The 72089-nt window shown below is 38.0% G+C and overlaps 4 long non-coding RNA genes across 4 annotated transcripts; 2 read left to right on the forward strand and 2 right to left on the reverse strand.

Annotated features, from left to right (window-relative positions):
• Nucleotides 1-28375: 28375 nt before the first annotated feature.
• LOC139430013 (uncharacterized) lies at nt 28376-34570 on the forward strand. Its single transcript, XR_011640580.1, has 4 exons — nt 28376-28985; nt 29066-29188; nt 29242-30487; nt 33467-34570. It is a non-coding gene; the product is annotated as an uncharacterized lncRNA (long non-coding RNA).
• A 16-nt stretch (nt 34571-34586) lies between these two features.
• On the forward strand, nt 34587-36185 carry LOC139430014 (uncharacterized). Its single transcript, XR_011640581.1, has 3 exons — nt 34587-35782; nt 35863-35985; nt 36039-36185. It is a non-coding gene; the product is annotated as an uncharacterized lncRNA (long non-coding RNA).
• A 24836-nt stretch (nt 36186-61021) lies between these two features.
• Nucleotides 61022-62661, reverse strand: LOC139430231 (uncharacterized). Its single transcript, XR_011640693.1, has 2 exons — nt 62349-62661; nt 61022-61767 (listed from the first exon to the last, which is right to left on the reverse strand). It is a non-coding gene; the product is annotated as an uncharacterized lncRNA (long non-coding RNA).
• Nucleotides 62662-67651: 4990 nt separating this feature from the next.
• Nucleotides 67652-69278, reverse strand: LOC139430220 (uncharacterized). Its single transcript, XR_011640677.1, has 2 exons — nt 68979-69278; nt 67652-68397 (listed from the first exon to the last, which is right to left on the reverse strand). It is a non-coding gene; the product is annotated as an uncharacterized lncRNA (long non-coding RNA).
• Nucleotides 69279-72089: the final 2811 nt, after the last annotated feature.

Consider the following 72089-nt stretch of genomic DNA (forward strand, 5'->3'; position numbering starts at 1 on the left):
AGTTCTATCGGAAGCTTATTGATTAATGTATTCACAATACCTCGACCAGACCGTTTGCTTGATCGATGCATACTGTTTCACTGTCCTAACATTCATACCATTATATTTAATAGCTTTCGCACATTATTCGGTGAATATTGGATGGTTAATAATACGCTCACATTTGAAAAAAAATTTTATTTATTTTAAGTCATTACATATTTAAATCTTTCATGAAAAATCTTATTTCTAAATTCGCTGCTTAAGTACAGGTGTAACATATCATTTACATAACTTATTCTATTCTTAAATCTAAGACGATCTAAATACATTTCCTCCCAATTACACTTTCGTGATTGTCTATACGCATAAGTCCATGCATACATTCTATGCATCTCATTTTTACTCTCATCAATCCGCACCTTACCCATGTCTTTATTGATTGTGAAATAATTTAAACAAATCTACATCCAACAAGATTTTATCGAAATTGTACAACATCACTTCCTTACTTATACATATTTGTTCAGAACACGATTCATTGAGCATCGTTAACATATTACGTTTCACATCTCCATCCATTGCAGCTAACGCGTTTATAACACTATCATAATATGCTTTGTAATTCACAGTTCTCAATAATTTCAGTCGAGTTGCTACTAAATCTGCTACGTTCCAAAGCTCATGCAACGATTCATATGCAATATATACATATTCTCCACCCCTCTCCAACTTTAAAATCTTGCAAACGTTTTCCATCCAATCGCACGATATACTGACACCACACAACACTATCTGCGACGGAGACTGATTAGCAAAACTGTTTGTGATTGTTGACTTATACATAATAATGTTGTGCCAATCGTTTTCCGTTAATGTTAAACATTGACCTTTTCCCATTAACCTTACCACTGGTTCAAAATGTAAGTCAGCACTTAATCCTATTGCCACACATTTCGTGCGGCTCTTATTTAGTGCATACACTGTTTCCGAAAATAGAGGACCTCTACTTGCTCTTACTGTACTGTCCGACATGTTGGTTAAGCTCTCCATGTTATCTATTCTCGAAACTACTTCATTATTACCGTTAACACTTTGCGTCATAATAAAAGGGCTTAAGTCTGCAAACGAATCTTTTCCATCAGCGACCGCTTGCATATTGTTACCACACTCTATAACTGTATTAAACTTTTCTTGTTTTAACACCTCTTCAGATGCCACGGGTGTCAACGAGGGTTTTATCACCTTTGGACTTATGCTCGCTTTTTTGGACACCGCCTGTTGAACCTCGAGACTTCTCTTCGGTGCTTTTGTATATTGTTGTCTGGAACCCACTAAGTATATATAACATTAATACTTCTGCTGTAAGACAAGTGTTTATGGACTTACTTGTTCTGCGTTGTTATGTCACCACTACGTCGGATGATTTCAATGAAACTAATCTTTTATGAACCTGACTTGCTATTTATGCACATCATTTTAGGTGGGGACGTCACGGTCACAATTAAGGTTGACTTCAAGTTCTCCGTTGAGGTCAAAGTAAAGGTCATTGTTCAGGTCAAGGTTACTGATCAATGTCATAGTCACTCAACGTGATCTTGACCTGAGGTGAGCTCAAAGTAAATCCAACCCGGTCATGCTCCACTCCTCCGGGAGCACCCGAGAAGAGTCATCACTCGACTTGAGTACACCAAAAAAAAACATCATGAACTGCTAACTCGGGGGCGTCGAGTTGACACCATAAATAATACGTTAAAAAGATATGCAATTGTTTATCATTTATTAAAGACGAGTTCAATAAATTAAATGAAATTTAATTCGGTTGTTTTTCTTTTCCATTTTATATATTAGGATTAGGAATGTGATACATTTAAATTGAATAAAAAAAGTCAGTACAATAAAAATTAATTTATTTAAATTTTAAATTTTAACACTAATCTAAATCCATTTTTAAAAATTTTAAAATTAATTTAACATTTTCAATTGCACAACTGCTTTCCGATTTATAATGATATGCGCAAGAATTTTGACTCAACGAAAGCAAAGGGCAATATATATTATCTTGTAAATTAATAATCACTGGCTTTACCGATGATAATAGGTCTCTCAATACCTTTTCTTTTTGAGATCCCTTTACAAACACCACCTCCACTCCGCATGTATGCTGTTCCAGAATGTCTTTCAGTTGATTATAGGGCACATATCCATTCTCGTAATGCAAATGGTGTAAGTTATTCTCCTCCCAACGCACTTGTCGACATTCTCGCTTATTGAGTCTTTCATAACTTATATCAGGTTGAAATATGAAATGGGAAATCGACTCACCATCACCGATAGCCAATTCTTTAACTCGAAATCCCGAAGATAAAGTAAACCCTTGCATATCGATGACTTTAATTGGATTTCTCGATGCCATTATATTTAAGCGATGTAAACTGCTTAAAATAGGAGCTACAAGTTCCTCAATTTCTTTATGTTCACAACACTCTTACTTCAATACTGTTGAACACGATTTTCTATCTGCTATTTAAAGCATACCTCCTCCGAAGTGGGGTTTTCAATGGCCTCACGTCGTGTAACCTTCATTTCCGGTCACGTACACGGTCAATGTAATGGTCACAATTAAGGTTGACTTCAAGGTCTCCGTTGAGATCAAAGTAAAGGTCATTGTTCAGGTCAAGGTTACTGATCAAGGTCATGGTCACTAAACGTGATCTTGACCTGAGGTGAGCTCAAAGTAAAGGTCATTGTTTAGGTCAAGGTTACTGGTCAACGACCCCCTTTGCAATAGCCGATTCTGGAACCTCCTCCCAGAACCTCAGGGCAAGGTCAAGGTCATGGTCACTCAACGTGACCTTGGCCTTGACCTTGACCTGAGGTTCTGAGAGGAGGTTCTAGAATCGGCTTTTATCTACTACTGACGTTATACGCCGTTCTGAGCCATGTTTGACCTTTCTATCACTTTTGGTTCCGATAATTCTGTTGATCATATTTGTGATATTCAGGCGCCAAATGACATCTTGGAGCATGTTGGAGATAAAAAACAAAATGTGCCCAAAACGTGATATTATGACGTTATACGCCGTTCTGAGCCATGTTTGAACTTTCTATCACTTTCGGTTCCGGTAATTCTGTTGACCATATATGTGATATTCAGGTGCCAAATGACATCTTGGAGCATGTTGGAGATAAAAAACAAAATGTGCCCAAAACGTGATATTATGACGTTATACGCCGTTCTGAGCCATGTTTGAACTTTCTATCACTTTCGGTTCCGCTAATTCTGTTGACCATATTTGTGATATTCAGGCGCCAAATGACATCTTGGAGCATGTTGGAGATAAAAAACAAAATGTGCCCAAAACGTGATATTATGACGTTATACGCCGTTTTGAGCCATGTTTGAACTTTCTATCACTTTCGGTTCCGATAATTCTGTTGACCATATTTGTGATATTCAGGCCTCAAATGACATCTTGGAGCATGTTGGAGATAAAAAACAAAATGTGCCCAAAACGTGATATTATAACGTTATACGCCGTTTTGAGCCATGTTTGAACTTTCTACCACTTTTGGTTCCGGTAATTCTGTTGACCATATATTTGATATTCAGGCGTCAAATGACATCTTGGAGCATGTTGGAGATAAAAAACAAAATGTGCCCAAAACGTGATATTATGACGTTATACGCCGTTTTGAGCCATGTTTGAACTTTCTATCACTTTTGGTTCCGGTAATTCTGTTGACCATATATTTGATATTCAGGCGCCAAATGACATCTTGGAGCATGTTGGAGATAAAAAACAAAATGTGCCCAAAACGTGATGTTATGACGTTATACGCCGTTTTGAGCCATGTTTGAACTTTCTATCACTTTCGGTTCCGATAATTCTGTTGACCATATTTGTGATATTCAGGCGCCAAATGACATCTTGGAGCATGTTGGAGATAAAAAACAAAATGTGCCCAAAACGTGATATTATGACGTTATACGCCGTTTTGAGCCATGTTTGAACTTTCTATCACTTTCGGTTCCGATAATTCTGTTGACCATATTTGTGATATTCAGGCCTCAAATGACATCTTGGAGCATGTTGGAGATAAAAAACAAAATGTGCCCAAAACGTGATATCATGACGTTATACGCCGTTTTGAGCCATGTTTGAACTTTCTATCACTTTCGGTTCCGATAATTCTGTTGACCATATTTGTGATATTCAGGCCTCAAATGACATCTTGGAGCATGTTGGAGATAAAAAACAAAATGTGCCCAAAACGTGATATTATGACGTTATACGCCGTTTTGAGCCATGTTTGAACTTTCTATCACTTTTGGTTCCGGTAATTCTGTTGACCATATATTTGATATTCAGGCGCCAAATGACATCTTGGAGCAAGATGGAGATAAAAAACAAAATGTGCCCAAAACGTGATATTATGACGTTATACGCCGTTCTGAGCCATGTTTGAACTTTCTATCACTTTTGGCTCCGGTAATTCTGTTGATCATATTTGTGATATTCAGGCGTCAAATGACATCTTGGAGCATGTTGGAGATAAAAAACAAAATGTGCCCAAAACGTGATATTATGACGTTATACGCCGTTCTGAGCCATGTTTGAACTTTCTATCACTTTTGGCTCCGGTAATTCTGTTGATCATATTTGTGATATTCAGGCGCCATATGACATCTTGGAGCATGTTGGAGATAAAAAACAAAATGTGCCCAAAACGTGATATTATGACGTTATACGCCGTTCTGAGCCATGTTTGAACTTTCTATCACTTTCGGTTCCGGTAATTCTGTTGACCATATATGTGATATTCAGGCGCCAAATGACATCTTGGAGCATGTTGGAGATAAAAAACAAAATGTGCCCAAAACGTGATATTATGACATTATACGCCGTTTTGAGCCATGTTTGAACTTTCTATCACTTTTGGTTCCGGTAATTCTGTTGACCGTATTTGTGATATTCATGCGCCAAATGACATCTTGGAGCATGTTGGAGATAAAAAACAAAATGTGCCCAAAACGTGATATTATGACGTTATACGCCGTTCTGAGCCATGTTTGAACTTTCTATCACTTTTGGCTCCGGTAATTCTGTTAATCATATTTGTGATATTCAGGCGCCATATGACATCTTGGAGCATGTTGGAGATAAAAAACAAAATGTGCCCAAAACGTGATATTATGACGTTATACGCCGTTCTGAGCCATGTTTGAACTTTCTATCACTTTCGGTTCCGGTAATTCTGTTGACCATATATGTGATATTCAGGCGCCAAATGACATCTTGGAGCATGTTGGAGATAAAAAACAAAATGTGCCCAAAACGTGATATTATGACGTTATACGCCGTTTTGAGCCATGTTTGAACTTTCTATCACTTTCGGTTCCGATAATTCTGTTGACCATATTTGTGATATTCAGGCCTCAAATGACATCTTGGAGCATGTTGGAGATAAAAAACAAAATGTGCCCAAAACGTGATATCATGACGTTATACGCCGTTTTGAGCCATGTTTGAACTTTCTATCACTTTCGGTTCCGATAATTCTGTTGACCATATTTGTGATATTCAGGCCTCAAATGACATCTTGGAGCATGTTGGAGATAAAAAACAAAATGTGCCCAAAACGTGATATTATGACGTTATACGCCGTTTTGAGCCATGTTTGAACTTTCTATCACTTTTGGTTCCGGTAATTCTGTTGACCATATATTTGATATTCAGGCGCCAAATGACATCTTGGAGCAAGATGGAGATAAAAAACAAAATGTGCCCAAAACGTGATATTATGACGTTATACGCCGTTCTGAGCCATGTTTGAACTTTCTATCACTTTTGGCTCCGGTAATTCTGTTGATCATATTTGTGATATTCTGGCGTCAAATGACATCTTGGAGCATGTTGGAGATAAAAAACAAAATGTGCCCAAAACGTGATATTATGACGTTATACGCCGTTCTGAGCCATGTTTGAACTTTCTATCACTTTTGGCTCCGGTAATTCTGTTGATCATATTTGTGATATTCAGGCGCCATATGACATCTTGGAGCATGTTGGAGATAAAAAACAAAATGTGCCCAAAACGTGATATTATGACGTTATACGCCGTTCTGAGCCATGTTTGAACTTTCTATCACTTTCGGTTCCGGTAATTCTGTTGACCATATATGTGATATTCAGGCGCCAAATGACATCTTGGAGCATGTTGGAGATAAAAAACAAAATGTGCCCAAAACGTGATATTATGACATTATACGCCGTTTTGAGCCATGTTTGAACTTTCTATCACTTTTGGTTCCGGTAATTCTGTTGACCGTATTTGTGATATTCATGCGCCAAATGACATCTTGGAGCATGTTGGAGATAAAAAACAAAATGTGCCCAAAACGTGATATTATGACGTTATACGCCGTTCTGAGCCATGTTTGAACTTTCTATCACTTTTGGCTCCGGTAATTCTGTTAATCATATTTGTGATATTCAGGCGCCATATGACATCTTGGAGCATGTTGGAGATAAAAAACAAAATGTGCCCAAAACGTGATATTATGACGTTATACGCCGTTCTGAGCCATGTTTGAACTTTCTATCACTTTTGGCTCCGGTAATTCTGTTAATCATATTTGTGATATTCAGGCGCCATATGACATCTTGGAGCATGTTGGAGATAAAAAACAAAATGTGCCCAAAACGTGATATTATGACGTTATACGCCGTTTTGAGCCATGTTTGAACTTTCTATCACTTTCGGTTCCGATAATTCTGTTGACCATATTTGTGATATTCAGGCCTCAAATGACATCTTGGAGCATGTTGGAGATAAAAAACAAAATGTGCCCAAAACGTGATATCATGACGTTATACGCCGTTTTGAGCCATGTTTGAACTTTCTATCACTTTCGGTTCCGATAATTCTGTTGACCATATTTGTGATATTCAGGCCTCAAATGACATCTTGGAGCATGTTGGAGATAAAAAACAAAATGTGCCCAAAACGTGATATTATGACGTTATACGCCGTTTTGAGCCATGTTTGAACTTTCTATCACTTTTGGTTCCGGTAATTCTGTTGACCATATATTTGATATTCAGGCGCCAAATGACATCTTGGAGCAAGATGGAGATAAAAAACAAAATGTGCCCAAAACGTGATATTATGACGTTATACGCCGTTCTGAGCCATGTTTGAACTTTCTATCACTTTTGGCTCCGGTAATTCTGTTGATCATATTTGTGATATTCAGGCGTCAAATGACATCTTGGAGCATGTTGGAGATAAAAAACAAAATGTGCCCAAAACGTGATATTATGACGTTATACGCCGTTCTGAGCCATGTTTGAACTTTCTATCACTTTTGGCTCCGGTAATTCTGTTGATCATATTTGTGATATTCAGGCGCCATATGACATCTTGGAGCATGTTGGAGATAAAAAACAAAATGTGCCCAAAACGTGATATTATGACGTTATACGCCGTTCTGAGCCATGTTTGAACTTTCTATCACTTTCGGTTCCGGTAATTCTGTTGACCATATATGTGATATTCAGGCGCCAAATGACATCTTGGAGCATGTTGGAGATAAAAAACAAAATGTGCCCAAAACGTGATATTATAACGTTATACGCCGTTTTGAGCCATGTTTGAACTTTCTACCACTTTTGGTTCCGGTAATTCTGTTGACCATATATTTGATATTCAGGCGTCAAATGACATCTTGGAGCATGTTGGAGATAAAAAACAAAATGTGCCCAAAACGTGATATTATGACGTTATACGCCGTTTTGAGCCATGTTTGAACTTTCTATCACTTTTGGTTCCGGTAATTCTGTTGACCATATATTTGATATTCAGGCGCCAAATGACATCTTGGAGCATGTTGGAGATAAAAAACAAAATGTGCCCAAAACGTGATGTTATGACGTTATACGCCGTTTTGAGCCATGTTTGAACTTTCTATCACTTTCGGTTCCGATAATTCTGTTGACCATATTTGTGATATTCAGGCGCCAAATGACATCTTGGAGCATGTTGGAGATAAAAAACAAAATGTGCCCAAAACGTGATATTATGACGTTATACGCCGTTTTGAGCCATGTTTGAACTTTCTATCACTTTCGGTTCCGATAATTCTGTTGACCATATTTGTGATATTCAGGCCTCAAATGACATCTTGGAGCATGTTGGAGATAAAAAACAAAATGTGCCCAAAACGTGATATCATGACGTTATACGCCGTTTTGAGCCATGTTTGAACTTTCTATCACTTTCGGTTCCGATAATTCTGTTGACCATATTTGTGATATTCAGGCCTCAAATGACATCTTGGAGCATGTTGGAGATAAAAAACAAAATGTGCCCAAAACGTGATATTATGACGTTATACGCCGTTTTGAGCCATGTTTGAACTTTCTATCACTTTTGGTTCCGGTAATTCTGTTGACCATATATTTGATATTCAGGCGCCAAATGACATCTTGGAGCAAGATGGAGATAAAAAACAAAATGTGCCCAAAACGTGATATTATGACGTTATACGCCGTTCTGAGCCATGTTTGAACTTTCTATCACTTTTGGCTCCGGTAATTCTGTTGATCATATTTGTGATATTCAGGCGTCAAATGACATCTTGGAGCATGTTGGAGATAAAAAACAAAATGTGCCCAAAACGTGATATTATGACGTTATACGCCGTTCTGAGCCATGTTTGAACTTTCTATCACTTTTGGCTCCGGTAATTCTGTTGATCATATTTGTGATATTCAGGCGCCATATGACATCTTGGAGCATGTTGGAGATAAAAAACAAAATGTGCCCAAAACGTGATATTATGACGTTATACGCCGTTCTGAGCCATGTTTGAACTTTCTATCACTTTCGGTTCCGGTAATTCTGTTGACCATATATGTGATATTCAGGCGCCAAATGACATCTTGGAGCATGTTGGAGATAAAAAACAAAATGTGCCCAAAACGTGATATTATGACATTATACGCCGTTTTGAGCCATGTTTGAACTTTCTATCACTTTTGGTTCCGGTAATTCTGTTGACCGTATTTGTGATATTCATGCGCCAAATGACATCTTGGAGCATGTTGGAGATAAAAAACAAAATGTGCCCAAAACGTGATATTATGACGTTATACGCCGTTCTGAGCCATGTTTGAACTTTCTATCACTTTTGGCTCCGGTAATTCTGTTAATCATATTTGTGATATTCAGGCGCCATATGACATCTTGGAGCATGTTGGAGATAAAAAACAAAATGTGCCCAAAACGTGATATTATGACGTTATACGCCGTTCTGAGCCATGTTTGAACTTTCTATCACTTTCGGTTCCGGTAATTCTGTTGACCATATATGTGATATTCAGGCGCCAAATGACATCTTGGAGCATGTTGGAGATAAAAAACAAAATGTGCCCAAAACGTGATATTATGACGTTATACGCCGTTCTGAGCCATGTTTGACCTTTCTATCACTTTTGGTTCCGGTAATTCTGTTGACCATATTTGTCATATTCAGGCGTCAAATGACATCTTGGAGCATGTTGGAGATAAAAAACAAAATGTGCCCAAAACGTGATATTATGACGTTATACGCCGTTCTGAGCCATGTTTGAACTTTCTATCACTTTTGGTTCCGGTAATTCTGTTGATCATATTTGTGATATTCAGGCGCCAAATGACATCTTGGAGCATGTTGGAGATAAAAAACAAAATGTGTCCAAAACGTGATATTATGACGTTATACGCCGTTCTGAGCCATGTTTGAACTTTCTATCACTTTCGGTTCCGGTAATTCTGTTGACCATATATGTGATATTCAGGCGCCAAATGACATCTTGGAGCATGTTGGAGATAAAAAACAAAATGTGCCCAAAACGTGATATTATGACGTTATACGCCGTTCTGAGCCATGTTTGACCTTTCTATCACTTTTGGTTTCGATAATTCTGTTGATCATATTTGTGATATTCAGGCGCCAAATGACATCTTGGAGCATGTTGGAGATAAAAAACAAAATGTGCCCAAAACGTGATATTATGACGTTATACGCCGTTCTGAGCCATGTTTGAACTTTCTATCACTTTTGGCTCCGGTAATTCTGTTGATCATATTTGTGATATTCAGGCGCCATATGACATCTTGGAGCATGTTGGAGATAAAAAACAAAATGTGCCCGAAACGTGATATTATGACGTTATACGCCGTTCTGAGCCATGTTTGAACTTTCTATCACTTTCGGTTCCGGTAATTCTGTTGACCATATATGTGATATTCAGGCGCCAAATGACATCTTGGAGCATGTGGGAGATAAAAAACAAAATGTGCCCAAAACGTGATATTATGACGTTATACGCCGTTTTGAGCCATGTTTGAACTTTCTATCACTTTCGGTTCCGATAATTCTGTTGACCATATTTGTGATATTCAGGCCTCAAATGACATCTTGGAGCATGTTGGAGATAAAATACAAAATGTGCCCAAAACGTGATATTATGACGTTATACGCCGTTTTGAGGCATGTTTGAACTTTCTATCACTTTCGGTTCCGATAATTCTGTTGACCATATTTGTGATATTCAGGCCTCAAATGACATCTTGGAGCATGTTGGAGATAAAAAACAAAATGTGCCCAAAACGTGATATTATGACGTTATACGCCGTTTTGAGCCATGTTTGAACTTTCTATCACTTTCGGTTCCGATAATTCTGTTGACCATATTTGTGATATTCAGGCGCCAAATGACATCTTGGAGCATGTTGGAGATAAAAAACAAAATGTGCCCAAAACGTGATATTATGACGTTATACGCCGTTCTGAGCCATGTTTGAACTTTCTATCATTTGGGTTCCGGTAATTCTGTTGACCATATTTGTGATATTCAGGCCTCAAATGACATCTTGGAGCATGTTGGAGATAAAAAACAAAATGTGCCCAAAACGTGATATTATGACGTTATACGCCGTTCTGAGCCATGTTTGAACTTTCTATCACTTTTGGCTCCGGTAATTCTGTTGATCATATTTGTGATATTCAGGCGCCATATGACATCTTGGAGCATGTTGGAGATAAAAAACAAAATGTGCCCAAAATGTGATATTATGACGTTATACGCCGTTTTGAGCCATGTTTGAACTTTCTATCACTTTTGGTTCCGGTAATTCTGTTGACCGTATTTGTGATATTCAGGCGCCAAATGACATCTTGGAGCATGTTGGAGATAAAAAACAAAATGTGCCCAAAACGTGATATTATGACGTTATACGCCGTTTTGAGCCATGTTTGAACTTTCTATCACTTTTGGTTCCGGTAATTCTGTTGACCATATGTTTGATATTCAGGCGCCAAATGACATCTTGGAGCATGTTGGAGATAAAAAACAAAATGTGCCCAAAACGTGATATTATGACGTTATACGCCGTTCTGAGCCATGTTTGAACTTTCTATCACTTTCGGTTCCGGTAATTCTGTTGACCATATATGTGATATTCAGGCCTCAAATGACATCTTGGAGCATGTTGGAGATAAAAAACAAAATGTGCCCAAAACGTGATATTATGACGTTATACGCCGTTCTGAGCCATGTTTGAACTTTCTATCATTTGGGTTCCGGTAATTCTGTTGATCATATTTGTGATATTCAGGCGCCAAATGACATCTTGGAGCATGTTGGAGATAAAAAACAAAATGTGCCCAAAACGTGATATTATGACGTCATACGCCGTTCTGAGCCATGTTTGAACTTTCTATCACTTTCGGTTCCGGTAATTCTGTTGACCATATATGTGATATTCAGGCGCCAAATGACATCTTGGAGCATGTGGGAGATAAAAAACAAAATGTGCCCAAAACGTGATATTATGACGTTATACGCCGTTTTGAGCCATGTTTGAACTTTCTATCACTTTTGGTTCCGGTAATTCTGTTGACCGTATTTGTGATATTCAGGCGCCAAATGACATCTTGGAGCATGTTGGAGATAAAAAACAAAATGTGCCCAAAACGTGATGTTATGACGTTATACGCCGTTTTGAGCCATGTTTGAACTTTCTATCACTTTCGGTTCCGATAATTCTGTTGACCATATTTGTGATATTCAGGCCTCAAATGACATCTTGGAGCATGTTGGAGATAAAATACAAAATGTGCCCAAAACGTGATATTATGACGTTATACGCCGTTTTGAGCCATGTTTGAACTTTCTATCACTTTCGGTTCCGATAATTCTGTTGACCATATTTGTGATATTCAGGCGCCAAATGACATCTTGGAGCATGTTGGAGATAAAAAACAAAATGTGCCCAAAACGTGATATTATGACGTTATACGCCGTTCTGAGCCATGTTTGAACTTTCTATCATTTGGGTTCCGGTAATTCTGTTGACCATATTTGTGATATTCAGGCCTCAAATGACATCTTGGAGCATGTTGGAGATAAAAAACAAAATGTGCCCAAAACGTGATATCATGACGTTATACGCCGTTTTGAGCCATGTTTGAACTTTCTATCACTTTCGGTTCCGATAATTCTGTTGACCATATATTTGATATTCAGGCGCCAAATGACATCTTGGAGCAAGTTGGAGATAAAAAACAAAATGTGCCCAAAACGTGATATTATGACGTTATACGCCGTTCTGAGCCATGTTTGAACTTTCTATCACTTTTGGCTCCGGTAATTCTGTTGATCATATTTGTGATATTCAGGCGCCATATGACATCTTGGAGCATGTTGGAGATAAAAAACAAAATGTGCCCAAAACGTGATATTATGACGTTATACGCCGTTCTGAGCCATGTTTGAACTTTCTATCACTTTCGGTTCCGGTAATTCTGTTGACCATATATGTGATATTCAGGCGCCAAATGACATCTTGGAGCATGTTGGAGATAAAAAACAAAATGTGCCCAAAATGTGATATTATGACGTTATACGCCGTTTTGAGCCATGTTTGAACTTTCTATCACTTTTGGTTCCGGTAATTCTGTTGACCATATATTTGATATTCAGGCGCCAAATGAAATCTTGGAGCATGTTGGAGATAAAAAACAAAATGTGCCCAAAACGTGATATTATGACGTTATACGCCGTTTTGAGCCATGTTTGAACTTTCTATCACTTTCGGTTCCGATAATTCTGTTGACCATATTTGTGATATTCAGGCGCCAAATGACATCTTGGAGCATGTTGGAGATAAAAAACAAAATGTGCCCAAAACGTGATATTATGACGTTATACGCCGTTTTGAGCCATGTTTGAACTTTCTATCACTTTCGGTTCCGATAATTCTGTTGATCATATTTGTGATATTCAGGCGCCAAATGACATCTTGGAGCATGTTGGAGATAAAAAACAAAATGTGCCCAAAACGTGATATTATGACGTTATACGCCGTTTTGAGCCATGTTTGAACTTTCTATCACTTTTGGCTCCGGTAATTCTGTTGACCATATTTGTCATATTCAGGCGTCAAATGACATCTTGGAGCATGTTGGAGATAAAAAACAAAATGTGCCCAAAACGTGATATTATGACGTTATACGCCGTTCTGAGCCATGTTTGAACTTTCTATCACTTTTGGCTCCGGTAATTCTGTTGATCATATTTGTGATATTCAGGCGCCAAATGACATCTTGGAGCATGTTGGAGATAAAAAACAAAATATGCCCAAAACGTGATATTATGACGTTATACGCCGTTTTGAGCCATGTTTGAACTTTCTATCACTTTCGGTTCCGATAATTCTGTTGACCATATTTGTGATATTCAGGCGCCAAATGACATCTTGGAGCATGTTGGAGATAAAAAACAAAATGTGCCCAAAACGTGACATTATGACGTTATACGCCGTTTTGAGCCATGTTTGAACTTTCTATCACTTTTGGCTCCGGTAATTCTGTTGACCATATTTGTCATATTCAGGCGTCAAATGACATCTTGGAGCATGTTGGAGATAAAAAACAAAATGTGCCCAAAACGTGATATTATGACGTTATACGCCGTTCTGAGCCATGTTTGAACTTTCTATCAGTTTCGGTTCCGATAATTCTGTTGACCATATATTTGATATTCAGGCGCCAAATGACATCTTGGAGCATGTTGGAGATAAAAAACAAAATGTGCCCAAAACGTGATATTATGACGTTATACGCCGTTCTGAGCCATGTTTGAACTTTCTATCACTTTTGGCTCCGGTAATTCTGTTGATCATATTTGTGATATTCAGGCGCCAAATGACATCTTGGAGCATGTTGGAGATAAAAAACAAAATGTGCCCAAAACGTGATATTTTGCCGTTATACGCCGTTTTGAGCCATGCTTGAACTTTCTATCACTTTCGGTTCCGATAATTCTGTTGACCATATTTGTGATATTCAGGCGCCAAATGACATCTTGGAGCATGTTGGAGATAAAAAACAAAATGTGCCCAAAACGTGATATTTTGCCGTTATACGCCGTTTTGAGCCATGCTTGAACTTTCTATCACTTTCGGTTCCGATAATTCTGTTGACCATATTTGTGATATTCAGGCCTCAAATGACATCTTGGAGCATGTTGAAGATAAAAAACAAAATGTGCCCAAAACGTGATATTATAACGTTATACGCCGTTTTGAGCCATGTTTGAACTTTCTATCACTTTTGGTTCCGGTAATTCTGTTGACCATATATTTGATATTCAGGCGTCAAATGACATCTTGGAGCATGGTGGAGATAAAAAACAAAATGTGCCCAAAACGTGATATTATGACGTTATACGCCGTTTTGAGCCATGTTTGAACTTTCTATCACTTTTGGTTCCGGTAATTCTGTTGACCATATATTTGATATTCAGGCGCCAAATGAAATCTTGGAGCATGTTGGAGATAAAAAACAAAATGTGCCCAAAACGTGATATTATGACGTTATACGCCGTTTTGAGCCATGTTTGAACTTTCTATCACTTTCGGTTCCGATAATTCTGTTGACCATATTTGTGATATTCAGGCGCCAAATGACATCTTGGAGCATGTTGGAGATAAAAAACAAAATGTGCCCAAAACGTGATATTATGACGTTATACGCCGTTTTGAGCCATGTTTGAACTTTCTATCACTTTCGGTTCCGATAATTCTGTTGATCATATTTGTGATATTCAGGCGCCAAATGACATCTTGGAGCATGTTGGAGATAAAAAACAAAATGTGCCCAAAACGTGATATTATGACGTTATACGCCGTTTTGAGCCATGTTTGAACTTTCTATCACTTTTGGCTCCGGTAATTCTGTTGACCATATTTGTCATATTCAGGCGTCAAATGACATCTTGGAGCATGTTGGAGATAAAAAACAAAATGTGCCCAAAACGTGATATTATGACGTTATACGCCGTTCTGAGCCATGTTTGAACTTTCTATCACTTTTGGCTCCGGTAATTCTGTTGATCATATTTGTGATATTCAGGCGCCAAATGACATCTTGGAGCATGTTGGAGATAAAAAACAAAATATGCCCAAAACGTGATATTATGACGTTATACGCCGTTTTGAGCCATGTTTGAACTTTCTATCACTTTCGGTTCCGATAATTCTGTTGACCATATTTGTGATATTCAGGCGCCAAATGACATCTTGGAGCATGTTGGAGATAAAAAACAAAATGTGCCCAAAACGTGACATTATGACGTTATACGCCGTTTTGAGCCATGTTTGAACTTTCTATCACTTTTGGCTCCGGTAATTCTGTTGACCATATTTGTCATATTCAGGCGTCAAATGACATCTTGGAGCATGTTGGAGATAAAAAACAAAATGTGCCCAAAACGTGATATTATGACGTTATACGCCGTTCTGAGCCATGTTTGAACTTTCTATCACTTTCGGTTCCGATAATTCTGTTGACCATATATTTGATATTCAGGCGCCAAATGACATCTTGGAGCATGTTGGAGATAAAAAACAAAATGTGCCCAAAACGTGATATTATGACGTTATACGCCGTTCTGAGCCATGTTTGAACTTTCTATCACTTTTGGCTCCGGTAATTCTGTTGATCATATTTGTGATATTCAGGCGCCAAATGACATCTTGGAGCATGTTGGAGATAAAAAACAAAATGTGCCCAAAACGTGATATTTTGCCGTTATACGCCGTTTTGAGCCATGCTTGAACTTTCTATCACTTTCGGTTCCGATAATTCTGTTGACCATATTTGTGATATTCAGGCGCCAAATGACATCTTGGAGCATGTTGGAGATAAAAAACAAAATGTGCCCAAAACGTGATATTTTGCCGTTATACGCCGTTTTGAGCCATGCTTGAACTTTCTATCACTTTCGGTTCCGATAATTCTGTTGACCATATTTGTGATATTCAGGCGCCAAATGACATCTTGGAGCATGTTGGAGATAAAAAACAAAATGCACCCAAAACGTGATATTATGACCTTATACGCCGTTCTGAGCCATGTTTGACCTTTCTATCACTTTTGGTTCCGGTAATTCTGTTGATCATATTTGTGATATTCAGGCGCCAAATGACATCTTGGAGCATGATGGAGATAAAAAACAAAATGTGCCCAAAACGTGATATTATGACGTTATACGCCGTTCTGAGCCATGTTTGAACTTTCTATCACTTTCGGTTCCGGTAATTCTGTTGACCATATATGTGATATTCAGGCGCCAAATGACATCTTGGAGCATGTTGGAGATAAAAAACAAAATGTGCCCAAAACGTGATATTATGACGTTATACGCCGTTCTGAGCCATGTTTGACCTTTCTATCACTTTTGGTTCCGGTAATTCTGTTGATCATATTTGTGATATTCAGGCGCCAAATGACATCTTGGAGCATGTTGGAGATAAAAAACAAAATGTGCCCAAAACGTGATATTATGACGTTATACGCCGTTCTGAGCCATGTTTGAACTTTCTATCACTTTCGGTTCCGGTAATTCTGTTGACCATATATGTGATATTCAGGCGCCAAATGACATCTTGGAGCATGTTGGAGATAAAAAACAAAATGTGCCCAAAACGTGATATTATGACGTTATACGCCGTTCTGAGCCATGTTTGACCTTTCTATCACTTTTGGTTCCGGTAATTCTGTTGATCATATTTGTGATATTCAGGCGCCAAATGACATCTTGGAGCATGTTGGAGATAAAAAACAAAATGTGCCCAAAACGTGATATAATGACGTTATACGCCGTTCTGAGCCATGTTTGAACTTTCTATCACTTTCGGTTCCGGTAATTCTGTTGACCATATATGTGATATTCAGGCGCCAAATGACATCTTGGAGCATGTTGGAGATAAAAAACAAAATGTGCCCAAAACGTGATATTACGACGTTATACGCCGTTTTGAGCCATGTTTGAACTTTCTATCACTTTTGGCTCCGGTAATTCTGTTGATCATATTTGTGATATTCAGGCGCCAAATGACATCTTGGAGCATGTCGGAGATAAAAAACAAAATATGCCCAAAACGTGATATTATGACGTTATACGCCGTTTTGAGCCATGTTTGAACTTTCTATCACTTTCGGTTCCGATAATTCTGTTGATCATATTTGTGATATTCAGGCGCCAAATGACATCTTGGAGCATGTTGGAGATAAAAAACAAAATGTGCCCAAAACGTGACATTATGACGTTATACGCTGTTTTGAGCCATGTTTGAACTTTCTATCACTTTTGGCTCCGGTAATTCTGTTGACCATATTTGTGATATTCAGGCGCCAAATGACATCTTGGAGCATGTTGGAGATAAAAAACAAAATGTGCCCAAAACGTGATATTTTGCCGTTATACGCCGTTTTGAGCCATGCTTGAACTTTCTATCACTTTCGGTTCCGATAATTCTGTTGACCATATTTGTGATATTCAGGCGTCAAATGGCATCTTGGAGCATATAGGAGATAAAAAACAAAATGTGTCCAAAACGTGATATTATGACGTTATACGCCGTTCTGAGCCATGTTTGAACTTTCTATCACTTTCGGTTCCGATAATTCTGTTGACCATATTTGTGATATTCAGGCGCCAAATGACATCTTGGAGCATGTTGGAGATAAAAAACAAAATGCACCCAAAACGTGATATTATGACGTTATACGCCGTTCTGAGCCATGTTTGAATTTTCTATCACTTTTGGCTCCGGTAATTCTGTTGATCATATTTGTGATATTCAGGCGCCAAATGACATCTTGGAGCATGTTGGAGATAAAAAACAAAATGTGCCCAAAACGTGATATTTTGCCGTTATACGCCGTTTTGAGCCATGTTTGAACTTTCTATCACTTTTGGTTCCGGTAATTCTGTTGATCATATTTGTGATATTCAGGCACCAAATGACATCTTGGAGCATGTTGGAGATAAAAAACAAAATGTGCCCAAAACGTGATATTATGACGTTATACGCCGTTTTGAGCCATGTTTGAACTTTCTATCACTTTTGGTTCCGGTAATTCTGTTGACCATATATTTGATATTCAGGCGTCAAATGACATCTTGGAGCATGTTGGAGATAAAAAACAAAATGTGCCCAAAACGTGATATTATGACGTTATACGCCGTTTTGAGCCATGTTTGAACTTTCTGTCACTTTCGGTTCCGATAATTCTGTTGACCATATTTGTGATATTCAGGCGCCAAATGACATCTTGGAGCATGTTGGAGATAAAAAACAAAATGTGCCCAAAACGTGATATTATGACGTTATACGCCGTTCTGAGCCATGTTTGAACTTTCTATCACTTTGGGTTCCGGTAATTCTGTTGATCATATTTGTGATATTCAAGCACCAAATGACATCTTGGAGCATGTTGGAGATAAAAAACAAAATGTGCCCAAAACGTGATATTATGACGTTATACGCCGTTTTGAGCCATGTTTGAACTTTCTATCACTTTTGGTTCCGGTAATTCTGTTGACCATATATTTGATATTCAGGCGTCAAATGACATCTTGGAGCATGTTGGAGATAAAAAACAAAATGTGCCCAAAACGTGATATTATGACGTTATACGCCGTTTTGAGCCATGTTTGAACTTTCTATCACTTTCGGTTCCGATAATTCTGTTGACCATATTTGTGATATTCAGGCGCCAAATGACATCTTGGAGCATGTTGGATATAAAAAACAAAATGTGCCCAAAACGTGATATTATGACGTTATACGCCGTTTTGAGCCATGTTTGAACTTTCTATCACTTTCGGTTCCGATAATTCTGTTGACCATATTTGTGATATTCAGGCGTCAAATGACATCTTGGAGCATGTTGGAGATAAAAAACAAAATGTGCCCAAAACGTGATATAATGACGTTATACGCCGTTCTGAGCCATGTTTGAACTTTCTATCACTTTTGGCTCCGGTAATTCTGTTGATCATATTTGTGATATTCAGGCGCCAAATGACATCTTGGAGCATGTTGGAGATAAAAAACAAAATGTGCCCAAAACGTGATATTATGACGTTATACGCCGTTCTGAGCCATGTTTGAACTTTCTATCACTTTTGGCTCCGGTAATTCTGTTGATCATATTTGTGATATTCAGGCGCCAAATGACATCTTGGAGCATGTTGGAGATAAAAAACAAAATGTGCCCAAAACGTGATATTATGACGTTATACGCCGTTTTGAGCCATGTTTGAACTTTCTATCACTTTTGGTTCCGGTAATTCTGTTGACCATATATTTGATATTCAGGCGTCAAATGACATCTTGGAGCATGTTGGAGATAAAAAACAAAATGTGCCCAAAACGTGATATTATGACGTTATACGCCGTTTTGAGCCATGTTTGAACTTTCTATCACTTTCGGTTCCGATAATTCTGTTGACCATATTTGTGATATTCAGGCGCCAAATGACATCTTGGAGCATGTTGGAGATAAAAAACAAAATGTGCCCAAAACGTGATATTATGACGTTATACGCCGTTTTGAGCAATGTTTGAACTTTCTATCACTTTCGGTTCCGATAATTCTGTTGACCATATTTGTGATATTCAGGCCTCAAATGACATCTTGGAGCATGTTGGAGATAAAAAACAAAATGTGCCCAAAACGTGATATTATGACGTTATACGCCGTTTTGAGCCATGTTTGAACTTTCTATCACTTTTGGCTCCGGTAATTCTGTTGACCATATATTTGATATTCAGGCGCCAAATGACATCTTGGAGCAAGTTGGAGATAAAAAACAAAATGTGCCCAAAACGTGATATTATGACGTTATACGCCGTTTTGAGCCATGTTTGAACTTTCTATCACTTTCGGTTCCGATAATTCTGTTGACCATATTTGTGATATTCAGGCGTCAAATGACATCTTGGAGCATGTTGGAGATAAAAAACAAAATGTGCCCAAAACGTGATATTATGACGTTATACGCCGTTCTGAGCCATGTTTGAACTTTCTATCACTTTTGGCTCCGGTAATTCTGTTGATCATATTTGTGATATTCAGGCGCCAAATGACATCTTGGAGCATGTTGGAGATAAAAAAGAAAATGTGCCCAAAACGTGATATTATGACGTTATACGCCGTTTTGAGCCATGTTTGAACTTTCTATCACTTTTGGTTCCGGTAATTCTGTTGACCGTATTTGTGATATTCAGGCGTCAAATGACATCTTGGAGCATGTTGGAGATAAAAAACAAAATGTGCCCAAAACGTGATATTATGACGTTATACGCCGTTCTGAGCCATGTTTGAACTTTCTATCACTTTCGGTTCCGGTAATTCTGTTGATCATATTTGTGATATTCAGGCGCCAAATGACATCTTGGAGCATGTTGGAGATAAAAAACAAAATGTGCCCAAAACGTGATATTTTGCCGTTATACGCCGTTTTGAGCCATGCTTGAACTTTCTATCACTTTCGGTTCCGATAATTCTGTTGACCATATTTGTGATATTCAGGCGCCAAATGACATCTTGGAGCATATAGGAGATAAAAAACAAAATGTGCCCAAAACGTGATATAATGACGTTATACGCCGTTCTGAGCCATGTTTGAACTTTCTATCACTTTTGGCTCCGGTAATTCTGTTGATCATATTTGTGATATTCAGGCGCCAAATGACATCTTGGAGCATGTTGGAGATAAAAAACAAAATGTGCCCAAAACGTGATATTATGACTTTATACGCCGTTTTGAGCCATGTTTGAACTTTCTATCACTTTCGGTTCCGGTAATTCTGTTGACCGTATTTGTGATATTCAGGCGTCAAATGACATCTTGGAGCATGTTGGAGATAAAAAACAAAATGTGCCCAAAACGTGATATTATGACGTTATACGCCGTTCTGAGCCATGTTTGAACTTTCTATCACTTTTGGTTCCGGTAATTCTGTTGATCATATTTGTGATATTCAGGCACCAAATGACATCTTGGAGCATGTTGGAGATAAAAAACAAAATGTGCCCAAAACGTGATATTATGACGTTATACGCCGTTTTGAACCATGTTTGAACTTTCTATCACTTTCGGTTCCGATAATTCTGTTGACCATATTTGTGATATTCAGGCCTCAAATGACATCTTGGAGCATGTTGGAGATAAAAAACAAAATGTGCCCAAAACGTGATATTATGACGTTATACGCCGTTTTGAGCCATGTTTGAACTTTCTATCACTTTCGGTTCCGATAATTCTGTTGATCATATTTGTGATATTCAGGCCTCAAATGACATCTTGGAGCATGTTGGAGATAAAAAACAAAATGTGCCCAAAACGTGATATTATGACGTTATACGCCGTTTTGAGCCGTGTTTGAACTTTCTATCACTTTTGGTTCCGGTAATTCTGTTGACCATATTTGTGATATTCAGGCGTCAAATGACATCTTGGAGCATGTTGGAGATAAAAAACAAAATGTGCCCAAAACGTGATATAATGACGTTATACGCCGTTCTGAGCCATGTTTGAACTTTCTATCACTTTTGGCTCCGGTAATTCTGTTGATCATATTTGTGATATTCAGGCGCCAAATGACATCTTGGAGCATGTTGGAGATAAAAAACAAAATGTGCCCAAAACGTGATATTATGACGTTATACGCCGTTTTGAGCCATGTTTGAACTTTCTATCACTTTCGGTTCCGGTAATTCTGTTGACCGTATTTGTGATATTCAGGCGTCAAATGACATCTTGGAGCATGTTGGAGATAAAAAACAAAATGTGCCCAAAACGTGATATTATGACGTTATACGCCGTTCTGAGCCATGTTTGACCTTTCTATCACTTTTGGTTCCGGTAATTCTGTTGATCATATTTGTGATATTCAGGCGCCAAATGACATCTTGGAGCATGTTGGAGATAAAAAACAAAATGTGCCCAAAACGTGATATTATGACGTTATACGCCGTTCTGAGCCATGTTTGAACTTTCTATCACTTTCGGTTCCGGTAATTCTGTTGACCATATATGTGATATTCAGGCGCCAAATGACATCTTGGAGCATGTTGGAGATAAAAAACAAAATGTGCCCAAAACGTGATATTATGACGTTATACGCCGTTCTGAGCCATGTTTGACCTTTCTATCACTTTTGGTTCCGGTAATTCTGTTGATCATATTTGTGATATTCAGGCGCCAAATGACATCTTGGAGCATGTTGGAGATAAAAAACAAAATGTGCCCAAAACGTGATATTATGACGTTATACGCCGTTCTGAACCATGTTTGAACTTTCTATCACTTTCGGTTCCGATAATTCTGTTGACCATATTTGTGATATTCAGGCGTCAAATGACATCTTGGAGCATGTTGGAGATAAAAAACAAAATGTTCCCAAAACGTGATATTATGACGTTATACGCCGTTCTGAGCCATGCTTGAACTTTCTATCACTTTTGGCTCCGGTAATTCTGTTGATCATATTTGTGATATTCAGGCGCCAAATGACATCTTGGAGCATGTTGGAGATAAAAAACAAAATGTGCCTAAAACGTGATATTATGACGTTATACGCCGTTCTGAGCCATGTTTGAACTTTCTATCACTTTCGGTTCCGATAATTCTGTTGACCATTATTGTGATATTCAGGCCTCAAATGACATCTTGGAGCATGTTGGAGATAAAAAACAAAATGTGCCCAAAACGTGATATTATGACGTTATACGCCGTTCTGAGCCATGTTTGAACTTTCTATCACTTTTGGCTCCGGTAATTCTGTTGATCATATTTGTGATATTCAGGCGCCAAATGACATCTTGGAGCATGTTGGAGATAAAAAACAAAATGTGCCCAAAACGTGATATTATGACGTTATACGCCGTTCTGAGCCATGTTTGAACTTTCTATCACTTTTGGCTCCGGTAATTCTGTTGATCATATTTGTGATATTCAGGCGCCAAATGACATCTTGGAGCATGTTGGAGATAAAAAACAAAATGTGCCCAAAACGTGATATTATGACGTTATACGCCGTTTTGAGCCATGTTTGAACTTTCTATCACTTTCGGTTCCGGTAATTCTGTTGACCGTATTTGTGATATTCAGGCGTCAAATGACATCTTGGAGCATGTTGGAGATAAAAAACAAAATGTGCCCAAAACGTGATATTATGACGTTATACGCCGTTTTGAGCCATGTTTGAACTTTCTATCACTTTCGGTTCCGATAATTCTGTTGACCATATTTGTGATATTCAGGCGCCAAATGACATCTTGGAGAATGTTGGAGATAAAAAACAAAATGTGCCCAAAACGTGATATTATGACGTTATACGCCGTTCTGAGCCATGTTTGACCTTTCTATCACTTTTGGTTCCGGTAATTCTGTTGACCATATTTGTCATATTCAGGCGTCAAATGACATCTTGGAGCATGTTGGAGATAAAAAACAAAATGTGCCCAAAACGTGATATTATGACGTTATACGCCGTTCTGAGCCATGTTTGAACTTTCTATCACTTTTGGCTCCGGTAATTCTGTTGATCATATTTGTGATATTCAGGCGCAAAATGACATCTTGGAGCATGTTGGAGATAAAAAACAAAATGTGCCCAAAACGTGATATTATGACGTTATACGCCGTTCTGAGCCATGTTTGAACTTTCTATCACTTTTGGCTCCGGTAATTCTGTTGATCATATTTGTGATATTCAGGCGCCAAATGACATCTTGGAGCATGTTGGAGATAAAAAACAAAATGTGCCCAAAACGTGATATTATGACGTTATACGCCGTTTTGAGCCATGTTTGAACTTTCTATCACTTTCGGTTCCGGTAATTCTGTTGACCGTATTTGTGATATTCAGGCGTCAAATGACATCTTGGAGCATGTTGGAGATAAAAAACAAAATGTGCCCAAAACGTGATATTATGACGTTATACGCCGTTTTGAGCCATGTTTGAACTTTCTATCACTTTCGGTTCCGATAATTCTGTTGACCATATTTGTGATATTCAGGCGCCAAATGACATCTTGGAGCATGTTGGAGATAAAAAACAAAATGTGCCCAAAACGTGATATTATGACGTTATACGCCGTTCTGAGCCATGTTTGACCTTTCTATCACTTTTGGTTCCGGTAATTCTGTTGACCATATTTGTCATATTCAGGCGTCAAATGACATCTTGGAGCATGTTGGAGATAAAAAACAAAATGTGCCCAAAACGTGATATTATGACGTTATACGCCGTTCTGAGCCATGTTTGAACTTTCTATCACTTTTGGCTCCGGTAATTCTGTTGATCATATTTGTGATATTCAGGCGCCAAATGACATCTTGGAGCATGTTGGAGATAAAAAACAAAATGTGCCCAAAACGTGATATTATGACGTTATACGCCGTTCTGAGCCATGTTTGAACTTTCTATCACTTTTGGCTCCGGTAATTCTGTTGATCATATTTGTGATATTCAGGCGCCAAATGACATCTTGGAGCATGTTGGAGATAAAAAACAAAATGTGCCCAAAACGTGATATTATGACGTTATACGCCGTTTTGAGCCATGTTTGAACTTTCTATCACTTTCGGTTCCGGTAATTCTGTTGACCGTATTTGTGATATTCAGGCGTCAAATGACATCTTGGAGCATGTTGGAGATAAAAAACAAAATGTGCCCAAAACGTGATATTATGACGTTATACGCCGTTTTGAGCCATGTTTGAACTTTCTATCACTTTCGGTTCCGATAATTCTGTTGACCATATTTGTGATATTCAGGCGCCAAATGACATCTTGGAGCATGTTGGAGATAAAAAACAAAATGTGCCCAAAACGTGATATTATGACGTTATACGCCGTTCTGAGCCATGTTTGACCTTTCTATCACTTTTGGTTCCGGTAATTCTGTTGACCATATTTGTCATATTCAGGCGTCAAATGACATCTTGGAGCATGTTGGAGATAAAAAACAAAATGTGCCCAAAACGTGATATTATGACGTTATACGCCGTTCTGAGCCATGTTTGAACTTTCTATCACTTTTGGCTCCGGTAATTCTGTTGATCATATTTGTGATATTCAGGCGCCAAATGACATCTTGGAGCATGTTGGAGATAAAAAACAAAATGTGCCCAAAACGTGATATTATGACGTTATACGCCGTTCTGAGCCATGTTTGAACTTTCTATCACTTTTGGCTCCGGTAATTCTGTTGATCATATTTGTGATATTCAGGCGCCAAATGACATCTTGGAGCATGTTGGAGATAAAAAACAAAATGTGCCCAAAACGTGATATTATGACGTTATACGCCGTTTTGAGCCATGTTTGAACTTTCTATCACTTTCGGTTCCGGTAATTCTGTTGACCGTATTTGTGATATTCAGGCGTCAAATGACATCTTGGAGCATGTTGGAGATAAAAAACAAAATGTGCCCAAAACGTGATATTATGACGTTATACGCCGTTTTGAGCCATGTTTGAACTTTCTATCACTTTCGGTTCCGATAATTCTGTTGACCATATTTGTGATATTCAGGCGCCAAATGACATCTTGGAGCATGTTGGAGATAAAAAACAAAATGTGCCCAAAACGTGATATTATGACGTTATACGCCGTTCTGAGCCATGTTTGACCTTTCTATCACTTTTGGTTCCGGTAATTCTGTTGACCATATTTGTCATATTCAGGCGTCAAATGACATCTTGGAGCATGTTGGAGATAAAAAACAAAATGTGCCCAAAACGTGATAATATGACGTTATACGCCGTTTTGAGCCATGCTTGAACTTTCTATCACTTTCGGTTCCGATAATTCTGTTGACCATATTTGTGATATTCAGGCGCCAAATGACATCTTGGAGCATGTTGGAGATAAAAAACAAAATGTGCCCAAAACGTGATATTATGACGTTATACGCCGTTCTGAGCCATGTTTGAACTTTCTATCACTTTTGGTTCCGGTAATTCTGTTGATCATATTTGTGATATTCAGGCACCAAATGACATCTTGGAGCATGTTGGAGATAAAAAACAAAATGTGCCCAAAACATGATATTATGACGTTATACGCCGTTTTGAGCCATGTTTGAACTTTCTATCACTTTTGGTTCCGGTAATTCTGTTGATCATATTTGTGATATTCAGGCACCAAATGACATCTTGGAGCATGTTGGAGATAAAAAACAAAATGTGCCCAAAACGTGATATTATGACGTTATACGCCGTTTTGAGCCATGTTTGAACTTTCTATCACTTTTGGTTCCGGTAATTCTGTTGACCATATATTTGATATTCAGGCGTCAAATGACATCTTGGAGCATGTTGAAGATAAAAAACAAAATGTGCCCAAAACGTGATATTATGACGTTATACGCCGTTTTGAGCCATGTTTGAACTTTCTATCACTTTCGGTTCCGATAATTCTGTTGACCATATTTGTGATATTCAGGCGCCAAATGACATCTTGGAGCATGTTGGAGATAAAAAACAAAATGTGCCCAAAACGTGATATTATGACGTTATACGCCGTTCTGAGCCATGTTTGAACTTTCTATCACTTTTGGTTCCGGTAATTCTGTTGATCATATTTGTGATATTCAGGCACCAAATGACATCTTGGAGCATGTTGGAGATAAAAAACAAAATGTGCCCAAAACGTGATATTATGACGTTATACGCCGTTTTGAGCCATGTTTGAACTTTCTATCACTTTTGGTTCCGGTAATTCTGTTGACCATATATTTGATATTCAGGCGTCAAATGACATCTTGGAGCATGTTGGAGATAAAAAACAAAATGTGCCCAAAACGTGATATTATGACGTTATACGCCGTTTTGAGCCATGTTTGAACTTTCTATCACTTTCGGTTCCGATAATTCTGTTGACCATATTTGTGATATTCAGGCGCCAAATGACATCTTGGAGCATGTTGGAGATAAAAAACAAAATGTGCCCAAAACGTGATATTATGACGTTATACGCCGTTCTGAGCCATGTTTGAACTTTCTATCACTTTTGGTTCCGGTAATTCTGTTGATCATATTTGTGATATTCAGGCACCAAATGACATCTTGGAGCATGTTGGAGATAAAAAACAAAATGTGCCCAAAACGTGATATTATGACGTTATACGCCGTTTTGAGCCATGTTTGAACTTTCTATCACTTTTGGTTCCGGTAATTCTGTTGACCATATATTTGATATTCAGGCGTCAAATGACATCTTGGAGCATGTTGGAGATAAAAAACAAAATGTGCCCAAAACGTGATATTATGACGTTATACGCCGTTTTGAGCCATGTTTGAACTTTCTATCACTTTCGGTTCCGATAATTCTGTTGACCATATTTGTGATATTCAGGCGCCAAATGACATCTTGGAGCATGTTGGAGATAAAAAACAAAATGTGCCCAAAACGTGATATTATGACGTTATACGCCGTTCTGAGCCATGTTTGAACTTTCTATCACTTTTGGCTCCGGTAATTCTGTTGATCATATTTGTGATATTCAGGCGCCAAATGACATCTTGGAGCATGTTGGAGATAAAAAACAAAATGTGCCCAAAACGTGATATTATGACGTTATACGCCGTTTTGAGCCATGTTTGAACTTTCTATCACTTTCGGTTCCGGTAATTCTGTTGACCGTATTTATGATATTCAGGCGTCAAATGACATCTTGGAGCATGTTGGAGATAAAAAACAAAATGTGCCCAAAACGTGATATTATGACGTTATACGCCGTTCTGAGCCATGTTTGAACTTTCTATCACTTTTGGCTCCGGTAATTCTGTTGATCATATTTGTGATATTCAGGCGCCAAATGACATCTTGGAGCATGTTGGAGATAAAAAACAAAATGTGCCCAAAACGTGATATTATGACGTTATACGCCGTTTTGAGCCATGTTTGAACTTTCTATCACTTTCGGTTCCGATAATTCTGCTGACCATATTTGTGATATGTGGCGGCTTTTCAACAAAACGACAACAACACAATCGAACCCCTTTTAAAAAAAATACAGATCTGCAACACCTCGGCTTCCCAGTGAAGATGGGGTGGGTTTGAATTTATAAGGCGCCACGCAGTTTCAGTTACAGATCGCTCTAACTGCGAAGAGGGCTGGAAGGGAAAAGGTTCGACAACACCAACATATAACAAAACACAAAGAAATCGCGAAATCATATACCATATAAAAACAAATTTATTAAGGAAAAAAAAAAATATGGTAAAACAAAATATAAAGTATATAAGTAGTAAATAAAATAACGGAGATTGTTCAAAAAAAAAATCCCGAATAATTAGGGGGGTAAAAGAGAAAGAAAATAATAATGAACTGAATGAAACAAAATTAAAACAAACCTAAATAATGATCGCGACACGTCCCCGATTGACCCGAGCGCTCGATCAGGCGAACGGAAAAGAAAACAAAATCGAAATCAATACCGAAATTAATAACACCCCTAATAAATCCGATAACTTTACAAGAAAAATTAATTGACAATTAAAATGAGATAATAATAATAACGAACTGGTTTAAAGTGAAATGAACAAAATGAACCAGTGAAGTTAACAAAAAAATTAAATGGTAAGTACAAAAGAAAATCTTACTTTATAAAAAAAATACAAAAGTATCTAACCACACTGATATTCTTTTTGTATAAAAAGGAAAATTCTGACCTTTATTCCAAACTCTTTTGAACGAAGGATGATGACTTCACGATGACAACAATTATACGTAGATACAGCAACAAAATCCAGCAAACCTCCTTTGGAAACACTTGTTCGATGGTAAGTACAGGAAACTTGGGTTATGAAGATTCTAATTTACTTCTTTATTCCAGGTAGTACTTGTTTCCGGGATGGGAGTTTCCGAACTTATATAAGGAATAAGGCTCTCAGAAAAAAAAACCTCAAGGTGGTATGAGGTTTTAACCAGCAAAATGAATAGTCTTTGTAAAAATGTGCAATAAATCCGGTGAAACCGTAATCGTTGAATAATTTCCAAACGAAAAATTAAAGGATTAATTAACTCAGATCCCGATAAATACGGATATAAATCGATCCAAAATTCTACACAGAATTATACCAAAATGTCGACTTAAAATTCTTGTTAACCATCCAAACACTACAAAGGCTGGTTTCAAAAGAGGAAGAGTAAAATCGCGCACGGGTATTCATTTCCCAAGATTTTAACCAAAAAACTCGTTATAAAATCGCGCGGTGCCAAGAATTCAAAATCACTCCCTCCCTCTATTATTGACAGTCCGAACTTAAAAATGTAAACAAAATTCATGATAGTAATGAAGAAGAGAAAAAGAAAAGTTTTAAGGTTAAGATTTATTGTGTGATTGTAATGAAGGTAATGAAAAAGAAAAAGGCGTTTAAAATGAGCGAAAGGAAAGGATTTAAGAAAAGTGGTGAAAAGGAAAGGATTTTCAAGTGTTTCCAAGTTCGGCTTGCTGTAACAAAAAAACAAAAATTATAACAAGGTAAATAAACAAAATGGTATATAATTCCCCGACTTCTAACAATTACAGACAAATCACAAGGAAATTCAATAACCTCGAACGGAACCGTTACATTCCCCCCTTACAACAAGAAAGTTTACTCGTAAACTTTAAACTTTAGACAATCAACCCTAACAACCAAAATCCAACCCAAAAATAAGTATATGCAACTATGGAACCAACCACCTGATCCACCTCGTGCCCATAGCCTTCAGGTCTTCGACATTCGGTCGGAAGGGAAAATAATAGAATAATAAATGAAAATACAGAGATATAGAAATCCATGAATACTATCAATAAGTCGCACAGTGATCACTCCAACCTCTGACATCCGTAAACAAAAAAATAAAATAATAAAATGGGGGAATAGAAGGGAATAGCACTAAATGAAATAACTAGTTGTACCAAACAATCACAACCAATTAGGACAAAACACACTCCGTAAGTTCCCAAGATGGACAGAACCAAAATAGAAACAGATGTACACGAAACGGAGACAGCCGGTCTTCTGGAGTAGTCTAAGGCCCCTGCCAGGTGAGCCAGCAAATCAAACAAGGAACAACTAACCCGGGTCAACAAGGTAAGGCTTCAAATCCTTAGCGTGCCAAGTTCCAACATTATTACCCTCACCATCCCTCAACTCGTAAGTCCAAGGTGACAAGACCTTATAAACCGAATACGGACCTACAAATTTAGGAGCCAGCTTTGCCGAAAAATATTTAGATGCATTAGACAATACAAAGTTTCTCTTCCAAACCTTTTGGCCAACCATAAACTTATCGCTTCTCCTCCTCAAATTATACCGCCTCTCATTCACACCAGACGCCTGTGCAATGCGTTTCCTAACATCAGCAAATACCCTCGACAGATCTTCATTATCTAAGCTCCACTCACCATCACCCATGACTTTATCATACTGTTTCCCATTCAACACCAACTCTCGACCCGTACATACGAAATGAGGTGTTAATTTCGTAACCTCGTGACGAGCGGAATTAATCGCGCAAGTTATTTTAGGAACACTCACATCCCATTTACGTTGATCATCTTTGCAATACAAGGACAAAATTCTTTTAAGCGTACGATTCACTCGCTCTACAGGGTTAGCCTGAGGGTGATAATTGGCGTTAAACCTAACAGAAACACCATACTGTTGAGTTAGTAAGTTCAATTTCCGGGATCTAAATTGAGGACCATTGTCACAAATAAGGGTTTTAGGAACTCCAAATTTAAGAAAGACTTCCGTCTCAAGTATCTGCGAAATCTTATCTGCGGTAGCAGTTCTTATGGGATAAGCAAGTACAAATTTACTGAAGTAATCGGATATTACGAAGATAAATTGATTACCTTTTCTCGAACGAGGAAGAGGGCCAACAAGGTCAATTGATATAAGTTGCCAAGGTCTATCACTATCTGGGGTACGAACGAACTTACCAGCTGGTTTAACATTCGGGATCCTATAAGAAGCGCACAACTCACATCCAGAGATATACCTTACCACGTCTGCCTTCATTTTAGGCCATATATAGAGCTCAGAAATTCTACCAAGAGTCTTGAAAACACCCATATGACCAGCGGTTTGAGAGTCATGAGAAAGAGCTAAAATCTCTTTACGAAAATCTCTTGGGACAACCCTTTTCCAAGGTTCGGAATTTCGTCCCAGAACAGATGACACTACATACTTATAAACCTCGCCATTCTCTACTCTAAATAAGGGGTGTTTAGCGGGAAAATTCAGAACTCTTTCTTTCAGCCTTCTATACCACACGTCAGAAGTATCAGAGAATTTCAATTCGGTCCTCTCTTGGATCGAATCGACGACCTCGAACGATCTCGAAAGTAAGTCAGGCACAACGTTCTCACAGCCTTTACGATGTTTAACGACAAAGTCGAATTGTTGCAATCTAATTGCCCATCTCGCGATACGCCCAGTAGGAACTTTCAACTTTAAAAGCCAAAGGAGAGAATAATGATCAGTAACCACCGTGAACGGGACTCCCTCAAGATAAGGTTTCAGCTTTTCCGCAGCCCAAATCACTGCCAAACACTCGCGTTCTGTGGCCGAGTAGTTACGTTCGGCCGGACTTAATGACCTACTCAAGTATACCACCACTTGTTCACCATCCTCACCAGGTTGCAACAACACGGCACCCAAACCAACACCAGAGGCATCCGTGTGCAACTCAAAAGGTAGCGAATAATCAGGACATCGCAAGATTGGAGCAGATACAAGCTTTTCCTTAATGATTCTAAAAGATCTTTCACATTCATCCGTCCATTCAACTGGCTTATTCTTTTTCAGCAGTTTCGTAATCGGAGAAATCAAAGTCGCGAACTCGGGAATAAAACGTCTATACCATGAAAAGGTACCAAGTATACGTCTAACATCTTTCTGACACTTAGGAACAGGAATCTTAAGCATGGCGTTAACCTTTTCAGGGTCTACATGAAGTCCGTATTTATCAACGACATAGCCAAGGTAACGCAATTCAGATCTGCACAACTTACATTTCTCCCAGCTGACCTTCAATCCAGCAGCGAGCAACCTCTCAAATACACTCGACAGAACCTCAAGATGTTTTTCAAAGGTATCGGTAACAATGACAACATCGTCCAAATAAACGAACACATTAGGTTCCAACTCAGGACCCAAGACCCTATCAACAAGCCTTTGCCAAGTGGCAGGAGAATTGTGCAAGCCAAAAGGCATACGTGTAAATTGATATAGCCCTCTACCGGGCACCGTAAAAGCAGTAAAAGCCTTAGAAGCATTCTCCATGGGGACTTGCCAAAAAGCAGACTTAATGTCCAGGGAAGACAAAAACTTTGCGTTCCTGAGTTTATCAAGAGTTGCGGAAATATACGGGAGCGGGTAACTATCACGTTCCGACACCGCATTCAGACGACGATAGTCAACACAGAATCGATATGTGTTATCTTTCTTTTTCACTAACAGGATTGGGGAAGACCAGGCACTCGATGAGGGTTCGACAACGCCCTGCTCTAACATGATATCAAGTTCTTTATTAATGTGCTGCTGCATGACTGGAGAAACGGGGTAATAGCGTTGTTTAATGGGATCAGCTGAAGTTCTAATTACGTGACTCACCAAGTGAGTACACCCTAAACCGTCACCCATTTTAGCTTTAAAAGAGTTAACCATGGTTTCCAAAAGTTGCTTATTAGAAGGGGACAAATCATCATCAAGAGAATCTATCTCGAAAACAGTCTCGTACGCGAAATTCCAAGAGTCATTTCTAAGGTCAGGCACTACTCCAACGGACTTGAAAAAATCAACACCCAAAATAAGGGTTTGGGGAAGTGTAGGTATCACCAACATGTCAATAAGGGTAATTCTGTCCCTCAAAGTAACCGGAACCGTAACCACACCCAAACTCTCAACCAATTGTCCATTAGCTATTCTGACCGAAGAACTAACGCGACGACAATGAAATCCTAAATCGGACACGACTTTCCATCCCACACCTCCTAATATAGTTCTAGAGGCACCAGTGTCTAACAAACCTAGTAACTCTCTACCTAATATCGATATTTTCAGATAAGGCCTTTCATCCTTCTTACAACTATCTAAAACGAACTCCAACACGGAAGAAATCCTATCAGCCGGTTTTTCGTCTTCAATGTCAACTAGCCGACGACCTAGTGACGACGATTGGCATTTCCCGAAGACCTCCTATTACCATGGGGACATTTAGGACAATTTTTTGTAGTAAAACCCTCATTTCCACACTTAAAACAATGCAGTCTCTTGGGACTAGGACAACCACGAGCCATGTGACCCAAAACTCCACAATTGAAGCACTTAACAGGACTTGACTCAACCGCAGAAAAATCTGAACTTTGGGGGTAGCTCAAGCAACCTAAATAAGCTAATTCGGGTTCCAAAGTCTTATTGCGAATTTTAGGGGGCTGAAATTCCTTTACCGCGCGCCTAGACTCCTCTAACTGCTTACACTTGACCTTCAAATCAGAAACCGTATCAATAGTGTGAAGAGCTAGTTGGGTTTGAAAATAAGGTAAGAGGTTCTTACGGATAAGTTTAACCTTCGCCTCCTCGGAAAGTGGACAAGTGAGTCTACCGAATAAACCTAACATATTGGCGACGTAGATTGCAATAGGCTCTCGCTCACCCTGGGTTCTGTGTCGTATCTCATCCAACAGTTGTTCGTTGTAGTCGGAAGGTAAAAATTCACCCCTCAATAACACCTCTAATTCTCCCCACGAGCTAACTTCATCCCTGACAGAACGATACCAAAGTAAGGCGGGACCCTCAAATAAATCAAGAGCCGACACAAAAACTTCTCGAAGAGAAACACCTCGAGCTGCGGACAATTCATGTACTCGCTCTAAAAACGCTCCCACCGAAATACCCGTCCTTCCGGAAAATTTAAGGCCCCATTTATGTACGGGAATAGCCTTAGAAGACATCAAGGGTGGAGGACTAGTTGTTACAGGGGTAGACGAAGCAGCGCCCCCGCCTAAAGATACGTTCAGGGATCTTTCAAGGGCTTCTAACTCAATTGGCCTAGAAACGGAAGCAATGGCCTTCGTTAACCTATCCTTCAAAGACAAAGCCTCACGGAGAACAACGGCACGATCCTCACATAATTCACTCATACGCCTTATTCGCCCCAAAACATGCCAAATCTTGGTTTCAACCTTCTTAGCATTCTTAGATCGAAAATCATCTAACAATGTGGTAATTTCGGCCAGTTTGTCCCTAACCGCTAACAAATCTTCCTCTTCTGTGTAAGGGTTATCTGGGTAATCGTTGACCAAATCAGGGTTAAGTTTCTCCTTCTGTAGTAAAGAAGCAAACAACCTACGCATCTCATCGACACTAGAGGGATCCAAACCTTGGACAGTAAATTCATAACTCAATTCTTCCTTAGAAAGGTAATTAACCGTGACTTTAAGAGCCATCCTAAAAGGGTTGATCTCTCCTGAACCCGAGAAGAGATTGGTCAAATCGAAAACAGGGAACCGAAGAGTCGAAATAATTGGAATGGAATTAAGACACAAACCGAAGTCACTTTGTGTCCTCGATACAAATAAGGGTTCCGATAAAATTAAGAACTTCCAAGACAATACAACAAGGGCTCCCAAAACGATATGGGTCTCCAAAACAATAGGGGACTTTTAAAACAATATGGCCCTCCAGAACAATATGGCCCTCCAAAACAATATGGCCCTCCAAAACAATATCGCCCCACGTTGGGCGCCAAAATTTGTGGCGGCTTTTCAACAAAACGACAACAACACAATCGAACCCCTTTTAAAAAAAATACAGATCTGCAACACCTCGGCTTCCCAGTGAAGATGGGGTGGGTTTGAATTTATAAGGCGCCACGCAGTTTCAGTTACAGATCGCTCTAACTGCGAAGAGGGCTGGAAGGGAAAAGGTTCGACAACACCAACATATAACAAAACACAAAGAAATCGCGAAATCATATACCATATAAAAACAAATTTATTAAGGAAAAAAAAAAATATGGTAAAACAAAATATAAAGTATATAAGTAGTAAATAAAATAACGGAGATTGTTCAAAAAAAAAATCCCGAATAATTAGGGGGGTAAAAGAGAAAGAAAATAATAATGAACTGAATGAAACAAAATTAAAACAAACCTAAATAATGATCGCGACACGTCCCCGATTGACCCGAGCGCTCGATCAGGCGAACGGAAAAGAAAACAAAATCGAAATCAATACCGAAATTAATAACACCCCTAATAAATCCGATAACTTTACAAGAAAAATTAATTGACAATTAAAATGAGATAATAATAATAACGAACTGGTTTAAAGTGAAATGAACAAAATGAACCAGTGAAGTTAACAAAAAAATTAAATGGTAAGTACAAAAGAAAATCTTACTTTATAAAAAAAATACAAAAGTATCTAACCACACTGATATTCTTTTTGTATAAAAAGGAAAATTCTGACCTTTATTCCAAACTCTTTTGAACGAAGGATGATGACTTCACGATGACAACAATTATACGTAGATACAGCAACAAAATCCAGCAAACCTCCTTTGGAAACACTTGTTCGATGGTAAGTACAGGAAACTTGGGTTATGAAGATTCTAATTTACTTCTTTATTCCAGGTAGTACTTGTTTCCGGGATGGGAGTTTCCGAACTTATATAAGGAATAAGGCTCTCAGAAAAAAAAAACCTCAAGGTGGTATGAGGTTTTAACCAGCAAAATGAATAGTCTTTGTAAAAATGTGCAATAAATCCGGTGAAACCGTAATCGTTGAATAATTTCCAAACGAAAAATTAAAGGATTAATTAACTCAGATCCCGATAAATACGGATATAAATCGATCCAAAATTCTACACAGAATTATACCAAAATATCGACTTAAAATTCTTGTTAACCATCCAAACACTACAAAGGCTGGTTTCAAAAGAGGAAGAGTAAAATCGCGCACGGGTATTCATTTCCCAAGATTTTAACCAAAAAACTCGTTATAAAATCGCGCGGTGCCAAGAATTCAAAATCACTCCCTCCCTCTATTATTGACAGTCCGAACTTAAAAATGTAAACAAAATTCATGATAGTAATGAAGAAGAGAAAAAGAAAAGTTTTAAGGTTAAGATTTATTGTGTGATTGTAATGAAGGTAATGAAAAAGAAAAAGGCGTTTAAAATGAGCGAAAGGAAAGGATTTAAGAAAAGTGGTGAAAAGGAAAGGATTTTCAAGTGTTTCCAAGTTCGGCTTGCTGTAACAAAAAAACAAAAATTATAACAAGGTAAATAAACAAAATGGTATATAATTCCCCGACTTCTAACAATTACAGACAAATCACAAGGAAATTCAATAACCTCGAACGGAACCGTTACAGATATTCAGGCGCCAAATGACATCTTGGAGCATGTTGGAGATAAAAAACAAAATGTGCCCAAAACGTGATATTATGACGTTATACGCCGTTTTGAGCCATGTTTGAACTTTCATCACTTTCGGTTCCGATAATTCTGTTGACCATATTTGTGATATTCAGGCCTCAAATGACATCTTGGAGCATGTTGGAGATAAAAAACAAAATGTGCCCAAAACGTGATATTATGACGTTATACGCCGTTCTGAGCCATGCTTGAACTTTCTATCACTTTCGGTTCCGATAATTCTGTTGACCATATTTGTGATATTCAGGCGCCAAATGACATCTTGGAGCATGTTGGAGATAAAAAACAAAATGTGCCCAAAACGTGATATTATGACGTTATACGCCCTTTTGAGCCATGTTTGAACTTTCTATCACTTTTGGTTCCGGTAATTCTGTTGACCATATTTGTGATATTCAGGCGTCAAATGGCATCTTGGAGCATATAGGAGATAAAAAACAAAATGTGTCCAAAACGTGATATTATGACGTTATACGCCGTTCTGAGCCATGTTTGAACTTTCTATCACTTTCGGTTCCGATAATTCTGTTGACCATATTTGTGATATTCAGGCGCCAAATGACATCTTGGAGCATGTTGGAGATAAAAAACAAAATGCACCCAAAACGTGATATTATGACGTTATACGCCGTTCTGAGCCATGTTTGACCTTTCTATCACTTTCGGTTCCGATAATTCTGTTGACCATATTTGTGATATTCAGGCCTCAAATGACATCTTGGAGCATGTTGGAGATAAAAAACAAAATGTGCCCAAAACGTGATATTATGACGTTATACGCCGTTCTGAGCCATGTTTGAACTTTCTATCACTTTCGGTTCCGGTAATTCTGTTGACCATATATGTGATATTCAGGCGCCAAATGACATCTTGGAGCATGTTGGAGATAAAAAACAAAATGTGCCCAAAACGTGATATTATGACGTTATACGCCGTTTTGAGCCATGTTTGAACTTTCTATCACTTTCGGTTCCGATAATTCTGTTGACCATATTTGTGATATTCAGGCGCCAAATGACATCTTGGAGCATGTTGGAGATAAAAAACAAAATGTGCCCAAAACGTGATATTATGACGTTATACGCCGTTCTGAGCCATGTTTGAACTTTCTATCACTTTCGGTTCCGGTAATTCTGTTGACCATATATGTGATATTCAGGCGCCAAATGACATCTTGGAGCATGTTGGAGATAAAAAACAAAATGTGCCCAAAACGTGATATTATGACGTTATACGCCGTTCTGAGCCATGTTTGACCTTTCTATCACTTTTGGTTCCGGTAATTCTGTTGATCATATTTGTGATATTCAGGCGCCAAATGACATCTTGGAGCATGTTGGAGATAAAAAACAGAATGTGCCCAAAACGTGATATTATGACGTTATACGCCGTTTTGAGTCATGTTTGAACTTTCTATCACTTTCGGTTCCGGTAATTCTGTTGACCGTATTTGTTATATTCAGGCGTCAAATGACATCTTGGAGCATGTTGGAGATAAAAAACAAAATGTGCCCAAAACGTGATATTATGACGTTATACGCCGTTCTGAGCCATGTTTGAACTTTCTATCACTTTTGGCTCCGGTAATTCTGTTGATCATATTTGTGATATTCAGGCGCCAAATGACATCTTGGAGCATGTTGGAGATAGAAAACAAAATGTGCCCAAAACGTGATATTATGACGTTATACGCCGTTTTGAGCCATGTTTGAACTTTCTATCACTTTTGGTTCCGGTAATTCTGTTGACCGTATTTGTGATATTCAGGCGTCAAATGACATCTTGGAGCATGTTGCAGATAAAAAACAAAATGTGCCCAAAACGTGATATTATGACGTTATACGCCGTTTTGAGCCATGTTTGAACTTTCTATCACTTTCGGTTCCGATAATTCTGTTGACCATATTTGTGATATTCAGGCGCCAAATGACATCTTGGAGCATGTTGGAGATAAAAAACAAAATGTGCCCAAAACGTGATATTATGACGTTATACGCCGTTCTGAGCCATGTTTGAACTTTCTATCACTTTTGGCTCCGGTAATTCTGTTGATCATATTTGTGATATTCAGGCGCCAAATGACATCTTGGAGCATGTTGGAGATAAAAAACAAAATGTGCCCAAAACGTGATATTATGACGTTATACGCCGTTTTGAGCCATGTTTGAACTTTCTATCACTTTCGGTTCCGATAATTCTGTTGACCATATTTGTGATATTCAGGCGCCAAATGACATCTTGGAGCATGTTGGAGATAAAAAACAAAATGTGCCCGAAACGTGATATTATGACGTTATACGCCGTTTTGAGCCATGTTTGAACTTTCTATCACTTTCGGTTCCGATAATTCTGTTGACCATATTTGTGATATTCAGGCGCCAAATGACATCTTGGAGCATGTTGGAGATAAAAAACAAAATGTGCCCAAAACGTGATATTATGACGTTATACGCCGTTCTGAGCCATGTTTGAACTTTCTATCACTTTTGGCTCCGGTAATTCTGTTGATCATATTTGTGATATTCAGGCGCCAAATGACATCTTGGAGCATGTTGGAGATAAAAAACAAAATGTGCCCAAAACGTGATATTATGACGTTATACGCCGTTCTGAGCCATGTTTGAACTTTCTATCACTTTTGGCTCCGGTAATTCTGTTGATCATATTTGTGATATTCAGGCGCCAAATGACATCTTGGAGCATGTTGGAGATAAAAAACAAAATGTGCCCAAAACGTGATATTATGACGTTATACGCCGTTTTGAGCCATGTTTGAACTTTCTATCACTTTCGGTTCCGGTAATTCTGTTGACCGTATTTGTGATATTCAGGCGTCAAATGACATCTTGGAGCATGTTGGAGATAAAAAACAAAATGTGCCCAAAACGTGATATTATGACGTTATACGCCGTTTTGAGCCATGTTTGAACTTTCTATCACTTTTGGCTCCGGTAATTCTGTTGATCATATTTGTGATATTCAGGCGCCAAATGACATCTTGGAGCATGTTGGAGATAAAAAACAAAATGTGCCCAAAACGTGATATTATGACGTTATACGCCGTTTTGAGCCATGTTTGAACTTTCTATCACTTTCGGTTCCGGTAATTCTGTTGACCGTATTTGTGATATTCAGGCGTCAAATGACATCTTGGAGCATGTTGGAGATAAAAAACAAAATGTGCCCAAAACGTGATATTATGACGTTATACGCCGTTTTGAGCCATGTTTGAACTTTCTATCACTTTCGGTTCCGATAATTCTGTTGACCATATTTGTGATATTCAGGCGCCAAATGACATCTTGGAGCATGTTGGAGATAAAAAACAAAATGTGCCCAAAACGTGATATTATGACGTTATACGCCGTTCTGAGCCATGTTTGACCTTTCTATCACTTTTGGTTCCGGTAATTCTGTTGACCATATTTGTCATATTCAGGCGTCAAATGACATCTTGGAGCATGTTGGAGATAAAAAACAAAATGTGCCCAAAACGTGATATTATGACGTTATACGCCGTTCTGAGCCATGTTTGAACTTTCTATCACTTTTGGCTCCGGTAATTCTGTTGATCATATTTGTGATATTCAGGCGCCAAATGACATCTTGGAGCATGTTGGAGATAAAAAACAAAATGTGCCCAAAACGTGATATTATGACGTTATACGCCGTTCTGAGCCATGTTTGAACTTTCTATCACTTTTGGCTCCGGTAATTCTGTTGATCATATTTGTGATATTCAGGCGCCAAATGACATCTTGGAGCATGTTGGAGATAAAAAACAAAATGTGCCCAAAACGTGATATTATGACGTTATACGCCGTTTTGAGCCATGTTTGAACTTTCTATCACTTTCGGTTCCGGTAATTCTGTTGACCGTATTTGTGATATTCAGGCGTCAAATGACATCTTGGAGCATGTTGGAGATAAAAAACAAAATGTGCCCAAAACGTGATATTATGACGTTATACGCCGTTTTGAGCCATGTTTGAACTTTCTATCACTTTCGGTTCCGATAATTCTGTTGACCATATTTGTGATATTCAGGCGCCAAATGACATCTTGGAGCATGTTGGAGATAAAAAACAAAATGTGCCCAAAACGTGATATTATGACGTTATACGCCGTTCTGAGCCATGTTTGACCTTTCTATCACTTTTGGTTCCGGTAATTCTGTTGACCATATTTGTCATATTCAGGCGTCAAATGACATCTTGGAGCATGTTGGAGATAAAAAACAAAATGTGCCCAAAACGTGATAATATGACGTTATACGCCGTTTTGAGCCATGCTTGAACTTTCTATCACTTTCGGTTCCGATAATTCTGTTGACCATATTTGTGATATTCAGGCGCCAAATGACATCTTGGAGCATGTTGGAGATAAAAAACAAAATGTGCCCAAAACGTGATATTATGACGTTATACGCCGTTCTGAGCCATGTTTGAACTTTCTATCACTTTTGGTTCCGGTAATTCTGTTGATCATATTTGTGATATTCAGGCACCAAATGACATCTTGGAGCATGTTGGAGATAAAAAACAAAATGTGCCCAAAACGTGATATTATGACGTTATACGCCGTTTTGAGCCATGTTTGAACTTTCTATCACTTTTGGTTCCGGTAATTCTGTTGATCATATTTGTGATATTCAGGCACCAAATGACATCTTGGAGCATGTTGGAGATAAAAAACAAAATGTGCCCAAAACGTGATATTATGACGTTATACGCCGTTTTGAGCCATGTTTGAACTTTCTATCACTTTTGGTTCCGGTAATTCTGTTGACCATATATTTGATATTCAGGCGTCAAATGACATCTTGGAGCATGTTGAAGATAAAAAACAAAATGTGCCCAAAACGTGATATTATGACGTTATACGCCGTTTTGAGCCATGTTTGAACTTTCTATCACTTTCGGTTCCGATAATTCTGTTGACCATATTTGTGATATTCAGGCGCCAAATGACATCTTGGAGCATGTTGGAGATAAAAAACAAAATGTGCCCAAAACGTGATATTATGACGTTATACGCCGTTCTGAGCCATGTTTGAACTTTCTATCACTTTTGGTTCCGGTAATTCTGTTGATCATATTTGTGATATTCAGGCACCAAATGACATCTTGGAGCATGTTGGAGATAAAAAACAAAATGTGCCCAAAACGTGATATTATGACGTTATACGCCGTTTTGAGCCATGTTTGAACTTTCTATCACTTTTGGTTCCGGTAATTCTGTTGACCATATATTTGATATTCAGGCGTCAAATGACATCTTGGAGCATGTTGGAGATAAAAAACAAAATGTGCCCAAAACGTGATATTATGACGTTATACGCCGTTTTGAGCCATGTTTGAACTTTCTATCACTTTCGGTTCCGATAATTCTGTTGACCATATTTGTGATATTCAGGCGCCAAATGACATCTTGGAGCATGTTGGAGATAAAAAACAAAATGTGCCCAAAACGTGATATTATGACGTTATACGCCGTTCTGAGCCATGTTTGAACTTTCTATCACTTTTGGTTCCGGTAATTCTGTTGATCATATTTGTGATATTCAGGCACCAAATGACATCTTGGAGCATGTTGGAGATAAAAAACAAAATGTGCCCAAAACGTGATATTATGACGTTATACGCCGTTTTGAGCCATGTTTGAACTTTCTATCACTTTTGGTTCCGGTAATTCTGTTGACCATATATTTGATATTCAGGCGTCAAATGACATCTTGGAGCATGTTGGAGATAAAAAACAAAATGTGCCCAAAACGTGATATTATGACGTTATACGCCGTTTTGAGCCATGTTTGAACTTTCTATCACTTTCGGTTCCGATAATTCTGTTGACCATATTTGTGATATTCAGGCGTCAAATGACATCTTGGAGCATGTTGGAGATAAAAAACAAAATGTGCCCAAAACGTGATATTATGACGTTATACGCCGTTCTGAGCCATGTTTGAACTTTCTATCACTTTTGGCTCCGGTAATTCTGTTGATCATATTTGTGATATTCAGGCGCCAAATGACATCTTGGAGCATGTTGGAGATAAAAAACAAAATGTGCCCAAAACGTGATATTATGACGTTATACGCCGTTTTGAGCCATGTTTGAACTTTCTATCACTTTCGGTTCCGGTAATTCTGTTGACCGTATTTATGATATTCAGGCGTCAAATGACATCTTGGAGCATGTTGGAGATAAAAAACAAAATGTGCCCAAAACGTGATATTATGACGTTATACGCCGTTCTGAGCCATGTTTGAACTTTCTATCACTTTTGGCTCCGGTAATTCTGTTGATCATATTTGTGATATTCAGGCGCCAAATGACATCTTGGAGCATGTTGGAGATAAAAAACAAAATGTGCCCAAAACGTGATATTATGACGTTATACGCCGTTTTGAGCCATGTTTGAACTTTCTATCACTTTCGGTTCCGATAATTCTGCTGACCATATTTGTGATATTCAGGCGCCAAATGACATCTTGGAGCATGTTGGAGATAAAAAACAAAATGTGCCAAAACGTGATATTATGACGTTATACGCCGTTTTGAGCCATGTTTGAACTTTCATCACTTTCGGTTCCGATAATTCTGTTGACCATATTTGTGATATTCAGGCCTCAAATGACATCTTGGAGCATGTTGGAGATAAAAAACAAAATGTGCCCAAAACGTGATATTATGACGTTATACGCCGTTTTGAGCCATGTTTGAACTTTCTATCACTTTCGGTTCCGATAATTCTGTTGACCATATTTGTGATATTCAGGCGCCAAATGACATCTTGGAGCATGTTGGAGATAAAAAACAAAATGTGCCCAAAACGTGATGTTATGACGTTATACGCCGTTTTGAGCCATGTTTGAACTTTCTATCACTTTCGTTTCCGATAATTCTGTTGACCATATTTGTGATATTCAGGCCTCAAATGACATCTTGGAGCATGTTGGAGATAAAAAACAAAATGTGCCCAAAACGTGATATTATGACGTTATACGCCGTTCTGAGCCATGTTTGAACTTTCTATCACTTTTGGCTCCGGTAATTCTGTTGACCATATTTGTCATATTCAGGCGTCAAATGACATCTTGGAGCATGTTGGAGATAAAAAACAAAATGTGCCCAAAACGTGATATTATGACGTTATACGTCGTTCTGAGCCATGTTTGAACTTTCTCTCACTTTTGGTTCCGGTAATTCTATTGATCATATTTGTGATATTCAGGCGCCAAATGACATCTTGGAGCATGTTGGAGATAAAAAACAAAATGTGCCCAAAACGTGATATTATGACGTTATACGCCGTTCTGAGCATGTTTGAACTTTCTATCACTTTTGGTTCCGGTAATTCTGTTGACCATATTTGTGATATTCAGGCGCCAAATGACATCTTGGAGCATGTTGGAGATAAAAAACAAAATGTGCCCAAAACGTGATATTATGACGTTATACGCCGTTTTGAGCCATGTTTGAACTTTCTATCACTTTCGGTTCCGATAATTCTGTTGACCATATTTGTGATATTCAGGCCTCAAATGACATCTTGGAGCATGTTGGAGATAAAAAACAAAATGTGCCCAAAACGTGATATTATGACGTTATACGCCGTTTTGAGCCATGTTTGAACTTTCTATCACTTTTGGTTCCGGTAATTCTGTTGACCATATATTTGATATTCAGGCGCCAAATGACATCTTGGAGCAAGTTGGAGATAAAAAACAAAATGTGCCCAAAACGTGATATTATGACGTTATACGCCGTTTTGAGCCATGTTTGAACTTTCTATCACTTTCGGTTCCGGTAATTCTGTTGACCATATATTTGATATTCAGGCGCCAAATGACATCTTGGAGCAAGTTGGAGATAAAAAACAAAATGTGCCCAAAACGTGATATTATGACGTTATACGCCGCTCTGAGCCATGTTTGAACTTTCTATCACTTTTGCTTCCGGTAATTCTGTTGACCATATATGTGATATTCTGGCGCCAAATGAAATCTTGGAGCATGTTGGAGATAAAAACAAAATGTGCCCAAAACGTGATATTATGACGTTATGCGCCGTTCTGAGCCATGTTTGAACTTTCTATCACTTTTGGTTCCGGTAATTCTGTTGACCATATTTGTGATATTCAGGCGTCAAATGACATGTTGGAGCATGTTGGAGATAAAAAACAAAATGTGCCCAAAACGTGATATTATGACGTTATGCGCCGTTCTGAGCCATGTTTGAACTTTCTATCACTTTCGGTTCCGGTAATTCTGTTGACCATATATGTGATATTCAGGCGCCAAATGACATCTTGGAGCATGTTGGAGATAAAAAACAAAATGTGCCCAAAACGTGATATTATGACGTTATACGCCGTTCTGAGCCATGTTTGAACTTTCTATCACTTTTGGTTCGGGTAATTCTGTTGACCATATATGTGATATTCTGGCGCCAAATGACATCTTGGAGCATGTTGGAGATAAAAAACAAAATGTGCCCAAAACGTGATATTATGACGTTATACGCCCTTTTGAGGCATGTTTGAACTTTCTATCACTTTTGGTTCCGGTAATTCTGTTGACCATATTTGTGATATTCAGGCCTCAAATGACATCTTGGAGCATGTTGGAGATAAAAAACAAAATATGCCCAAAACGTGATATTATGACGTTATACGCCGTTCTGAGCCATGTTTGAACTTTCTATCACTTTTGGTTCCGATAATTCTGCTGACCATATTTGTGATATTCAGGCGTCAAATGACATCTTGGAGCATGTTGGAGATAAAAAGCAAAATGTGCCCAAAACGTGATATTATGACGTTATACGCCGTTCTGAGCCATGTTTGAACTTTCTATCACTTTCGGTTCCGGTAATTCTGTTGATCATATTTGTGATATTCACGCGCCAAATGACATCTTGGAGCATGTTGGAGATAAAAAGCATAATGTGCCCAAAACGTGCTATTATGACGTTATACGCCGTTCTGAGCCATGTTTGAACTTTCTATCACTTTCGGTTCCGGTAATTCTGTTGACCATATTTGTGATATTCAGGCGCCAAATGACATCTTGGAGCATGTTGGAGATAAAAAACAAAATGTGCCCAAAACGGGATATTATGACGTTATACGCCGTTTTGAGCCATGTTTGAACTTTCTATCACTTTTGGTTCCGGTAATTCTGTTGACCATATTTGTGATATTCAGGCGTCAAATGACATCTTGGAGCATGTTGGAGATAAAAAACAAAATGTGCCCAAAACGTGATATTTTGCCGTTATACGCCCTTTTGAGGCATGTTTGAACTTTCTATCACTTTTGGTTCCGGTAATTCTGTTGACCATATTTGTGATATTCAGGCCTCAAATGACATCTTGGAGCATGTTGGAGATAAAAAACAAAATATGCCCAAAACGTAATATTATGACGTTATACGCCGTTCTGAGCCATGTTTGAACTTTCTATTACTTTTGGTTCCGATAATTCTGCTGACCATATTTGTGATATTCAGGCGTCAAATGACATCTTGGAGCATGTTGGAGATAAAAAACAAAATGTGCCCAAAACGTGATATTATTATGACGTTATACGCCGTTCTGAGCCATGTTTGAACTTTCTATCACTTTTGGCTCCGGTAATTCTGTTGATCATATTTGTGATATTCAGGCGCCAAATGACATCTTGGAGCATGTTGGAGATAAAAAACAAAATGTGCCCAAAACGGGATATTATGACGTTATACGCCGTTTTGAGCCATGTTTGAACTTTCTATCACTTTTGGTTCCGGTAATTCTGTTGACCATATTTGTGATATTCAGGCGTCAAATGACATCTTGGAGCATGTTGGAGATAAAAAACAAAATGTGCCCAAAACGTGATATTTTGCCGTTATACGCCGTTTTGAGCCATGCTTGAACTTTCTATCACTTTCGGTTCCGATAATTCTGTTGACCATATTTGTGATATTCAGGCGCCAAATGACATCTTGGAGCATGTTGGAGATAAAAAACAAAATGTGCCCAAAACGTCATATTATGACGTTACATGCCGTTTTAAGCCATGTTTGAACTTTCTATCACTTTTGGTTCGGGTAATTCTGTTGACCATATATGTGATATTCAGGCGTCAAATGACATCTTGGAGCATGTTGGAGATAAAAAACACAATGTGCCCAAAACGTGATATTATGACGTTATACGCCGTTCTGAGCCATGTTTGAACTTTCTATCACTTTTGGTTCGGGTAATTCTGTTGACCATATATGTGATATTCTGGCGCCAAATGACATCTTGGAGCATGTTGGAGATAAAAAACAAAATGTGCCCAAAACGTGATATTATGACGTTATACGCCGTTTTGAGCCATGTTTGAACTTTCTATCACTTTCGGTTCCGATAATTCTGTTGACCATATTTGTGATATTCAGGCCTCAAATGACATCTTGGAGCATGTTGGAGATAAAAAACAAAATGTGCCCAAAACGTGATATTATAACGTTATACGCCGTTCTGAGCCATGTTTGAACTTTCTATCACTTTTGGTTCCGATAATTCTGCTGACCATATTTGTGATATTCAGGCGTCAAATGACATCTTGGAGCATGTTGGAGATAAAAAGCAAAATGTGCCCAAAACGTGATATTATGACGTTATACGCCGTTCTGAGCCATGTTTGAACTTTCTATCACTTTCGGTTCCGGTAATTCTGTTGATCATATTTGTGATATTCACGCGCCAAATGACATCTTGGAGCATGTTGGAGATAAAAAGCATAATGTGCCCAAAACGTGCTATTATGACGTTATACGCCGTTCTGAGCCATGTTTGAACTTTCTATCACTTTCGGTTCCGGTAATTCTGTTGACCATATTTGTGATATTCAGGCGCCAAATGACATCTTGGAGCATGTTGGAGATAAAAAACAAAATGTGCCCAAAACGGGATATTATGACGTTATACGCCGTTTTGAGCCATGTTTGAACTTTCTATCACTTTTGGTTCCGATAATTCTGCTGACCATATTTGTGATATTCAGGCGTCAAATGACATCTTGGAGCATGTTGGAGATAAAAAGCAAAATGTGCCCAAAACGTGATATTATGACGTTATACGCCGTTCTGAGCCATGTTTGAACTTTCTATCACTTTCGGTTCCGGTAATTCTGTTGATCATATTTGTGATATTCACGCGCCAAATGACATCTTGGAGCATGTTGGAGATAAAAAGCATAATGTGCCCAAAACGTGATATTTTGCCGTTATACGCCCTTTTGAGGCATGTTTGAACTTTCTATCACTTTTGGTTCCGGTAATTCTGTTGACCATATTTGTGATATTCAGGCCTCAAATGACATCTTGGAGCATGTTGGAGATAAAAAACAAAATATGCCCAAAACGTGATATTATGACGTTATACGCCGTTCTGAGCCATGTTTGAACTTTCTATTACTTTTGGTTCCGATAATTCTGCTGACCATATTTGTGATATTCAGGCGTCAAATGACATCTTGGAGCATGTTGGAGATAAAAAACAAAATGTGCCCAAAACGTGATATTATTATGACGTTATACGCCGTTCTGAGCCATGTTTGAACTTTCTATCACTTTTGGCTCCGGTAATTCTGTTGATCATATTTGTGATATTCAGGCGCCAAATGACATCTTGGAGCATGTTGGAGATAAAAAACAAAATGTGCCCAAAACGGGATATTATGACGTTATACGCCGTTTTGAGCCATGTTTGAACTTTCTATCACTTTTGGTTCCGGTAATTCTGTTGACCATATTTGTGATATTCAGGCGTCAAATGACATCTTGGAGCATGTTGGAGATAAAAAACAAAATGTGCCCAAAACGTGATATTTTGCCGTTATACGCCGTTTTGAGCCATGCTTGAACTTTCTATCACTTTCGGTTCCGATAATTCTGTTGACCATATTTGTGATATTCAGGCGCCAAATGACATCTTGGAGCATGTTGGAGATAAAAAACAAAATGTGCCCAAAACGTCATATTATGACGTTACATGCCGTTTTAAGCCATGTTTGAACTTTCTATCACTTTTGGTTCGGGTAATTCTGTTGACCATATATGTGATATTCAGGCGTCAAATGACATCTTGGAGCATGTTGGAGATAAAAAACACAATGTGCCCAAAACGTGATATTATGACGTTATACGCCGTTCTGAGCCATGTTTGAACTTTCTATCACTTTTGGTTCGGGTAATTCTGTTGACCATATATGTGATATTCTGGCGCCAAATGACATCTTGGAGCATGTTGGAGATAAAAAACAAAATGTGCCCAAAACGTGATATTATGACGTTATACGCCGTTTTGAGCCATGTTTGAACTTTCTATCACTTTCGGTTCCGATAATTCTGTTGACCATATTTGTGATATTCAGGCCTCAAATGACATCTTGGAGCATGTTGGAGATAAAAAACAAAATGTGCCCAAAACGTGATATTATAACGTTATACGCCGTTCTGAGCCATGTTTGAACTTTCTATCACTTTTGGTTCCGATAATTCTGCTGACCATATTTGTGATATTCAGGCGTCAAATGACATCTTGGAGCATGTTGGAGATAAAAAGCAAAATGTGCCCAAAACGTGATATTATGACGTTATACGCCGTTCTGAGCCATGTTTGAACTTTCTATCACTTTCGGTTCCGGTAATTCTGTTGATCATATTTGTGATATTCACGCGCCAAATGACATCTTGGAGCATGTTGGAGATAAAAAGCATAATGTGCCCAAAACCTGCTATTATGACGTTATACGCCGTTCTGAGCCATGTTTGAACTTTCTATCACTTTCGGTTCCGGTAATTCTGTTGACCATATTTGTGATATTCAGGCGCCAAATGACATCTTGGAGCATGTTGGAGATAAAAAACAAAATGTGCCCAAAACGGGATATTATGACGTTATACGCCGTTTTGAGCCATGTTTGAACTTTCTATCACTTTTGGTTCCGGTAATTCTGTTGACCATATTTGTGATATTCAGGCGTCAAATGACATCTTGGAGCATGTTGGAGATAAAAAACAAAATGTGCCCAAAACGTGATATTTTGCCGTTATACGCCCTTTTGAGGCATGTTTGAACTTTCTATCACTTTTGGTTCCGGTAATTCTGTTGACCATATTTGTGATATTCAGGCCTCAAATGACATCTTGGAGCATGTTGGAGATAAAAAACAAAATATGCCCAAAACGTGATATTATGACGTTATACGCCGTTCTGAGCCATGTTTGAACTTTCTATTACTTTTGGTTCCGATAATTCTGCTGACCATATTTGTGATATTCAGGCGTCAAATGACATCTTGGAGCATGTTGGAGATAAAAAACAAAATGTGCCCAAAACGTGATATTATTATGACGTTATACGCCGTTCTGAGCCATGTTTGAACTTTCTATCACTTTTGGCTCCGGTAATTCTGTTGATCATATTTGTGATATTCAGGCGCCAAATGACATCTTGGAGCATGTTGGAGATAAAAAACAAAATGTGCCCAAAACGGGATATTATGACGTTATACGCCGTTTTGAGCCATGTTTGAACTTTCTATCACTTTTGGTTCCGGTAATTCTGTTGACCATATTTGTGATATTCAGGCGTCAAATGACATCTTGGAGCATGTTGGAGATAAAAAACAAAATGTGCCCAAAACGTGATATTTTGCCGTTATACGCCGTTTTGAGCCATGCTTGAACTTTCTATCACTTTCGGTTCCGATAATTCTGTTGACCATATTTGTGATATTCAGGCGCCAAATGACATCTTGGAGCATGTTGGAGATAAAAAACAAAATGTGCCCAAAACGTGATATTATGACGTTACATGCCGTTTTAAGCCATGTTTGAACTTTCTATCACTTTTGGTTCGGGTAATTCTGTTGACCATATATGTGATATTCAGGCGTCAAATGACATCTTGGAGCATGTTGGAGATAAAAAACACAATGTGCCCAAAACGTGATATTATGACGTTATACGCCGTTCTGAGCCATGTTTGAACTTTCTATCACTTTTGGTTCGGGTAATTCTGTTGACCATATATGTGATATTCTGGCGCCAAATGACATCTTGGAGCATGTTGGAGATAAAAAACAAAATGTGCCCAAAACGTGATATTATGACGTTATACGCCGTTTTGAGCCATGTTTGAACTTTCTATCACTTTCGGTTCCGATAATTCTGTTGACCATATTTGTGATATTCAGGCCTCAAATGACATCTTGGAGCATGTTGGAGATAAAAAACAAAATGTGCCCAAAACGTGATATTATAGCGTTATACGCCGTTTTGAGCCATGTTTGAACTTTCTACCACTTTTGGTTCCGGTAATTCTGTTGACCATATATTTGATATTCAGGCGTCAAATGACATCTTGGAGCATGTTGGAGATAAAAAACAAAATGTGCCCAAAACGTGATATTATGACGTTATACGCCGTTTTGAGCCATGTTTGAACTTTCTATCACTTTTGGTTCCGGTAATTCTGTTGACCATATATTTGATATTCAGGCGCCAAATGACATCTTGGAGCATGTTGGAGATAAAAAACAAAATGTGCCCAAAACGTGATGTTATGACGTTATACGCCGTTTTGAGCCATGTTTGAACTTTCTATCACTTTCGGTTCCGATAATTCTGTTGACCATATTTGTGATATTCAGGCGCCAAATGACATCTTGGAGCATGTTGGAGATAAAAAACAAAATGTGCCCAAAACGTGATATTATGACGTTATACGCCGTTTTGAGCCATGTTTGAACTTTCTATCACTTTCGGTTCCGATAATTCTGTTGACCATATTTGTGATATTCAGGCCTCAAATGACATCTTGGAGCATGTTGGAGATAAAAAACAAAATGTGCCCAAAACGTGATATCATGACGTTATACGCCGTTTTGAGCCATGTTTGAACTTTCTATCACTTTCGGTTCCGATAATTCTGTTGACCATATTTGTGATATTCAGGCCTCAAATGACATCTTGGAGCATGTTGGAGATAAAAAACAAAATGTGCCCAAAACGTGATATTATGACGTTATACGCCGTTTTGAGCCATGTTTGAACTTTCTATCACTTTTGGTTCCGGTAATTCTGTTGACCATATATTTGATATTCAGGCGCCAAATGACATCTTGGAGCAAGATGGAGATAAAAAACAAAATGTGCCCAAAACGTGATATTATGACGTTATACGCCGTTCTGAGCCATGTTTGAACTTTCTATCACTTTTGGCTCCGGTAATTCTGTTGATCATATTTGTGATATTCAGGCGTCAAATGACATCTTGGAGCATGTTGGAGATAAAAAACAAAAGGTGCCCAAAACGTGATGTTATGACGTTATACGCCGTTTTGAGCCATGTTTGAACTTTCTATCACTTTCGGTTCCGATAATTCTGTTGACCATATTTGTGATATTCAGGCGCCAAATGACATCTTGGAGCATGTTGGAGATAAAAAACAAAATGTGCCCAAAACGTGATATTATGACGTTATACGCCGTTTTGAGCCATGTTTGAACTTTCTATCACTTTCGGTTCCGATAATTCTGTTGACCATATTTGTGATATTCAGGCCTCAAATGACATCTTGGAGCATGTTGGAGATAAAAAACAAAATGTGCCCAAAACGTGATATCATGACGTTATACGCCGTTTTGAGCCATGTTTGAACTTTCTATCACTTTCGGTTCCGATAATTCTGTTGACCATATTTGTGATATTCAGGCCTCAAATGACATCTTGGAGCATGTTGGAGATAAAAAACAAAATGTGCCCAAAACGTGATATTATGACGTTATACGCCGTTTTGAGCCATGTTTGAACTTTCTATCACTTTTGGTTCCGGTAATTCTGTTGACCATATATTTGATATTCAGGCGCCAAATGACATCTTGGAGCAAGATGGAGATAAAAAACAAAATGTGCCCAAAACGTGATATTATGACGTTATACGCCGTTCTGAGCCATGTTTGAACTTTCTATCACTTTTGGCTCCGGTAATTCTGTTGATCATATTTGTGATATTCAGGCGTCAAATGACATCTTGGAGCATGTTGGAGATAAAAAACAAAATGTGCCCAAAACGTGATATTATGACGTTATACGCCGTTCTGAGCCATGTTTGAACTTTCTATCACTTTTGGCTCCGGTAATTCTGTTGATCATATTTGTGATATTCAGGCGCCATATGACATCTTGGAGCATGTTGGAGATAAAAAACAAAATGTGCCCAAAACGTGATATTATGACGTTATACGCCGTTCTGAGCCATGTTTGAACTTTCTATCACTTTCGGTTCCGGTAATTCTGTTGACCATATATGTGATATTCAGGCGCCAAATGACATCTTGGAGCATGTTGGAGATAAAAAACAAAATGTGCCCAAAACGTGATATTATGACGTTATACGCCGTTTTGAGCCATGTTTGAACTTTCTATCACTTTTGGTTCCGGTAATTCTGTTGACCGTATTTGTGATATTCAGGCGCCAAATGACATCTTGGAGCATGTTGGAGATAAAAAACAAAATGTGCCCAAAACGTGATATTATGACGTTATACGCCGTTCTGAGCCATGTTTGAACTTTCTATCACTTTTGGCTCCGGTAATTCTGTTGATCATATTTGTGATATTCAGGCGCCATATGACATCTTGGAGCATGTTGGAGATAAAAAACAAAATGTGCCCAAAACGTGATATTATGACGTTATACGCCGTTCTGAGCCATGTTTGAACTTTCTATCACTTTCGGTTCCGGTAATTCTGTTGACCATATATGTGATATTCAGGCGCCAAATGACATCTTGGAGCATGTGGGAGATAAAAAACAAAATGTGCCCAAAACGTGATATTATGACGTTATACGCCGTTTTGAGCCATGTTTGAACTTTCTATCACTTTTGGTTCCGGTAATTCTGTTGACAGTATTTGTGATATTCAGGCGCCAAATGACATCTTGGAGCATGTTGGAGATAAAAAACAAAATGTGCCCAAAACGTGATATTTTGCCGTTATACGCCGTTTTGAGCCATGCTTGAACTTTCTATCACTTTCGGTTCCGATAATTCTGTTGACCATATTTGTGATATTCAGGCGCCAAATGACATCTTGGAGCATGTTGGAGATAAAAAACAAAATGTGCCCAAAACGTGATATTATGACGTTACATGCCGTTTTAAGCCATGTTTGAACTTTCTATCACTTTTGGTTCGGGTAATTCTGTTGACCATATATGTGATATTCAGGCGTCAAATGACATCTTGGAGCATGTTGGAGATAAAAAACACAATGTGCCCAAAACGTGATATTATGACGTTATACGCCGTTCTGAGCCATGTTTGAACTTTCTATCACTTTTGGTTCGGGTAATTCTGTTGACCGTATATGTGATATTCTGGCGCCAAATGACATCTTGGAGCATGTTGGAGATAAAAAACAAAATGTGCCCAAAACGTGATATTATGACGTTATACGCCGTTTTGAGCCATGTTTGAACTTTCTATCACTTTTGGTTCCGGTAATTCTGTTGACCATATATTTGATATTCAGGCGCCAAATGACATCTTGGAGCAAGATGGAGATAAAAAACAAAATGTGCCCAAAACGTGATATTATGACGTTATACGCCGTTCTGAGCCATGTTTGAACTTTCTATCACTTTTGGCTCCGGTAATTCTGTTGATCATATTTGTGATATTCAGGCGTCAAATGACATCTTGGAGCATGTTGGAGATAAAAAACAAAATGTGCCCAAAACGTGATATTATGACGTTATACGCCGTTCTGAGCCATGTTTGAACTTTCTATCACTTTTGGCTCCGGTAATTCTGTTGATCATATTTGTGATATTCAGGCGCCATATGACATCTTGGAGCATGTTGGAGATAAAAAACAAAATGTGCCCAAAACGTGATATTATGACGTTATACGCCGTTCTGAGCCATGTTTGAACTTTCTATCACTTTCGGTTCCGGTAATTCTGTTGACCATATATGTGATATTCAAGCGCCAAATGACATCTTGGAGCATGTTGGAGATAAAAAACAAAATGTGCCCAAAACGTGATATTATGACGTTATACGCCGTTTTGAGCCATGTTTGAACTTTCTATCACTTTTGGCTCCGGTAATTCTGTTGATCATATTTGTGATATTCAGGCGCCATATGACATCTTGGAGCATGTTGGAGATAAAAAACAAAATGTGCCCAAAACGTGATATTATGACGTTATACGCCGTTCTGAGCCATGTTTGAACTTTCTATCACTTTCGGTTCCGGTAATTCTGTTGACCATATATGTGATATTCAGGCGCCAAATGACATCTTGGAGCATGTGGGAGATAAAAAACAAAATGTGCCCAAAACGTGATATTATGACGTTATACGCCGTTTTGAGCCATGTTTGAACTTTCTATCACTTTTGGCTCCGGTAATTCTGTTGACAGTATTTGTGATATTCAGGCGCCAAATGACATCTTGGAGCATGTTGGAGATAAAAAACAAAATGTGCCCAAAACGTGATATTTTGCCGTTATACGCCGTTTTGAGCCATGCTTGAACTTTCTATCACTTTCGGTTCCGATAATTCTGTTGACCATATTTGTGATATTCAGGCGCCAAATGACATCTTGGAGCATGTTGGAGATAAAAAACAAAATGTGCCCAAAACGTGATATTATGACGTTACATGCCGTTTTAAGCCATGTTTGAACTTTCTATCACTTTTGGTTCGGGTAATTCTGTTGACCATATATGTGATATTCTGGCGCCAAATGACATCTTGGAGCATGTTGGAGATAAAAAACAAAATGTGCCCAAAACGTGATATTATGACGTTATACGCCGTTTTGAGCCATGTTTGAACTTTCTATCACTTTTGGTTCCGGTAATTCTGTTGACCATATATTTGATATTCAGGCGCCAAATGACATCTTGGAGCAAGATGGAGATAAAAAACAAAATGTGCCCAAAACGTGATATTATGACGTTATACGCCGTTCTGAGCCATGTTTGAACTTTCTATCACTTTTGGCTCCGGTAATTCTGTTGATCATATTTGTGATATTCAGGCGTCAAATGACATCTTGGAGCATGTTGGAGATAAAAAACAAAATGTGCCCAAAACGTGATATTATGACGTTATACGCCGTTCTGAGCCATGTTTGAACTTTCTATCACTTTTGGCTCCGGTAATTCTGTTGATCATATTTGTGATATTCAGGCGCCATATGACATCTTGGAGCATGTTGGAGATAAAAAACAAAATGTGCCCAAAACGTGATATTATGACGCTATACGCCGTTCTGAGCCATGTTTGAACTTTCTATCACTTTCGGTTCCGGTAATTCTGTTGACCATATATGTGATATTCAGGCGCCAAATGACATCTTGGAGCATGTTGGAGATAAAAAACAAAATGTGCCCAAAACGTGATATTATGACGTTATACGCCGTTTTGAGCCATGTTTGAACTTTCTATCACTTTTGGTTCCGGTAATTCTGTTGACCGTATTTGTGATATTCAGGCGCCAAATGACATCTTGGAGCATGTTGGAGATAAAAAACAAAATGTGCCCAAAACGTGATATTATGACGTTATACGCCGTTCTGAGCCATGTTTGAACTTTCTATCACTTTTGGCTCCGGTAATTCTGTTGATCATATTTGTGATATTCAGGCGCCATATGACATCTTGGAGCATGTTGGAGATAAAAAACAAAATGTGCCCAAAACGTGATATTATGACGTTATACGCCGTTCTGAGCCATGTTTGAACTTTCTATCACTTTCGGTTCCGGTAATTCTGTTGACCATATATGTGATATTCAGGCGCCAAATGACATCTTGGAGCATGTGGGAGATAAAAAACAAAATGTGCCCAAAACGTGATATTATGACGTTATACGCCGTTTTGAGCCATGTTTGAACTTTCTATCACTTTTGGTTCCGGTAATTCTGTTGACAGTATTTGTGATATTCAGGCGCCAAATGACATCTTGGAGCATGTTGGAGATAAAAAACAAAATGTGCCCAAAACGTGATATTTTGCCGTTATACGCCGTTTTGAGCCATGCTTGAACTTTCTATCACTTTCGGTTCCGATAATTCTGTTGACCATATTTGTGATATTCAGGCGCCAAATGACATCTTGGAGCATGTTGGAGATAAAAAACAAAATGTGCCCAAAACGTGATATTATGACGTTACATGCCGTTTTAAGCCATGTTTGAACTTTCTATCACTTTTGGTTCGGGTAATTCTGTTGACCATATATGTGATATTCAGGCGTCAAATGACATCTTGGAGCATGTTGGAGATAAAAAACACAATGTGCCCAAAACGTGATATTATGACGTTATACGCCGTTCTGAGCCATGTTTGAACTTTCTATCACTTTTGGTTCGGGTAATTCTGTTGACCATATATGTGATATTCTGGCGCCAAATGACATCTTGGAGCATGTTGGAGATAAAAAACAAAATGTGCCCAAAACGTGATATTATGACGTTATACGCCGTTTTGAGCCATGTTTGAACTTTCTATCACTTTCGGTTCCGATAATTCTGTTGACCATATTTGTGATATTCAGGCCTCAAATGACATCTTGGAGCATGTTGGAGATAAAAAACAAAATGTGCCCAAAACGTGATATTATAACGTTATACGCCGTTTTGAGCCATGTTTGAACTTTCTACCACTTTTGGTTCCGGTAATTCTGTTGACCATATATTTGATATTCAGGCGTCAAATGACATCTTGGAGCATGTTGGAGATAAAAAACAAAATGTGCCCAAAACGTGATATTATGACGTTACATGCCGTTTTAAGCCATGTTTGAACTTTCTATCACTTTTGGTTCGGGTAATTCTGTTGACCATATATGTGATATTCAGGCGTCAAATGACATCTTGGAGCATGTTGGAGATAAAAAACACAATGTGCCCAAAACGTGATATTATGACGTTATACGCCGTTCTGAGCCATGTTTGAACTTTCTATCACTTTTGGTTCGGGTAATTCTGTTGACCATATATGTGATATTCTGGCGCCAAATGACATCTTGGAGCATGTTGGAGATAAAAAACAAAATGTGCCCAAAACGTGATATTATGACGTTATACGCCGTTTTGAGCCATGTTTGAACTTTCTATCACTTTCGGTTCCGATAATTCTGTTGACCATATTTGTGATATTCAGGCCTCAAATGACATCTTGGAGCATGTTGGAGATAAAAAACAAAATGTGCCCAAAACGTGATATTATAACGTTATACGCCGTTTTGAGCCATGTTTGAACTTTCTACCACTTTTGGTTCCGGTAATTCTGTTGACCATATATTTGATATTCAGGCGTCAAATGACATCTTGGAGCATGTTGGAGATAAAAAACAAAATGTGCCCAAAACGTGATATTATGACGTTATACGCCGTTTTGAGCCATGTTTGAACTTTCTATCACTTTTGGTTCCGGTAATTCTGTTGACCATATATTTGATATTCAGGCGCCAAATGACATCTTGGAGCATGTTGGAGATAAAAAACAAAATGTGCCCAAAACGTGATGTTATGACGTTATACGCCGTTTTGAGCCATGTTTGAACTTTCTATCACTTTCGGTTCCGATAATTCTGTTGACCATATTTGTGATATTCAGGCCTCAAATGACATCTTGGAGCATGTTGGAGATAAAAAACAAAATGTGCCCAAAACGTGATATCATGACGTTATACGCCGTTTTGAGCCATGTTTGAACTTTCTATCACTTTCGGTTCCGATAATTCTGTTGACCATATTTGTGATATTCAGGCCTCAAATGACATCTTGGAGCATGTTGGAGATAAAAAACAAAATGTGCCCAAAACGTGATATTATGACGTTATACGCCGTTTTGAGCCATGTTTGAACTTTCTATCACTTTTGGTTCCGGTAATTCTGTTGACCATATATTTGATATTCAGGCGCCAAATGACATCTTGGAGCAAGATGGAGATAAAAAACAAAATGTGCCCAAAACGTGATATTATGACGTTATACGCCGTTCTGAGCCATGTTTGAACTTTCTATCACTTTTGGCTCCGGTAATTCTGTTGATCATATTTGTGATATTCAGGCGTCAAATGACATCTTGGAGCATGTTGGAGATAAAAAACAAAATGTGCCCAAAACGTGATATTATGACGTTATACGCCGTTCTGAGCCATGTTTGAACTTTCTATCACTTTTGGCTCCGGTAATTCTGTTGATCATATTTGTGATATTCAGGCGCCATATGACATCTTGGAGCATGTTGGAGATAAAAAACAAAATGTGCCCAAAACGTGATATTATGACGTTATACGCCGTTCTGAGCCATGTTTGAACTTTCTATCACTTTCGGTTCCGGTAATTCTGTTGACCATATATGTGATATTCAGGCGCCAAATGACATCTTGGAGCATGTTGGAGATAAAAAACAAAATGTGCCCAAAACGTGATATTATGACGTTATACGCCGTTTTGAGCCATGTTTGAACTTTCTATCACTTTTGGTTCCGGTAATTCTGTTGACCGTATTTGTGATATTCAGGCGCCAAATGACATCTTGGAGCATGTTGGAGATAAAAAACAAAATGTGCCCAAAACGTGATGTTATGACGTTATACGCCGTTTTGAGCCATGTTTGAACTTTCTATCACTTTCGGTTCCGATAATTCTGTTGACCATATTTGTGATATTCAGGCCTCAAATGACATCTTGGAGCATGTTGGAGATAAAATACAAAATGTGCCCAAAACGTGATATTATGACGTTATACGCCGTTTTGAGCCATGTTTGAACTTTCTATCACTTTCGGTTCCGATAATTCTGTTGACCATATTTGTGATATTCAGGCCTCAATGACATCTTGGAGCATGTTGGAGATAAAAAACAAAATGTGCCCAAAACGTGATATTATGACGTTATACGCCGTTTTGAGCCATGTTTGAACTTTCTATCACTTTCGGTTCCGATAATTCTGTTGGCCATATTTGTGATATTCAGGCCTCAAATGACATCTTGGAGCATGTTGGAGATAAAATACAAAATGTGCCCAAAACGTGATATTATGACGTTATACGCCGTTTTGAGCCATGTTTGAACTTTCTATCACTTTCGGTTCCGATAATTCTGTTGACCATATTTGTGATATTCAGGCCTCAATGACATCTTGGAGCATGTTGGAGATAAAAAACAAAATGTGCCCAAAACGTGATATTATGACGTTATACGCCGTTTTGAGCCATGTTTGAACTTTCTATCACTTTTGGTTCCGGTAATTCTGTTGACCGTATTTGTGATATTCAGGCGCCAAATGACATCTTGGAGCATGTTGGAGATAAAAAACAAAATGTGCCCAAAACGTGATATTATGACGTTATACGCCGTTTTGAGCCATGTTTGAACTTTCTATCACTTTTGGTTCCGGTAATTCTGTTGATCATATTTGTGATATTCAGGCGCCAAATGACATCTTGGAGCATGTTGGAGATAAAAAACAAAATGTGCCCAAAACGTGATATTATGACGTTATACGCCGTTCTGAGCCATGTTTGAACTTTCTATCACTTTTGGCTCCGGTAATTCTGTTGATCATATTTGTGATATTCAGGCGCCAAATGACATCTTGGAGCATGTTGGAGATAAAAAACAAAATGTGCCCAAAACGTGATATTATGACGTTATACGCCGTTTTGAGCCATGTTTGAACTTTCTATCACTTTCGGTTCCGGTAATTCTGTTGACCGTATTTGTGATATTCAGGCGTCAAATGACATCTTGGAGCATGTTGGAGATAAAAAACAAAATGTGCCCAAAACGTGATATTATGACGTTATACGCTGTTACGTTTTTACTTTTTTTTCGTTCTTAGTGTTTCTTCTCAATAGACAGGTAGCAAAATTTGTTTTATGTTTTTTTTTTTTTGTTTTTTTGTTTCAGCAGCAGAATTCGAGAATCCTTTGTCCTTACCTTTCCTTTTACCCATTAGATGTCGTTATTCCTTATTTCTTTAAAATTTTTGTTTGCAAAATATCTATTAATAATCTTATTAATTTTTTTTTGGGAGGGGAGGTTTTTTTTTTCTTTTGTTTGTTAATAAGGGATTTAGTTTTTAAATGAAAGACAAATGTTTAATACCTACAGTATTTATTTTGACTTTTACTTTTGGGAGTTGCGCGATAAGGTACATTTTTTTTTGAAATTCGAGTCGAGTATAAATTCGGACGGGTTTTGAAAACTCGGTCTCTTTGGTTTTGGTGACAATTCTCTCCGTCGGTGGTGAAGAAAAGCAACGACGAGTGTAATTCAGCGTAGATAGACATTTTGGAAAATTTGCGATTAAATTTTGGCGTCTTGAGGCTAATCCGAAGTCATCGGAAATATCACTCCCGTTGAAAAGTCGCGGTTAAGTCTTTTCTATAACCCGACCCGGATATTTTAACCGGATTTAATATTTTTCACCATATTCCATAAATTTTGGGCGTAGACCTCGACCAACTGAGGTAAGAATTGCTTATTTCGGTTAATCATAACTTTTCCCATCCATATCACAACATTCTTATTATTTATTGATTAGCATAATTTCATTGATTAGATTTACCCTTTTCATTGAAGAAAAAAAAAAAGAAAATCAACCGTTCACACTTACATCCGTTCATTCTTTTCATCCATTCCCTTAGCGAATTTTTTTTTCTAATCGGTAATTACGATCCGTAGGTCTTTCTTTTGGGGGAACCATTTTTGTTAATGAAATTCTTGGTCCTAAAATTCTGAGCACATTTTAATAACTTCAATACCACTGGATATCCACTCCTTACCATACCATCTCGAAGGAAGCTGCTGAAGGTCATCCAACTCATACCTTTTCGAAGTTGACTATGAAAATATAAAAAAAAAAAAGAAGACAACTTAAGGTCAGATCAACAATTCGTTTTAAACTTTGAATTTTTTATTCTACTTTATTGTCTGTTTACTGTTTCAATTATTAAGATTGATAATTCAATTTTTTTTGTACATTATAATAATACTTACCTAGTATAATTTAGGATCTTATTTTTTTAAAAAAAAAAAAAAAAAAGAATAACATACAAACTAAATTTAGGATATATAATTTTGTTTTGTTTTGAATTTGCGAATCAGTTGATTATAATTTATTTTTTTTTTACTTTTGTAAAAGAGTTTAATTGGTATATTTTTTTTTGTTATTTTGAAATTCAATTTTTTTTTAATTTTTAATCGATTTCTGAAACAAGTACTTGAGGTAGACAATCGGTGTCGCGGTCAATCAGGTGTTTCATTTTTTTTTTTTGGTTATCCAATTAAATCTTCTTAGTTTCATTTTTTTTTTTTGATATTTATTTTTCGTTAGGTTGATATTTATTTTGATTTGATTTAACCTATAATTTATTTTATTTTATTTGATTTTTTTTTTGCAATATATATATCATTTTGCTTACCTGCATCTATTGAGTTTCTTTATTTTCTCTCTATATCTTTGTGTTGTTAAATTTTCGTTATTGTATGAACTCTTGTTTCCAACATCACTTCACAATCAGTGCCCGTTGCGAATTAACGGATTGTGTGGCGCCTTAAATAAATCGAACCTTCCCTTCTCCAAACGAGTTTGCCGGGGAGTTCGCAACAAACTGGTTAGGTTTAACGATAACGTAAATTGTTTTGCGGGTTGTGTGTCGATCGGGTAACAATTTCAAAAATTGTCATAATTTTCATTTCGGGTGCGTTTTGGTTTACCTTTTTTTTTTTTAAGGCGTAACAAATTGGCGCCCAACGTGGGGCCATACAAAAGGGAATATAGTCATTTTTAAGGATAGGGAAAAGCTATTTTTTTTTGTTTGTTTGTAAACAATGGAGAGTAATTTAGATGTAGGACGATTAACCGCGGACGCATTGAGATATGAGCTTAGAGTTAGGGGCGTTACTGAACAGTTGGCGCATGATGAAATGCGTCATTCATTGCGAAAATTTATTCGGTTAGAGAAAAACGCGAGCTTTACATTGCCAGAGTATCCGTTCACATTCGCACAGGACTCGAAAGCAATACGAGACGATCTAACGAAGGTAAAGGCTAAAATAGACGATTTTACGGGAATCGCGACATCTTCCGAATTTAAAAGGCTTAATACTTGGTTAAATTATTTGCTGGGGCGTGCTAATCGATCCTTACCTAAAGACGCGAATGAGATACAATTGAAAACGGAATTTATTTCTGAAATTGTCACATTATCATCGCGATTAGAATTGAAAGCTAGAGCTGCTTCTACACCTACTCGGGCCGCTGTAAATATTAGTACGGTTAATTTGAATGAGGACTCAAGTTCAACAGTATCTAGTGATACTTCTTCGGACGAGGGTGATGCTAATGGCGTGGTTGCTGGACCTTCCAAATTGATTTCTGTTGCTAAGTGGGGAATTTCTTTTGCTGGGGACGGTCGTTCTTCGTTAAATGCTTTTTTGGAGCGGGTAAACGAGTTAAGATTTGCAAGGGGCGTTTCAAAGTCAGTTCTTTTTGTTTCGGCTGTGGATTTATTTCGCGATCGAGCACTTATTTGGTATCGTGCGAATCGTGATAGTTACGCGTCGTGGGACCAATTAGTAGAGGGTTTAAAACTAGAATTTCAACCTATTGACTATGATGATAGATTATTTGATGAAATTAGACATCGAACACAGGGCCCTACAGAATCGATCGGAATCTATGTATCCGTGATGCAAAATCTATTCTCGCGATTAAATACCCGAATTCCGGAAAGTACGCGAATTAAAATAATGCTAAAGAATTTAACACCTGCATTTCAACGGCAATTATCATTGGTAGACGTGGCTTCGGTGGATCAATTATTGCAACTTGGACGGAAGTTAGAAGCTACCAAACTCTCCGTTGATAGCTATGCGCCTCCTGCCCGTGCTACCAAAACGCTTGAACCGGATTTAGCTTATGTACAAGTAGACGCGGTAGAGTCGGCTACTGAATTAAACAGAAACGAGACACGATTAAATTCATCGATTTGCTGGAATTGTCGAAAAACCGGACATAGGGCAAAAGATTGCAAAGCGCCGCGAAAGTTACATTGTTTTCGTTGTGGGGAACCCGGGGTAATAACTCGAAATTGTGTTAAGTGTTCGGGAAACGGGGTAGTGAGACGACGATAGGTCGGTGTCGATCTCAATCCTCAGGAAAGCCGATCGGAGTTATCTTAGATTTTATTTTTGCTTGTACTAACGGGGACGAACGTCCATATTTATTAGTTGATATCCTGGGAATAAAAATCGCGGGTTTGTTAGATTCGGGAGCCAGTAGAACTATCGCGGGTGAAATCGGTATTCGAATGTTGAGAAAATTAAAATTGCCAGTTAAGAAAATGGATACACGATGCACGGTTGCAAATAATGAGAGTTGTCTAGTTGAGGGCGCTGTAAGTGTTCCCATCACGGTCGAAGGTCGGAGTAAAATCGTAGAAATACTATTAGTACCAGAAGTACGGCATACTTTGATATTGGGAGTGGATTTTTGGCGTAAAATGGGAGTAGTGCCTGACTTGAGACGCGGCGAGTGGACCTTTTCATGTGACCCTCCGAAAATATCGGTTGACGCGATTCAGGCTCAGGTTGAGCTTAGTATTAGTGATCAAAATAAATTATCGTTATTTCTGGATCGGGTTTTTGACGCGAATTCGGAACATAAATTAGGTCACACACATTTAGTAGAACATCATATCAAGGTAAATCCCGATGTTTTGCCTATTAAACAGAGGTATTACCCTATATCGCCAGCAATGCAGACCGTGATCGATCGAGAACTAGACGAAATGCTATTGATGGGCATCGTAGAAAAATCTGATAGTCCATGGGCGTCTCCAATTTTATTAGTACCCAAACGTGATGGGGGACATCGCTTTTGCGTAGATTTTAGACAACTAAATAAAGTTACCAGAGCGGATGCGTACCCGTTACCCCAAATATCGTGGACATTGGACAAACTTCGTGACGCGCGCTTTCTATCCTCTATTGACATTAAGTCAGCGTACTGGCAAATTCCTATGGCCGCCGAAAGTAAACAATACACCGCATTTACTGTGCCAAATCGCGGGCTTTTTCAATTCAATAGAATGCCTTTCGGGTTAACGAACGCTCCGGCTACGTGGCAGCGTTTTGTTGACAATGTACTGGGGAGTGATCTTGAACCTCATGTTTTTGTATACTTGGATGACATCATTATTGTCACGTCAACTATCGAGAAACATTTTGAAATTTTGGAGTTAGTTTGCGAACGTTTGCTTGGTGCGGGGCTCACTTTAAATCGTGAAAAATGCGTTTTCTTTCGAGACTCACTACGGTACTTGGGTTATGTTGTTGATCGAGACGGGTTGCATGTGGACCCCGAAAAGGTACGGTCGATATTACAGATACCTGAACCTCGGAAGGTTTCAGACGTGCGTAGATTGGTAGGAATGGCTTCATGGTATAGGCGTTTTGTGCCGAATTTTTCGACTATCATATCACCTCTGACGTCATTGCTGAAAAAAAATAGCAAAGGTTTTAATTGGGACGATAAATGTGATAGGGCCTGGGGTACAATTAAAGAAAGGTTAATATCAGCACCGATTTTGACTAGACCCGACTTTAGCAAGGAGTTCACCATTCAAACTGATGCTTCTGATTTCGGAATCGGGGCGGTTTTAACACAACTGGATGATGGGGATAATGAGGTCGTTATTTGTTATTTGAGCAGATCGTTAACTACGCAAGAGCGAAAGTTTTCTACAACAGAGAAGGAATGTCTGGCCGTATTATGGGCGATCGAGAAATTAAGGCCATATATTGAAGGTGGACATTTCACCGTTATCACAGATCACTATTCGCTGGTATGGTTGAATAATTTGAAGTCCCCTTCAGGGAGATTGGCCCGTTGGGCAATAAGACTCCAGCAATACGATTTTTCCATTAAGCATAGGAAAGGGAAAGAGCATGTTGTACCCGATGCTTTGTCTAGGGCGGTACCCGCGTTGGTTGATGAAATTGGACACGAGATTAAATTAGAACCTTGGTATATTAAAATGTTGCGTTCGGTAAAATCACAGCCGGAAAAGTATCCGTTGTATCGCGTTGAAAACGAGAAATTATTTAAGTCCATACGTACTCAACATAACGCGCTTGAAAATCGTAATGACACGTGGAAATTAGTAGTACCAAAAGCTCAAAGAATCGAATTGTTAAGAAGATATCACGATTTACCGGAAACGGGTGGACACTTAGGCGTGGCAAAGACAATATCGAGGATATCTCAACGGTATTACTGGCCGAAATTTAGAACCGATGTAATTCGCTACATTCGTTCGTGTGATACGTGTCAACGCACAAAGCCCGAGCAGAAAGCACCTGCAGGTCAACTCCGGAGTCATATAAATGCCATACGCCCGTGGCAAATGTTAAGCGTTGATATTATAGGACCCTTACCGCGTAGTAATAAAGGCTTTTCTTACATTCTAGTCGTATTAGATGTTTTCAGCAAGTACCCGATATGCTTTCCGTTACGAAAAGCAACGGCGTCGTCGGTTATTAAGAATTTAGAAGAGAACGTGTTTCTTACTTTTGGGGTGCCACAAACCATCATTGCAGATAATGGTGTTCAATTTCGGTCGCATCAATTCGAAAAATTGATGAAAGATTATCGTGTAAAGATTAAATTTACTCCTTTTTATCATCCGCAGGCCAATCCAACCGAAAGAGTAAACCGTACCATAAAAACTATGCTTACGGCGTATGTTAGTGATAACCACCGAAAGTGGGACGTTTTCCTACCTAAGGTTACCTGTGCCTTAAGAACTGCGAAGCACGCAGGAACGGGTTATTCCCCTTATTTTGTAAATCATGGGCGCGAAATGATTTTGGACGGTGAGCTACACGAAATCGACAATATTCAGGAAAAGCAAAGTAACAAAAATAGAGCGAAATCATTTAGTCAACTCTTTTCGGAAATACATACACGATTGAGGTTGGCTTCTTTACGTTCGGAACAGTATTACAATTTGCGGCGTCGGGATTTAAAATTTAATGTTGGCGATGTGGTTTGGAAAAAAAATTTTGTTTTGTCGGACGCGGCTAAAGGCATTGCGGCGAAAATGTCCGATAAGTATATAGGACCATTTAGAGTACGGAAAAAACTCGCGGACGATATTTATGAGCTTGAGAATTTGGGCGGGAATCCTTTAGTTGGACATTGGCACATAACGCACCTTAAACCCTGTAACCGGAATGATATTGATGAATGAACCCATTTGAATTCTTTTTTTTATGTGTTCTTTTTTTTATGTGTTCTTTTTTTTTACTTATTTTCTGTCTTTCCTTCGTACAACTCTTCTTTCTTTTCTTTTCGGAACCTTTGTGGTAATATTGGCTTTGGGTATAAGAAATTTTTGGAGAAAAATTTCTTTTGGCGGGAAAGAGGGGTGTGTTACGTTTTTACTTTTTTTTCGTTCTTAGTGTTTCTTCTCAATAGACAGGTAGCAAAATTTGTTTTATGTTTTTTTTTTTTTTGTTTTTTTGTTTCAGCAGCAGAATTCGAGAATCCTTTGTCCTTACCTTTCCTTTTACCCATTAGATGTCGTTATTCCTTATTTCTTTAAAATTTTTGTTTGCAAAATATCTATTAATAATCTTATTAATTTTTTTTTGGGAGGGGAGGTTTTTTTTTTCTTTTGTTTGTTAATAAGGGATTTAGTTTTTAAATGAAAGACAAATGTTTAATACCTACAGTATTTATTTTGACTTTTACTTTTGGGAGTTGCGCGATAAGGTACATTTTTTTTTTAAATTCGAGTCGAGTATAAATTCGGACGGGTTTTGAAAACTCGGTCTCTTTGGTTTTGGTGACAATTCTCTCCGTCGGTGGTGAAGAAAAGCAACGACGAGTGTAATTCAGCGTAGATAGACATTTTGGAAAATTTGCGATTAAATTTTGGCGTCTTGAGGCTAATCCGAAGTCATCGGAAATATCACTCCCGTTGAAAAGTCGCGGTTAAGTCTTTTCTATAACCCGACCCGGATATTTTAACCGGATTTAATATTTTTCACCATATTCCATAAATTTTGGGCGTAGACCTCGACCAACTGAGGTAAGAATTGCTTATTTCGGTTAATCATAACTTTTCCCATCCATATCACAACATTCTTATTATTTATTGATTAGCATAATTTCATTGATTAGATTTACCCTTTTCATTGAAGAAAAAAAAAAAGAAAATCAACCGTTCACACTTACATCCGTTCATTCTTTTCATCCATTCCCTTAGCGAATTTTTTTTTCTAATCGGTAATTACGATCCGTAGGTCTTTCTTTTGGGGGAACCATTTTTGTTAATGAAATTCTTGGTCCTAAAATTCTGAGCACATTTTAATAACTTCAATACCACTGGATATCCACTCCTTACCATACCATCTCGAAGGAAGCTGCTGAAGATCATCCAACTCATACCTTTTCGAAGTTGACTATGAAAATATAAAAAAAAAAAGAAGACAACTTAAGGTCAGATCAACAATTCGTTTTAAACTTTGAATTTTTTATTCTACTTTATTGTCTGTTTACTGTTTCAATTATTAAGATTGATAATTCAATTTTTTTTGTACATTATAATAATACTTACCTAGTATAATTTAGGATCTTATTTTTTTTAAAAAAAAAAAAAAAAAGAATAACATACAAACTAAATTTAGGATATATAATTTTGTTTTGTTTTGAATTTGCGAATCAGTTGATTATAATTTATTTTTTTTTTACTTTTGTAAAAGAGTTTAATTGGTATATTTTTTTTTGTTATTTTGAAATTCAATTTTTTTTTAATTTTTAATCGATTTCTGAAACAAGTACTTGAGGTAGACAATCGGTGTCGCGGTCAATCAGGTGTTTCATTTTTTTTTTTTTGGTTATCCAATTAAATCTTCTTAGTTTCATTTTTTTTTTTTGATATTTATTTTTCGTTAGGTTGATATTTATTTTGATTTGATTTAACCTATAATTTATTTTATTTTATTTGATTTTTTTTTTGCAATATATATATCATTTTGCTTACCTGCATCTATTGAGTTTCTTTATTTTCTCTCTATATCTTTGTGTTGTTAAATTTTCGTTATTGTATGAACTCTTGTTTCCAACATCACTTCACAATCAGTGCCCGTTGCGAATTAACGGATTGTGTGGCGCCTTAAATAAATCGAACCTTCCCTTCTCCAAACGAGTTTGCCGGGGAGTTCGCAACAAACTGGTTAGGTTTAACGATAACGTAAATTGTTTTGCGGGTTGTGTGTCGATCGGGTAACAATTTCAAAAATTGTCATAATTTTCATTTCGGGTGCGTTTTGGTTTACCTTTTTTTTTTTTAAGGCGTAACAACGCCGTTTTGAGCCATATTTGAACTTTCTATCACTTTCGGTTCCGATAATTCTGTTGACCATATTTGTGATATTCAGGCGCCAAATGACATCTTGGAGCATGTTGGAGATAAAAAACAAAATGTGCCCAAAACGTGATATTATGACGTTATACGCCGTTCTGAGCCATGTTTGACCTTTCTATCACTTTTGGTTCCGGTAATTCTGTTGACCATATTTGTCATATTCAGGCGTCAAATGACATCTTGGAGCATGTTGGAGATAAAAAACAAAATGTGCCCAAAACGTGATATTATGACGTTATACGCCGTTTTGAGCCATGCTTGAACTTTCTATCACTTTCGGTTCCGATAATTCTGTTGACCATATTTGTGATATTCAGGCGCCAAATGACATCTTGGAGCATGTTGGAGATAAAAAACAAAATGTGCCCAAAACGTGATATTATGACGTTATACGCCGTTCTGAGCCATGTTTGAACTTTCTATCACTTTTGGTTCCGGTAATTCTGTTGATCATATTTGTGATATTCAGGCACCAAATGACATCTTGGAGCATGTTGGAGATAAAAAACAAAATGTGCCCAAAACGTGATATTATGACGTTATACGCCGTTTTGAGCCATGTTTGAACTTTCTATCACTTTTGGTTCCGGTAATTCTGTTGACCATATATTTGATATTCAGGCGTCAAATGACATCTTGGAGCATGTTGAAGATAAAAAACAAAATGTGCCCAAAACGTGATATTATGACGTTATACGCCGTTTTGAGCCATGTTTGAACTTTCTATCACTTTCGGTTCCGATAATTCTGTTGACCATATTTGTGATATTCAGGCGCCAAATGACATCTTGGAGCATGTTGGAGATAAAAAACAAAATGTGCCCAAAACGTGATATTATGACGTTATACGCCGTTCTGAGCCATGTTTGAACTTTCTATCACTTTTGGTTCCGGTAATTCTGTTGATCATATTTGTGATATTCAGGCACCAAATGACATCTTGGAGCATGTTGGAGATAAAAAACAAAATGTGCCCAAAACGTGATATTATGACGTTATACGCCGTTTTGAGCCATGTTTGAACTTTCTATCACTTTTGGTTCCGGTAATTCTGTTGACCATATATTTGATATTCAGGCGTCAAATGACATCTTGGAGCATGTTGGAGATAAAAAACAAAATGTGCCCAAAACGTGATATTATGACGTTATACGCCGTTTTGAGCCATGTTTGAACTTTCTATCACTTTCGGTTCCGATAATTCTGTTGACCATATTTGTGATATTCAGGCGCCAAATGACATCTTGGAGCATGTTGGAGATAAAAAACAAAATGTGCCCAAAACGTGATATTATGACGTTATACGCCGTTCTGAGCCATGTTTGAACTTTCTATCACTTTTGGTTCCGGTAATTCTGTTGATCATATTTGTGATATTCAGGCACCAAATGACATCTTGGAGCATGTTGGAGATAAAAAACAAAATGTGCCCAAAACGTGATATTATGACGTTATACGCCGTTTTGAGCCATGTTTGAACTTTCTATCACTTTTGGTTCCGGTAATTCTGTTGACCATATATTTGATATTCAGGCGTCAAATGACATCTTGGAGCATGTTGGAGATAAAAAACAAAATGTGCCCAAAACGTGATATTATGACGTTATACGCCGTTTTGAGCCATGTTTGAACTTTCTATCACTTTCGGTTCCGATAATTCTGTTGACCATATTTGTGATATTCAGGCGCCAAATGACATCTTGGAGCATGTTGGAGATAAAAAACAAAATGTGCCCAAAACGTGATATTATGACGTTATACGCCGTTCTGAGCCATGTTTGAACTTTCTATCACTTTTGGCTCCGGTAATTCTGTTGATCATATTTGTGATATTCAGGCGCCAAATGACATCTTGGAGCATGTTGGAGATAAAAAACAAAATGTGCCCAAAACGTGATATTATGACGTTATACGCCGTTTTGAGCCATGTTTGAACTTTCTATCACTTTCGGTTCCGGTAATTCTGTTGACCGTATTTATAATATTCAGGCGTCAAATGACATCTTGGAGCATGTTGGAGATAAAAAACAAAATGTGCCCAAAACGTGATATTATGACGTTATACGCCGTTCTGAGCCATGTTTGAACTTTCTATCACTTTCGGTTCCGATAATTCTGTTGACCATATTTGTGATATTCAGGCGTCAAATGACATCTTGGAGCATGTTGGAGATAAAAAACAAAATGTGCCCAAAACGTGATATTATGACGTTATACGCCGTTTTGAGCCATGTTTGAACTTTCTATCACTTTCGGTTCCGGTAATTCTGTTGACCGTATTTATGATATTCAGGCGTCAAATGACATCTTGGAGCATGTTGGAGATAAAAAACAAAATGTGCCCAAAACGTGATATTATGACGTTATACGCCGTTTTGAGCCATGTTTGAACTTTCTATCACTTTCGGTTCCGGTAATTCTGTTGACCGTATTTATGATATTCAGGCGTCAAATGACATCTTGGAGCATGTTGGAGATAAAAAACAAAATGTGCCCAAAACGTGATATTATGACGTTATACGCCGTTCTGAGCCATGTTTGAACTTTCTATCACTTTCGGTTCCGATAATTCTGTTGACCATATTTGTGATATTCAGGCGTCAAATGACATCTTGGAGCATGTTGGAGATAAAAAACAAAATGTGCCCAAAACGTGATATTATGACGTTATACGCCGTTTTGAGCCATGTTTGAACTTTCTATCACTTTCGGTTCCGGTAATTCTGT

This window comes from Onthophagus taurus, chromosome 6 (assembly GCF_036711975.1).
Source record: "Onthophagus taurus isolate NC chromosome 6, IU_Otau_3.0, whole genome shotgun sequence".
In the NCBI taxonomy this organism is placed as follows: domain Eukaryota; kingdom Metazoa; phylum Arthropoda; class Insecta; order Coleoptera; family Scarabaeidae; genus Onthophagus; species Onthophagus taurus.